This window comes from Barbatula barbatula (assembly GCF_947034865.1).
Source record: "Barbatula barbatula genome assembly, chromosome: 2".
NCBI classification, from domain to species: domain Eukaryota; kingdom Metazoa; phylum Chordata; class Actinopteri; order Cypriniformes; family Nemacheilidae; genus Barbatula; species Barbatula barbatula.
In genome coordinates, this window is record NC_136767.1 from 20159023 (window position 1) to 20229981 (window position 70959).

The following is a 70959-nucleotide window of genomic DNA, read 5'->3' on the forward strand; positions in this document are numbered from 1 at the left end:
TTAACGCAACCTTGTAACTGTAATTGGTTGGATTATTTCCACATTAATATATATATATATGAACATAGTATAGTTTGCAAAAGATAACTCCTTTTTTAAATATAAAATATCAAGTTTATTGTGTTATCACGTGTTTATTGTGTTTTATTGTATTCTTCAGCTGTGTTTTAATAAACTTTTATTAAGTTATAGTTAGTTAATATAAACAATAAAAAACTAATGGTTTGATCAATTATGCACAATAAAAACATGAATTATGATTTGTAAAATGAACTCTTAACTTGTTTAATTAGTAACTTACTAATATTTACTAACTGTATATTTAATAATCTTCATTTAAAATATGGCAACAATTTTATTTAAACAATGTTTTATTTGAATACGATTACATTTTTATTTTAAGACCTTAATTTAAATATGTCAGCGTGACACGTCGTTCTATAATATTCCTATGAATGAATGACTGACAGAGACCCATCCTCTATCAGCCAATCACTGTGTTCATAGTCAGAAAAACTAGCTGACATCACCCATGGCAACGAGGTCAACCCCGCCCTTTCTCTCATTTTTAGAGTTCTTTCTGCATTTTACACAAAGTTGCTCTCAACAGCGTTGTGAATAGGTTTTAAGAGGAAACTCCTTTCAGCTGTTTTGGAGAGCTCTTAGTTTTAACAATAAGTGTTTTGTAAATACGGCCCCAGATCCCTTTTTTAAATATTGTTTTTAACTGACATACACATTCATTTGCTAGATTATTCCGAAAATACTTGATGACCTAGCTAATGATTAAAATTCTATCGTTGTGTGTTCCTGACGTTAATTGCACACGTTTTTTATGTCGCACATTTAGTAACATTTCCTTCAGTTTCCTATGTTTATCGGTATTTAACTTATTTTGCATTACCCTATCTCTGATGCTGTGAGAAAGCACGCGGAGCCCCGCCTCTAATTGGAAGTGAATCATCCAGATATCTAAAGCCACGCCTTTAGCATTCTCACGCGTGTCCTGCACGAAAAGTGCACATAAGCTAAAGATGAACAGTAGTGGAAGACAGAGCTGCCCGTCCCCCAGCACCACTCCAGAACTGCGCCTGTCAGCTTCGCATTAACCGCAGACACTGCGTTCAAGATTTTTGAGTGCAAGTGGGAGGAGCCGCTAAAATCAACTTTCATATCTTATCATAAGAAACCAGCGCCCCTGAAACCAGCGCCTCTGAACAGAAGTTGGCCGATCCAGGCGTATTTGCCAAGTAATACTGACGCGATGGGGGATTTAATCTCAACTCATCTCGATGAGGGCAAACGGGAGGTTATTACAGGTAACTTCATTTCTTATGAACGTGTCTCAACCACTGTCGCTTGATTGAAAGAGACGTGTTGGATATCCAGCGCTGGTATGTGAAATATGGTGTTGCGAAAGAAAGTTGCGATGTTAAACGGCTAAAGTAGTGGGGTTTTGGGTGAAATAGTTTGCATTCCTCCCCAAAAGAAAACTTGAGGGATAATAAACTTTTGTTTCATCATACTAAACAGACACTTTGTTGCAACGTGGCACAGTGTTTCCTGTTAAATTGAGAAGTTTGGGAATTTGCCCAACATTAAAAATAACAGTGTGTGTACATTTAAAAGTGGAAGATTTAAGTCATGTAGTACTTTGCCCAGGTCTACAAAATGAATGTCAGCTTCAGAGCTGTTCTGTCTAAAAAATGATGGCGTTTTAAATGAGTTAGTTCTACTGTTTTATCTTTGTATAACTGTTTTTTGGATCCAGGTGCCTTGCACCTTCAGAGGTGTGGTTACAGATCTCAGAGAATGCCTTGATTTTCTGCATATTAATGTACACGCTATATATATTTTTCAGATTAAACATGATACATTTTTACAAAACGTATCTTTAACAAATTATTTAGCAAACCTCTTTACGCTGCCTCAGCACAAATTGATAGATGAAGGCCCATTTGGGAGTGGCATTATACTAATGTAAATCTTCCATTTTATCATTTGAACATTTAAAAAAAAATGTCACATTTCAGATATGGAATCTTAGGAATGTATGGAGAGTCAAACAGCAGTAGGGAGTTTTCTGGATGAAATGACACTCTTAACATTTGGAAAACCTTTGAATGGCTGTTTGGGTCATGCATGTTTACTTTGTTGGTTTGTGTTTTAAAGCGGTGTAAAATATTCAACAACAGACTATGACTGACCAAATGAGAAGTGCCCTTTTCTGTTAAATGTGTAGGTCTGTTGGTATATGATGGTATGTAGACTATTATCTGCTGCTGTTTCGTTCACTTTGACATTAAAGTCCCAAGGAATCCCTTAAAATAAAAAGTGTTAAGAATGGAACGTCACTGCTTTTCCCACTTTGACTTTAATGCAGTCTAGTAAATGAATGAGGCCATCAACTCTAAATAGCGGGTGGGGAATAGAATGACCTCAGCACTTCCTGTCACAAACAATCAGCTTTTTTTCTTAAATATTGTTTATGTTTGTGGAATTAAGGGCTTATGTTTAAAGATGCTGTGGATACTTTATGGTGAAGTTTTACACAGAATGTTAAAAGCTCCACACAAGTGTTTTGAGTATCTGGGGAAGAGGGGGTTCTTGCAGGAAATGCTTGACTGGAATGTTTGTCCTGTGGTAGGGTGTTTCTGGAGGAATGGAGCACTAATAGACCTTTATAGTATGGTACTGGTATGGATACACAATTCATTCCACATGTGTGTGTAGCCCTTTACATGTTTCAAATACTAACTTTTCCAAGTGAGCAATTCTTAGTCATCCACAGAATAGACAGAAATTTTGACAAAAATATGGCAATCCGTCCAGAGATTTACTTCAGTGTATGCTGAAGACATTGGAATCAGATAGTTGGGTAAGGCTTTGTGGTATGTGTCTCCGATGATCAGGCTATGTAGGTTTAAATTAGAATTTTCCGTGATGAATAAGACTTACTCAATGTTGAACTCAGCACCATTGAGGCTCTCGGGACAATTAAAACGATGAAAGCACAGCTTGTTTGAGGCATGCTTCATTTAATAACAGACCATGAGATAGCATGCACGTTAGATCACATGTGCTGTTTCCTTTAAACAAAGCACTTAGCAATTGCAACAAATCGCAGAAATTCTGTCTTGTCAGATTTATATCTGCTAAAGGGTTAGTTCACCCCAAATTTGAAATGTTGTTATTGTTTACTCACCCTCACGTTGTTCAAACCCTTTATCACTCCCCATGATCTTCAGAACCAAAAGTCCAGATTTCTGGGGGCCTTGAGGTTAGATGAGAGTGATGTATGTGTATATGTGTGTACATGAGTGTGGTCTCTTTTGAAGCTTGAGAAGAGGATCTCAATTTACTACTAGAAAACCCAAAACAACACTTAACTAGCCTTTAGTTCCAACGATCAAAGATAGCACTAGAAGGTTTGAACAACAGGATAAAAAAGAAAATCACAACATTTTTGGGTGAACTATCCCTTTAATCCCTGCTGGTTTTTCAAGCTGAAATACTGAATTGACTTGAGTTGGGCTACATATTTGTCACAACAAAATCCATTCATTGAAAATAACTAGATAAATACATCATGCTGCTCAATGAGTTTGCTAAAAAATAAATGACGTCAAACCATTGAAGTATTGTTAATAGAATTCACACCTGAGGTGGCAATGTGACTATAACACATGTTTGTTATTCCATGGTATCCACATGTACATGTACACCACATGTTTCTGTCAATATGGCCCTAAAATGTCTTTCAGATGGCTAAACCTTTTTTTCTCTTGTCTAAGCCACCATTAATACTTTGTAAAAGGTGAGTGAGTAAAACTATTGTATTCAACAAACCCTGGACCGATTTCATTGCTTTGTACAGACTTGAGACATGTCAACCAGTCAGAATCAAGAATTTTGTCATGGCGGCATTCTTGAAAGAACCAAATAAGAGCACGATCAAAGAGCCGCGGGATTTCCTGCTGTGAGCTCTTCAAAGTGCATTAACTAGACAAGCATAAATGAAGCCAGAAGAAGAGTTTTGCACTGCTCTCTCTCTTCCTCGGACCCCAAGAATATGGCAGCCACAATCTTGTAAGACTCTCGAATGCATACATTTGTTCTTCCTCCTTGAGATCAGTATTGATTGATCAGGTATCACCTACTTCAGGTCCTTACATGAAATGAGTGATTGGCTTATGTTAACATGATTGAGTTTCTTTGTGATCTAGAGCATATTACAATCTTCGTTGTGATAAAGATTTCAGAATTGGGTAGTAAGTGACTGTATTATTTTCAGACTCATAGCTTCCGAGCCTCTTCATTGAAGTGACCACTGTGGTAAAGCTGACTTGATTTTCTAAGGTTGTAATGAAATTAAGGATAGACGAGGAGTGGCATCCAGTCTCCAAAGTATCACATGAGACTCATTCAGCGTGTGACTCATAGCACGCACACACACACACACACAAACATGCACATGCCCTGTTTCTTGCAGTCTTTCCCCGTGTTCATGAACTGTGCACTTGAAATAAATCTCCTGCTCTCACTCTTTCTTCCTTTTATTCATAAAAAAACTGTACATGTATTTACACCCATTTAATATAACAGCACAGGCTGGATTCCACTTTAAAAATGGCATTTCTCTTCTTTGTAACGTTTATGATCTCTGTTAATTGTAAGATCTGAGCAAACAGATTTCCTACATTGACTCTCACCCTGTCCCCTCTCTGATCTGAAATAGACACATTCCAGTGAAACTTCCTGTTCCTCTCCAACGAACCCCCCACCCTATGGCCTGTTAACCCACGACCCACATGTGGTTGACTTATTAGTATTACCGTTATCATCGCAAGTGAAATGGCTCTCTAACGTCAGTAGTAAAACCTCTGCAAAACGTAAGGTTCTTATCGGCGCTGAGCACGACAAGCATCCAATAAATAAAGCAGATAAGTAATCCCGCTGTCCAAGAGAGAAAATAGATTTTTATAGATTAGGCTAAAGCAAAATAAACTTTCTTGGCAAGAAAAATGTCTAGCCAGAAATTTGGATCAGATGTGATGGAATGTTCGTTTTAGACTCCGATCTAATCCCACTGTCAGACTCATGCACAACTGAACTGTTTTTCTTAAGTGTTTTGAAATCTCGATTATCTGGGCTTGGGATGAGACTTGAATTGTGAAATTAAAGTGTGTATGTAATGATATGGAACGGGAGTGTATCATCGTGGGATTTGTCAAAGGATGTTAGTTTAAGATTGATGATTGCTGTATCAGTGTGCAAACAATGAATCAGTAAGAAGTGCCCAGCCCTTGTCCCCAGTTCCCACCATCACTGTACAGACTTCAAACAAGTCCAAATTTGAGTCAAAATAGGTGTGCTTGAATTTAGAAATAATTGTACTTAAATGTTATCTATGAAAAGTGACATCTGCCAGGTTCATTAGCTGGTGCACATGTTTTCCTCTGCGTAAGATCTTGAGATATTGCCCACTATTTTCAGTTTGACACTTCAGAATATTTTATATTGCACTTTACCCAGAATGTAAATTTTTAACCCTTGACAGCACTATTACACGCCTGTAATTTTTAAAAGAGTAAAAAGCTTTAATAATTGAATGGACAATTATAAAACTTGTTGGATATGGTATTAATCTTACAAATATGTAAGTTTACGCATAAGTAATCTACGCACATGTAGTAGTTGGCGATATAAATTTTTTAACATTGCAGATGGTCAGAAAGAATTTCGGCCCAGCCTCCCTGTCTCCTTTTTCACATTCCCCTCTGTTAAGCAGTGCCCGCCCCGTACGACTGCCTAACGGATTTAGCAGTTCATTTAATTATATATTCTGACTTTATGGAGAAAGTATGATGGATTGCTTATGTATGGTTTCCCCCGACCGGCTCTCAGTACACCAGCAGAGACTTTTGTAACTGCAGCGTTCATCATTCTGATTCCGTGATGAAGTGTTTGGAGGATTCCTGTGTGTAAATACAAATATTGACTTTTGCAGAAGATAGAAAGTCATTCAGATTTGAAATGACAAGAAGTCGAGTAATGATGACAGAATTTTCCCTTTTGGGTGAACTATCCTTTTAAGCTCTGATTTCTTTATGCATCATAATAACCATATGACACAAAGATATCCCATAACTCCGCTAGACTCTGATTCTGATAGGAGTGTCACCCTTATTGAGAAAGGGAGTCAGTTGCAAAACAGTATATGATTACAATAATTAAAGTATAACTGATCTCACTGTCCTTTCCTTAGTATGACCTCCGTGAGCTTACAAAGGCTGAAACCAATTTTCTCTATGCTTCAGTTTTTACTAACTCTCTTAGTTCACACAAACATTTAAATTATAATTTGCTCAAGCCTTTGTCAAACCTTTCTTTCTTCCACAGAACACAAAAGAAGATATTTTGAAGAATGGCAACCGAACAATGATGGTACCCGTTCACTTCTGTGTGGACACAAAACCAATGCTATTGTAAGGTGACCATTCTTCAAAAGATCTCCTTTTGTGGTTTGCAGAAGAAAGTCATAGATGTTTCAAATGACAAGTGAGAAAATTATATCAGAATGAACATCTTTGGATGAACTATCACTTTACGTTTGGATGAACTATCACTTTACGTATCGAATCTTTACGTTTTAAGCAAATAGATTGGAATGTAGTTTTTTTTTTCTCTGGAACCATGAAAGCATGAACTTTACAACTTTATTTGGAAAGCTCCTTTGTTTCTATACCAACCACTTGTTGATCTGCTTTCATGTGAAGGGCAATGCAGGGAAGTTCAAACACGGTAATCTACTTTTCTAATCTGATACATGAAGCACAGTGAGAATTGCTGTTAATGTTTAATGCCCAACGATTTGTTGTAAGACAACTTTATATAGGAGAAATGCAAAGGGGTGCAACGAGGGTTTACACTTTCCATTTGCATTGATATGATCATTCAAATTGTGAATTGTTTATACTATTTATAAAAGTGTATTTGCCGTAAGCAGTACTGTTTTCCATTATATTTTACATACTGACTAGTCTAGCTAATTTTATAGCATCTCTTTTGATGTGTATATATAAATTTATATATAACAGCCATTATGATTGCTTTGTTCATGACTATGTTTATGTGTGTTTCTCAGCACGTACAGGAGAGCTGATGGGAGAGTTTGGTCGTCTGTATGAGCAGCAGTATGCCGTTGCTCTCTTTAATAAGATGCGCTATGACATTGAGGGAGGAGGAGGTCCTCAGCCACAGCTCCTGCACAGGAAGGTAAAACCTTTTTCTATTCCTCTTTTACATGTTGTTTTGTTTCGTAATGCTGTCATTCAAGTAGTAAATGAAAGAAATTAAACAAGGGCATTTCTCAGAAAGATGAAATAGGGCTTGGTGTTAAACAAACTATTATATTTTTGCATTTTATTGCCACTAGACGATAGTCGTTTGATTCCCAGTGAATATACATACTATTAAATGTACAGTACAATGTACTGTAAGTTGTTTACCTAAAAACATTATGCCAGAATGCATAAATATTTATATATGTTCAAAAATCTGATTCAATTATTTGGTTCTCGCTAGAGTCCATACAGACAAACAGTTATATACACTATATGCATCCATGTCTAGTACTGGACATGTTCACAGGCATGTATGTCTGTAGACTGGTTTTGATAATGGACTATGACTCTTGCACGCACACTGGGTGGGTTGAATAAACACAATTTAAATGTTTCCAGTTCTGGAATCTCTCTATTTGTATAATCGTACATCAGATTATCACTAAACATTAAGGGATCTTCGAGCGGGAAATTAGAATTTCAGTTCTTGTGTGTTTTCTGTGTGTGTAGGTGCCTCTCCAGAATAAGTCAATCTTCTCTGGGGCTTTGTTCCAGTATCTTGAAGAGAACAAAAAATGGCGAAATCGTTTTCTTTTTATTCCTGATACCTACAACATCAACTATTTTGAAAACAAACAGGTACAGAAAATCCCCAACTTTCAATCAAATTTCATTAACACATTGAAATCTGCGGTGTTGATGAATTCTGGAGTTTTTAGTTTAATTTGTCCAACATTTATATTGATCACATACTGTTCACAGACACATATACACCTTTAAAAAGGCAGCCACAGTCATATTTTGATCCCTGAGGTCTCCTTTTCCTTTCTCTCCATATTTCCTCTAAATTCAGGCCCATGAGAGAGGTTTGCATCCTAAAGGCACAATAAACTGTGCTGGCTACAAGGTCCTGACATCTATGGAAGAATACACAGAGCTTCTTAACACCAGCCTACCAGGTCAGTCTAAAAGAAACATGGTAAACCTCAGAGAGCAATGCACTTCCTAATACACTACGAGTTAAATTATGTTGACAAGATTACTAAACATTTTACAAAAATCAAACGTCATGCAAGGGTTGTAAAACAAGCCAGTGGCTTTTTTAAGCAGCGATTTGAAACTTGACATTTTGTTAAACCATGTGCATTCATTTCAACCCAGTTTATCAAATAAGCTGTCATGTCCATAGCTGTTAAAAAGTTACAGATTTTCAGCTTCTTTGTCATGGTGAGATAACTCTGGTAAAGAATTTAAGTTTGAACTTTACACAGAACAGTAAGCAATGCGTCTTGGGCTATACATTTAAAATACTGTGTTCTTTAATGTTTAATGCTTCGTCCAATTCCATTATCAGTACTTAATTGTAACAGTTTCTTTAAAAAAATCTTGTCATTTCAACTTTCACGTAGTTATTAACTTTTTAATTGAGTTGGAGATGGAAAGACGCTGTGATCTTTGAGCAGCTGCGATAATGCTGACTGGAGATCTTCTCATCAGGTCTCACGCAAGTTAATCTTAAATCATGCAACATGTATGTTTTCCAGGTGTAAAAGCTAAACTTGGCACGTCTCCATTCCTGAAATGTGCAACACAGTTCCCCCTCATTCTCTGGCACCCTTATGCACGTCACTACTATTTCTGTGTGATGACAGAGAAAGAGCAGCAGAAATGGAACGCTGTCTTTCAGGATTGCGTCCGGCACACCAACAACGGTAAGTCTTATGTTTACATTCAAGACTTCATCCTTAACATTTGATTAAGCCTAAGTGTTCATTGGGATTGAAACTCATGACCTTGTTGATGTAATGTCCATGCTTGACCACTTAATCTACAGTAATACTTTCCCCCATTGTGTTAAAACTGAAACTGTTCCATTCTGATTGTGTTACTTTTAAAGACATCCATTTACCAAAGAGGCAACTCGAGCGGAACATTTGGCACTGTTAGCGGGATTCATTTGTTCTGTTTGATAATAGAAAGAATTTTAGTGCTCAAGGCTGTAAGTAGATTCCGGGTGAGGTCATTGAGAATGTTCTGCTGTCACATTTCAAGCTGACTGTTTATTCTATAGAGCTCTTGTAACTTTATACAGTACTACAGCGTATGACTGTCAAGCATCGAACATTTATTTCTGTTTATATGGGGGGGTAGTTAGTTGAAATACAACTTAAACAAACATATATTGTTTGCTTCTTATCAGGGATCGTTTTCAGACTAGACGGATAATTCACAAATGGTTCTGCATATATAAACGTCTTACTCTATAATTTGCTCCTGTGTAACTATAGTTCTGAGAATGTTAATAAAGGTTCTTTGTTACCGTGAGACTTTCAGTCTTTCATTGGCCGAGTTACTGATATATTTCTTGGCAAGACTCATAAACAAGAGTGCACTTGTTGCATTTGTTTATTTAAAGGTGTCAGCTACTGTCATAGCTATTGGTTCGCTCGCCTGCTTGTGATGTTTGCAAGGTATGATAACGGCAGACTTGTTTTGGTTGACGCTTGGGCTGTAAGGTTGGCCAACCTTGACAATCTGATGAAAATATAATTTTTTTTAAGCATTGTTTGTCTCGAGTCCATATTCACTCCTATGGTGTGCTACTTTAATGGTTAAGTTTAAGGTTTTCTCATAGACCTCATATGTTGGCTTCTATAGCTGCTAAAGCTTTCCTCTGCGTAGTCCAGATTCCAGCGTGTAATTCAGGCTAGATGGGACTCTGTTGAGAGTGAATGCATGCTTGCGGCGAGAGCAGCAATGTCCCCTGGAGGATTTAAGTGGCGTTGTGAGTGTGTATGCTTGCCGTAGCCGATCCCTGCTGTGTGTAGTACTTTGTCTATGCAAGCACATCTGCAGGCCCTTTTCTGCCAAATAAGGACTGGTTCGGTTCTAGTTAGTTTCTGTGCTATTCATTGGCCAACTTAAGATGTTTCTTTAATTTGCTTGGGGTATGTTAAGGTGACTGTATTACTGTGTTGACATATACTGATAGAAGTCAACAAGTAGACTTCTTTCTTAGCTTGTTGCTCAAATCAAACGTTTTGAAATTACAGTATGAAGAAATGCCTGGCACCTCTGCTGCACTTCTATTATGCAATTCTCTGTCTGTATTTTTAGCGCTCTACAGTAGCACAAATGTTCTTTGTTATGTTACATGTATCTGATTCATTGGTTAAAAAGTTGTTTTGAGTATGTACTTATTCACCATGGCATTTAAGATTAAAGTAATCAGTAAATGGGCTGGCAGATACATGTAGGATGCCTCGCCCTTGTGTCTGATCAGCCTTACATGTTCAAAAAGGTTAGGTTTAGTGGCAAAAGGGTAAAATTAAGGTCTCATCAGCCTGCCAAGCACAATGCGTGGCACCCTTTTCCAATGGACCTCAGAATAACACTTGTTACAGTGTGTAAGTACTATTTATATACTACACTGAAGTTAAGAAGTCAATTGTTTGTATTGGAACTGATTGTAGGTGGTGTTCATATCAGACAACTGATGTGTATTTCCATGTTCTTTTATCTGTCTATTAAATATATTATTATGATTATTCATTAACAATTATTTGTATATGTTCTCCCTGCATTTCACTAAATCCATAACCTTTATTGTTGCTTCCACCTCAATTGTAATTCATTTAAGCCTGTTTATCACCTTTTTTACACAATACAAACTTTTGTGTTAGTCTATAGATAAAATATTATTTTAGATGTTAAATGTTTCATCTTAACAATATAAACAAACTTTACTACGCATGCATACTTTTGTGACCCCAACTGAACTTCTGGTACACATTCACAAACAATAGAGTGCCTGTAGATTATTTCTGATAACAATTTAAAGAAACCGAGAAGCTAAACTTGTCTCTCCAATATTTCGAATTTAGACTGTGATACCAAGCTCAACCGCTAGATGTCCGTGTACCATACAGTTGCTATGAACTACAGCACCCATTCATATTATATATTTAATATTATTTAATAAAATGAACATGCAACGAAATTCAACAAATTGTTTATTTAATACAATTATTATATAGTAAAATAATAATATAAATTAATATTAATATATAATAAAAAACATTTATATCTTATTTAATTTAAGACATTAGTCAAACACAAACCGGAAGTTAACTGGGGGTCAAGCATGTGCAGGTATGTTGAAACGGTCTATAAAAAGAATCTAGAAAACTTAAATTGTGATATTAAAATAGTAGCTTTTTTCCAAAATGTTAACCATTTTAAATGATGTTTTTTCTTTTACATACTGTAAAACTTTTTTAAACTTAAAAAGGTTTAATTGAACCTTCTGTATGGAAGTTGATTAAACTTGAATAGTCACTAAAAATACAACTAAAGAAAATTCAGATTCTGAGACTGAACTCGTGTTTCTGTGTCGTTTTGGATGAACATTTATAAGTGGACTTTCATTAGATTAAGGTATGTCAGCACGAACAACAAAATTTCATTGCATCTTTAATAACATTAATTAAATCAGCTAAACTGAAAACATGAGCTTTACACTTGTCTTGCTATAATAATGGTTGTGTCAGTTTAAAATGGCACTACACAGTTCTCCTTCTGGACACCACAGAGAGCTAAATGTACCTTAATATAGCATGTTCACAGAGGAACTTGCATTGAACAGCCCATCTTTGTCCCAAAAAGTGTCAGAACAGAAATAAAGAATGGAGGAACAGGCTGTGCTCCAATAGGATGTGTTATTCTTTGACTCCATTCCCAGAGGAGTAAACCCAAGCATGCATGAACAGTACTAGACCCTGGCAAGTCTCGGCATGTGTCTGGAAGTGCATCATTTACATATTACTTCTTAAAATGTGCAAGTTATGCACCATCAGTTTGACAAGGCGACATTTTTGAACGGGCTTTCAGAACCGTCCGCTTTCCACATTTTTTCTGTCAGACAAACTAACAGAAAGCCCTTTCCTGAAACCCACGCTACTGAGCAAATGTTGCCACTTCATGTCAGACTGGTTGGGATTTTCAAACAAACCGAGTATGTCTCCAATCCATGCATATATACCAAACATACTACACATTGCTACAATTGTACTGGCTTGTTTGTACATCTTAAGCAATCTGTTTAGTCTGGAATTCCTGAGCACTGAAACATGAGACGTTGTCACAACAAAATACATTTATGCATTTGGCGGACGCTTTTACCTAAAGGAATATACATTGCATTGTACTATACATATTTAAAGTATCTGCAATCCCTGGGATCAGAAACATAACCTTGGCGTTACGAACGCCAAAGGAAAGCCATTTACAGTGACATGATTGAAAGTGATAATTTACACAAATTAAAAGAACAAACATTTATCTTATGTTTTTCTGTAGAGTATGTTATGCACGTTGTTTAACTGTTCCTTTCTGTAATAGTGATATTAGCACAGACTGTGTTAAGATATGTTTTTAATAAAACTCTTAATTCATCAGTTTTTGAATTGAAATCAGTCGTCTGTAACGGCAGAATAAGCGAATCGTAACGCCAGTCATCCTGCTTTTGCATACTATCTCTCTGGTTCAACACACACATTCATAAACACTGATGTGATGCCCATGTGTGCATATACTCGCATAGACTCCTGCAGTGCTGGACTTCCTGTCTGCTCTTCTTTAGCCCCCACACGGACACATGAACAGGAGGTTTAGGTACTGCTTTTAATGTATATTGAACGTGTTTTTATTATAATTCTTATAGACCAGTGGTCTCCAACGTGGTGCCCGTGGACACCTGGTAGCCTGCGTCAACTCTGTAAGGTGCCCGCTAAACACAGGGCTCACCAATAATGCTCAAGACAGTTGAAAAATCTGTGACTATACCAATCAGCCAAGTGCTAAATCGTCATGAAAGGTTATTATTAGCAAGTGTTATAAGCTTTAATATCTAAAAGAAAACTGAATTTGGTTCTGTGAGCGTAAAAATAAGGCATCGCATGTTTAAAGTTTGAATGTATGTTATCAACAGGTAGCCTTCTAGAGGATTTTAGATATTTTGGTAGCCCTCACTTACAAAAAGGTTGGAGACCCCCGTTATAGACTATTTGAGATCGAAGACTGTTTTTAGATGTGACTGTACTCCAATAACAGCATGCAGATGTGACTGATTGTTGCCTCTATGAATGACGAAGACCTCTTTCATTTTTGAGAGGGCTGCAAATAACTGCTTTCTAAAATGTAGCTTGTTTAAAAACCTGTAGAAGATTGGTTACCATCTGCCAACTAACATCCCACCAACAGAATCCAACACATAACAAGTAGACGGTTAAATCATTAAATCAATACGGTTTCCATTGAAATTCTTGAACATTTCTTTTTTTTTTCAGGGATAGCAAATTCTCATAACATTATTGAATGGTTGAAAGTTCTGCAATTTTCAATTGAAAGTGTACTTCATTTGGGTCACACCCATACAGAAAAACGTGTGGAAGCAGCTTTAGAGTGAAAAACTGCCACAGGAACTAAAGCTTTCTGATGACACATTGAGCTCAGATTTCTGTCTCTGTTAGTTACCAACCCTCCCCAACACGACAAACGTGACACTACAGTATAAGTAGTTCTGTTCACACATCACATGCTAACTTACCTAAAGTTGGTCCTAAACCTTTTTCAAGTGAACAGTGATCTGACAGCTGTTTTCTGAAGGTGTGTGAACGAAGCCAAAGATTTGCATGACATCTTGAACACACCTAAAAACCCTCTATGACACTTCAATCCTGTTACTAAGGCTGTGTTTATGAATTGGGGTAGACTGTTGAGAGTGTGACTAAAAGCGACCACAATTCTTTTTTTGGTTTAATGTTATAGTAATAATGTTGTTTGTGTTTGTGTAACCATGACCGCTCTTCCATTTATGCTGCCTTATTTTCACTTCCCCTTAATGTAGAGGAACTATACAATGTTATGATGTCATTTAAGAAATTAGTCTACATGGTGCTCGTCCCTTAGTAATGTGGTTGATAAACAAAACAAACATTTATTATTATTAGCATGTCTTTTGATGGTCATGGTGTTTTTTTTCTGCAGGACTGCCTGAGGAGTGTAAAGTTCAGACCCCAGCGTTCACAGATGCAGTGCGACTCTATCGACAGACTCATGGTCACTATGGAACCTGGGACATGATGTGTGGAACACCTCCACAGGTAAAACGCACAGAATTATGTTTTATAGAATTATGTTCTATAATAAACCTCCATCTGGAAAGGAAACGAGAGTCAAAGGAGGTTCTTAAAGTAATTGTAAGGGTTATAATCGAATACAGATAAAGGTCAAAGCTAAATTGTTTCATAGGAAGTGACTCATTGAGGAGTTTATGTGTATAGCATCAGAAGAAGAAAGATACAGTTTCTTGTTTGGAGTAAAACATTTTTTAAAGGCGACAAACCAATACTGTAAATCCACACAATCATGTTTATATAACATTACTTATGTACATTTCTGTAAATTAATTATAATCTGGTTAATAGTGTTACTTGCATAAATGTTTAGATAATATTGATGGTACTTGATCCCGCCATGAAGGGAGATCTGTTTTCATTGCTATCCGGGTGAATTCTATTTCTGCTATACCACGGTCGGCAACCTTTGCGTCCGAAAGAGCCGTTTTGAGCCCTCTCCCATCTAAGGAAATTTGTCTGGAGCCTCAAGATGTATGTAACCGTTTAAATTACTATAACACAGGTTGTTATGCATGCAAGGTAGTTGTTACCCAGTTGCATCACTAGGTGTCAATACAGTGCAATTTTTAGATGTTTGCAGTTAATACGTTTTTGTCCCTGGCAAGAATAGCATGGCAATAGGAGAGTAGCGTCACAATGTAACATGCGCTGCTTTAGTTAGACTTAGCTTTTTCTGTGAACATTATGAGAAGCGCTAGCCAGACAGGATTTAAACTATTACGGCTAAAGACGTAAAAGTTTGGTTCAAAGACAAAAAACGTACCAAGCAGAATGTTTTCTCTCCATTTCTAACACACGCATACAGTGTTTGGCGCTGTCTCGCATCTGTCAAAGAAAAAACAACGAGAGCAGCGGTTTTATTTCTTCGGTTACCTTAACTTGAGAGATGGGGTGGGACTGAGGGGCCGCTGCTGAGACTTTGAGGGGCTCCTCTCTTAACAGATTTGATCTCACTCCAAACATTTTAAGAGCCCTGCTAATGTATTATCAATAATACAAACACTTTTTATTTACCAGCTGTTTTCAAACTAAAGAACATGTTTTTCAAGTTAGTCACCAGTAATAGTGGACACAAAACTAATTTCTGTAGTGCACATTAAACAGCGCTCTGTAAATTATTAATAGGGGATTTATTTACTTTGTGGCGCTCTTGCAGAAAGACTACAAACTTACATTAAAGCCAAACAATGTGGAAAGAATATTTAAAACAGGAGATACGTATACTTAAAAATCAAGAGAACAGCTGCATTTATAACAAACAGAAACGTACACTTTACTGCAGCAGCTTTTGTCAAAATGGCACGTCAAAACCAAATCACTACGCGCTTCATTGAGTAGATGGAGACGTGTCTCCCGCTCTGTGTTTGATCTACCTTTCATACCCTTGAGTTACACCGACCAATGAAAAATTAACATCATTCATACAACTATTTTAAAATTGCACATAGGCTCGGATATATTCCGTATTTATCAATCATGTAATAAACATTTGATATTATATTTACATTTTGTGTTTTAAATACATATATATATATAGAGAGAGAGTTTTCTGTCATGTCACGTACCACCGGGGTCTCTTCAAGTACCACTATAGTTTGAAAACCACTGGTCTAGTTAACTGACTTCCTTACAAATAATACGACTAACTTTAGGTAAACATAAACTAAAAAAGATGTGCAATTTCATATTCTAAAGGGTTTGGCTTAGTCACACTCCAATATGCCTTGATAAGTAATATAAATACATTTTATAGGGATATTTTTCTTATCCTCTGATGTCATACAGCAAATAGAGCTGTGTGTTTTAAGAGGATATCACAGTTGAATGATTTCGAGAAAATTTAGACTCTGGCAGTAGTAAAACAGTTGTGTGCTTCAGGCACTCCTGGCTTCTTTAATTTCTTTGGCACTTGGGCATGGGAATGAGGGAACGTGTCCTCCAGGTTTCTTCAATTTTGCTTTGTTACACGAACGCATGCACGGATCGGCTGTCAGCTGAGTTAAAAAAATTGGAGTGTGTTCTGTTTTCTGCACTCTCTGACAGTTCAGGATTTTTCTGATCGTCTTTACAGATCCTTGCCAACCTGGTGATGGAGACTCTCCTTCCTGAGATGAGAGACCTCATCACCCCCAAACTGAAGGGCAAGATGCATGAAAGACAAAGGAACTGGATGCTGGTATATATATTATTTCAGACTCATGTTTTTAGAAATTTTCCTCAGTTGTATTTTTTTTACAATTTTCTTTTATGTTTTAAATGTTTTCTGCATTTAACATGTTAAACATTTTAGAAAAAACATTTAAGAGATTTTTCATCTACTGTAGCACCAACAACAACAAGTGTATGCGTCTAAACATTAAAGACCTAATGGTGGTTGTCCAGATGCTAGATGATTTTGTTAATTTTTACTGCAACATTTCTTTAACACAGTCTACATTGACCTTCTGTCTTATCTGTGTTAAGATTTCAGATGCAGTGTACCGGCTGGTTCAGAGCCAAGCACAGGCGCAGTACGAAGCAATAGTGCAGAGCTCTGAGGCAGGTCGCCCCCCACTGGAGACCACCATACGAACAGACATGGACCAGATCATCACTTCCAAAGAACATGTGACCAGCAAAATTAGAGGTCATTTTTCTTTTGCATAATCCTGGTGACACATGGTTGGCCGTTTGATCTTTCTTGATAAGTGCTAGTGACTCATTTATCTAATTCCATTCAGGTTTCTGGTTATTTGAGTTTCAAGGAAGTCTATTGAAAAGAGATTATGAAGAAATGCTTATATTATTTGTCACAGTTTCTTATTTCCTTAAGTGGTATTAATGTACTCTGATGATGTAATGGAGATCTATAAACGCTAAAATGCTTCATTTAAATTCGAAGAAGAAACTAAATGGTGTCTTGGATGAGAACAATGCTAATTTATAGTCACAAAATGATGCATTAATCTGTGCTGACCATATTTTGTTTATATTTGTTGATATAAATTAAGGGACTAGTTTACCCAAATTATGAAAATTCTCTATGTTCAACTGAAGAAAAGATGGCATGATGTTAAGTACATTTTAACAGGGTTTTTATAGTTGGCTGTGCTATTGCTTTAATATGGTTAGGTTGGATATGTTCATATTTACTCATTCAATATTTAATCCTCAGTAAATTTAAAGGAATGTATCTGTTTGCCTTAGCTCTTGTGCTGCCCAAGGCAGAGAAGCTTCTGAAGGTGAGCATCCAGCCGTACATCAGCTCCATCCTTGACGCGCTGATGGAACCCACCAGCAGAGGCTTCTTTGAAGTGAGAGACTTGTTCTTCAGGGAGCTGGTGGACATGAGCAAGAACCTCTTCAATGATGGAAACAAGGAAAAACTTGGAGAGGTAAGGAAAACATCAATCACATTTTAATTTATATTGAGACTCTTATAGCTTTTAGTCCTTGCCAGTTAACTGTGATAACATTTGTGATGTCAACTCTTTGGTCCGTGTTTTCCAGCACATGGAAAAGATCTCCATGCTTGCCTTCCATCCAGTAAAGATGCAGAGCTGCTATGAGAAGGTGGAGTCTCTGAGTTTAGAGGGACTGCAGCAGCGCTTCGACGTCTCCAGCCCCTCTGTGTTTGTACAGAGAGCCCAAATCCTGATGAGAGAGGTCAGTCATCTTTGAACCAGAACAGTCTAAATAATGTCTTTTAAAAGTAATGCCTCTAAAACTGGCAAAGTGCTATTAACAGCTCAAATGTGCTGCAATTATTTGTACTATTTTAATGTGTTTATATAATGGAGATTGCATTAAGATGGTTCTTTCAACTACAGCGGGATTGAGTAAGGTCTTTTAGGGTTAATTCACGTTCAGTTTTAAAATGTTTGTGTGTATGCATGTTCCACATGGGTTGGTTTATGGTTTTTTCGTCACATGTTAAATGAGATGTCCTGGGGTGGGATGGGCAGCTGTACATGTAGAGATGTAAAACTCCTTTTAGTGGCAAAGGTAAATGGCTGCATTTTATTGTTGTTTATGTCTGTCAACAGCTTTTGTTGTTTGACGTGAGAAAAAAGACATCCAGTTATACACTATGCACATTATGTCATGCATGGTTATTTCAGCAGAATGACACATTTCTAGTTTTTCTGGATGTATTAAAGATGGATAAAAGACTAAACTTGTAAGGTAATTCATCTAACCCAGGGGTTTTCAAACTTTTTTGTTTTTAGTGATTTTAAGTAAATATTTAAATAATTAAATAAAATAATTTGACCACACATTTGCATGTTTAACTTCAAAAGCATGCATGGTTTTATCTTTTTTTCAATAGTATATTTGACATTAGTATATATATTATTAAACCTGTAACATTTCTTTGCAATTTAACAAAGTTATGTAAACAACTTGTTTATATTTGTTGGACTCATGAACCCCCTGCCATTCCCTCACAAACCACCAGAGGTTGGCAAACCCCAGTTTGGGAAACCCTGATTTAACCTTTTTGTGTTTGCAAATATGCACCCTAGTGGCAACTTTGTTTGACTGAAAATGTTGTCATTTCCAAAAAGAAGGAATGTGTTTTCTTTCTTTCTCTGGGGATCCATTCCCATCTTTGAATATTTTGCATAAATTGACTTCCAGCCCTTTTGAAAGTTCTCTCCATCTCTTTCATGTAGCAAATGGATGATGCCGTGTACACGTTTGAGCAGCTCCTGCACCAGAGTTTAGAAGAAAAGGAAGGAGAGGACCTCTGTAAAACCATTCAGCGCTGCCAGGATCGCGTCATCAAGGTGAAACAAGATGCTGCAGTTACCTTATCAGCTATTAAACTGTAAATGTAAAATCATGGGAAATGTAAATATGTACCCTTTTATCATTAGAAATTTGACTATGACAGCAGCACGGTTCGTAAAAAGTTCTTCAGAGAGGCTCTTCTGCAGATCTTTATTCCCTACATGCTGAAACAGCTCTCTCCATCTTGCTCTTCTGTAAGCCCTTTTATCTGTATTACAAATAATTTTTTTAATCAAATGCAATTATAAGTCACACTACAAATTTAATGGTTGTGCAGGAATTTCCTCGTTTCCAAGAGCTTATCTTTGAGGATTTCTCTCGTTTCATTCTGGTGGAGAACATCTTTGAGGAAGTCGTCCTTCATACAGTCATGAAAGATATAATGATGGGTAAGACACAAACCTGCTTTCAATCCTGATCTGTCTTTTTTCTTACTGTAAATTGCTTCAATCTCAAAAAAATCTGTAATTTAGTGATTTGTAAGCGAATATTCCAAAAATTGTTTGAAGTATGTACTGTTTGGAAAAGTATATAAATGTGAGCGCATAGTTAAGCAAGTCTTAGCCTCCTTCTAAAGGTTTTACAATCTTTCATATTGTTTTTATCTACATGTCTGATTGTTTCTTTGTTTCCAGCTGTAAAAGAAGTAGCTGTCCAAAGAAGACACAACCTATATCGAGATAGCATCGTTCTGACAAACAGTGACCCTAATCTTCACCTGCTGGGTGACAACCCTCCCATTGACTGGACTGGAGAGGATGGAGGAGGCCAAGAGGAGGTGGTTGGAGAAGATGGAGAAACTCCGAAAAGGCGGAGAATAAAGCAAGTGGTCTCCATGATCCAGCTAGAGAACATTGCCCCTTTTCTACCCAACGAATCATGCCTGGAAGTGCCTGCAGTAGAGGACATTCCTGAGGAGGAGACAGAGGGACGAACCGACGCCTCAACATGCCAAGCTTCGCTGAAGCAAGTGCCCAACGGAACCAAAGAGGATGTGAATAAAAATGAGGTTGAGGAAACGCCATCTGTAATGAAAAAATCGACATTAAAAGAAGAAACTGAAGTCACGCATGTGGTGGTAGAAGAAACAATACCACAGGACACGCAAGGCAACTCGGCCATAGAGGAAATAGAAAACGCAGTACAGGAAGAGGGACATGAGCAGGGTGGTACGGTCACACAAGAGAATGTTGCAGAATCATCACCTTTAAAAGAGGAAACTGTAGATGATAGTGAAACTGCAGATATTTGTGACGAGGAGGTTGATTTAACCCCAGTGTGTCAAGTTGAAATGCCTGCATCAGGCACAAACAAAGATGCACCTTCAAGCACAGAGGAGAAGCCTTCGGGTTCACCATTAGCAGACCAACAGGAGACAAATCACATTACAGAGAGCACTAAAGACACCCATTCAGAGACTGAATGCAACTCTCTATCACCGCATGACGACAGCGGATTTCAATCTCCCGCTAATGAAGTGGAAAGGGAGGAGCCTCAGACAGGAAATGAGGCGTGCAGTGACTCTGAAATGGGGGAGGACACTGCAAAGAAAGATGATGCACTTGTGGATCACCAGTGAAATGGGAACTTTGTATCTTTTAATTTTGTTCATTTATTGTAATTGTTTTGTTTGTGCCTGAAAATGGTGAAAAATATATTAAATCCACCTTGTTAAGAAAGACGTGGCACTTTTGCCTGTAAACACACTATTGTCTCCAGACTCTGTAGACATTTGCGAACTTTTGTTTTGTCGTTGACAATCCATGCATGCGCACAGTCACATAATTGTCCTTTATGCACTTAAATGAATCACCCTTAGAAGTGTAACACATCCTCGGTCAAAATGTCTTTATTTCCTGTCAACTTTGTTTGATGCCTCTGATCTTTGATCTCTGATCGTCATTCCTATAATCCAGCCTGTGCTGAAGTATTATGCCTTTGAGCTTGTGGAAACCAGCCACGTTATCCTCTATGTAGATAGTATATGGTGCCTTATTTGATTTTTAAATGTTGCTTCTGCTTAAAGTTAGTGATAGCTGAAGACACACAACTGAAGACACTGAATATTTTTGTTTAATGAAGAGGCTTTTTGTATTCGTTTTCGGCCAATTTATTTTGCTAAAGAAGTGAGATCTGTCATTAACAATTTACTGGAATTCCAAGTAACCCTGCTTAGCACTGGTGTACATTTGTGCAGTATGCTTTAAGAAACTCTTCTGTCACTTGTTGGATTTACAGAAGTGGTTCCGTCGATTTTCCTTATACTGTTTGGTAAAGTCACACTGTAACTGACGAGCAATTGTTCTTGCGTTTCTTTGCCACTTCTATTTCATTGTTCAGTCTGTGGATGCTGACTTGGCTTTTCTTCATCATTGTTGATCATATGACATTTTTTTTAACATACTTGCACTGTAGTCATTTAGTTCTGCAGTTGTAAGGTTGTCAAATATGTTTTGATTTCAGTGCAGGTGACGCTGGTAGATAGGATCCAGTGGATGGTTCAGATATGAATGATAGTACCGCTGTTAGGTAACCAAAAGTACACGATACTCATAAATTTGATATAGAAATATCATCTATGACAGTCGGTCAGATTAATGATGTGCAAAACATGTCATAGGTAGTTTTATCTGGCCGTAACAGTACTTTGTGTATTGCTGTTGAGATGTTTTAAAATTGTATCTATGGAATAACAAAATCTGTTTATGAATACAATTGAATATTTGTATTTATTAGTTACAGCACTTGGTACAGTTCTTTACGCATTTTTATTTCACCCTTTTAACTTGCAAACATCTTTGTCTTTTTAAGCCACTGTTATTCCTTGGAGAAAATAAACCTATAAACTGACAGTGCTTTTTTAGCAGTTTATTTCTTTTTAATCTCATAGCTAGAGATGAATGCTATGGGAATGGTGTTGGATCTATTGATTACACCAGTAGAGGGCAGTGTAGTACTAAAGTGTTCTTTAGCCTTCGTGCCATAGGCCTATTTAATTGTAAGCAAGTTTTCTCTAGTGTTTGTATTATTAATACATAAAAAATGTATTCATAAGGAGCATGCGCATCATCTACGTTTTAAACGTCCATGTCGGACAAATAAGATTTAATGGTGTTCTTTTACTAGGGTACCTTTCCACCAGACAATACAACCCAACACAGTAAAGATCCACGACATGATGGTTTTCATTAAATACTACCTGCACATTTTGTTTGTAAAGTCGTCTGTATTTGGGAAGAGAAAAGAACGGCAACCAGACGTGATGACGACATTGTTTTACGTGGCATGACCTCACACCGTTCGGGAGTCGGGTATTTTCCCTGCTCAATGAGATTCTGTGGGCTCACCCACAGAGCGCAGCGCGACAGCAACATCAGCACCAGCGGCGGATGCGCATCGCGCCGTAATCGCATAATACAGGCCATAACATTCGAGTGTCATAGCACACAGATTTCAGGCGAAGGTTTTCCTCTTCTGTGGGACGGGGGAATGCAAAACCCCGGATCCCCCGGACCGTGCTGCTGTTCGTAAGGATGCGATCGCTGAGACAAGCGGGGGCCTCGATACTCACCGAGGTATTCTTCATCACAACACTTACTGTCAGCGCTACAATGGCAGGTAAGAGTAATGGAACTGTGCATTTTGGAGATAATATAACGCGCGATTTTGTGTCAGATTGGGAATATTTCTAATGATGTTTAGCGTACGATCTGGGTTAAATCAACTTTTATCTTTGTGTATTCACGCACAGATGCATGTACTGTAACGTTACGTATTTCTGTTTGAATGTTCTCGTGCGCTGTAACTTACTCTGAAAAGAGTTACGCAAGCATCTCATATTGTAATTGATTAGATTTGTAGCTATTCTTTAGTTTTCATATTTTACGGCCAAAGGTTCTACATAAAATAATTCTGGCTTATGCTTTTTAAATATGTGTTTCTGATTTGAATGTTGGATTTTGCGTCAAGTAACCATTATAAAAATGAACCATGGTTTGACTGTAGCGACTACAATTTAACTATAGTGTTTGTTGTTAAGCTATAGAATCAAATATTTACAATTCTCTCACTATAGTGGTTGATGTCCTAAGGGAGATAAATACTCACTATCTGATTTTTCACGTCTTCTAATGACACTGAACTGGCCAATACAGAACGACATGAGAGAAATTAATTTGTTCTGTGACGCAGGTGGGAGAGATGGACCCCAAGCCACATTTGCATTGTTCTGATGTCATTTCTCTCAGTTTGAGGCATGTATCTTTATTGCCCACCAGGAGATTGTGTGCACTCAGGGGTGTGGGTAATGTCCTGATAACGTCAAACCATTCATTCACACACATGCACACACGATGGGCTATTCTTTAACTCCTTGTTGGTGTGTTGTTGAATCGGCCAATCAGCAGTCAGGAGGAAAACTTCAGACTCTGACACCTTACTTCTGTCACTGGGGTCCCGGCTATAAATAATAATGGTATGAATGTACAACACGTGTCCCTTAAAGTTACTTGAGGCTACAGCCGCACTGAATACAAACAACACAACATCAGAAGGCTATTCCTATAATGACACCTACTTGTTTTTCTGTATTTGTTCACAACAAAGTATGATGGTGTTACTAATTTACTTTTTAACATTGTAATACTGCAGTCATTTCTAAACACCTATTGGACATGGTATTGTTATACAGTATTTTTCTTTAAAATACTTTGAAGTACCTAATAAGAAAGTAGTCCTTTAGGAACATGGTAATACTGATCCTTTAACTGTACCATGGTACATGCTTTTTAACTTGAGAGGAACTTTCACGGATTAACTATGCAAAATAATGCCTCAGATAAATGTCTGGTGGACTAGTGAATGCGACTGTAATCCCTCCATCTCTCCTAAAGGGGATACGACCATGGTGGATGCTAAAAGATTTACGAAGGCTGTGAAGATCAGTTACTGAGAATTAAGATTGTTTAAGTAACCTTTAAAAATATGAGTATTGAAAAAGGTCCTTGTTCTAGAGGTGGTTACACAACTGCACAGATATAATGCAGATCGTTCAGATTCAGAAAGAGGTGGTCGATGTTGCCTTTGCACACAAATGAGAAGACAGGAGGAAGCTTGAGAAGAATTATTGAAGGTCAAAGCATGTGTTATGAATAAGGTGTGCAAAAACCAAAAAATATTGAGCTTGACTGCATTTCTGTTAGTGTTTGAACCAATTTACTCCTATATTTTCTTTTTTGTAATTTAAAAGAATTGAAGCATCTGGAAAACAAATGAACTCTGTTAGATTTACGCTAAATACATTTTTCAATGGGTCTAAAAACAATGTTAAGATGCTTATTTTTTGCATTTAGCACAAAGGTTACAAATATGATTTTGTTAGTATAAATTCTGCGTAAGCATTAAACCTGAGAGGAACGTGGAACATTTAAGCACTTAAGCTCATAAAAGAGATTAAATGCGTTTTTGTGTCTGTCAGTCTCTTTTTTGCTGATGTTGCCCCGTGCACATGCTGCTCTTCTGATTTAATGCCCGAAGCGTGGGCGTTCTCGCTCGGTTCTAGCACCTCTCTCGCTTTCAGCACTTTCTACTCCTGTGTTTTTTGAGGTTTTAGCCTACATGAAGAACCGTTTGAGTACATGCGAGTGTTTAAGGCAAAATAACTACTTGGCCCAAATAATGTGGACACTCTATCAACACGATTTCCAAACCATCTGTTTAAAATGCTCCTCGGTGAGGTCAGCCACTAACGTTACGCAATAGGGGTCTGGATTCCAGTGGGTATCATTTCAGCTTTAATCTGTTTTTTTTATTGCATGTGGGACAGATTGTCGTTCCATGCCTACTAGCACTGCATCCCCATGAGCTATTATTACGTTTTTTCCCCTCACTCCAAATATTTGTCTGTGTTTTAAGAAGATGTCTGTTAGAACATCTAATGAGTTGGTTTTCTCGCTGTCTGTTGTTTGGTTCTTCTGAGACAGCGACACTATACACTTGTATGATTCAAACAGAAAGGTTACAGATGTCACTCAAGATTTGGGCAATAGAAATGAGTCATTGTAAATATTCTCAGACTGCCTAATTTTCTGTTTCTTTTTCATCCCTGTTTCTCTGTGTGTTTGTCATCTCTTGTTTGTTTTTGCCTGTGTGTGTGTGTTCTTTTATTCATTTGCTGGCTTTTTGGCACAGTGCAGGAGCTGTACTTGAAGCCCTGCATTATAATTCGACGTTTATTGATTTAATATGAAGAGAAAAGTGCCATTATTGTAAGCACAAATTGGTTTATGTTTTGTAATAGCATTATTATGTGTCTGTAATGTTCAGTAGTTTATTCTTCTTTCTTGGCTTAGAGCGGCAATGTTTCTTTTCAGTGGCCACGTAAACATGTACAGTTTTTTGTCATTCTGATTAAAATAATTCTGAATTAAACAAATTTGATTGTTTACATGAGATGTTATCTAAGCTGATCTGGTGTTTACATGTCCCAGGTTTCATCTGAATAAGTCCGGTACCCAACCCTACCATCAACATGCAAAATGCAGACCTTTTTACTGTATCATTTTAAAGTTATGGACCCATGACGTTGGTATATGTCATAATAGAGTTCAATGGGCCATTGCACTTATGGGCCAATTTGAGTTGGTTTATCTCAAATAATTTAAAGGTTACATTGAAAGGTTCACATTGGGGTTATTACCACCATGCAAAAAAGCAACAAAACTTTCTTTAGCTCTTTAAAGTTATGCACCCATGAAGTTGGCATATGTCACAATACAGTTAATTGGGTCATTGCACTTATGGCCCACTTTGAGGTAATACATTTGTCTTTGAGGGTGCGTTAAAAATGTCAAAGGTGGATTATACCCAGTGTCCTTAGCCACCACCTCGCAAACTGTAGCATTTTAGCAGTTATGGGCCCATTAAGTTGCCATATGTCACAAAACAGTTGAATGTTTTCTTTTTGCATGGTGGTAGCAAAAACTAAAAACTTTTTGTAAAGCACCCTCAAAGAGAACACAGATGTATCACCTAAAAGTGGACTGTAAGTGTAATGGCCTATTGAACTGTATTGAAACATATGCCAACTTCATGGGTCCATATCTTTAAAATGATACAGTAAAAACGTCTGCTTTTTCGCATGGTGGTAGCCAAGGACACTGGGTATAACCCACATTTGACACAAGCTTAAAGGTATTTGAGATATAGCACTTCAAAATGGCAGTGACCCCTTGAACTGTTTTGTAAAATATGTCATATTATAACTCCGTGTAACTCTGCAGGGAAACTTTTGATGCACCAGTAAAGCCAGCTGAGATAAAGCTCCGCCAAAGGTCCAATATTTCAGTGTCTCATTCATATGTCTTGTCACATATGCCAACTTCATGGATCCATAACTTAAAAATGCTACAGTAGAAATGTCAACATGTCTTTAAATGTGCATGTAATTAGCCAAGAGCACCATATGTAATCAATTATTGTTATATTGAAAGGTACATTGAAATGTTGTTATATCAATGATACCCACTGCAATCCCTTACAATCCGAATGAAATTTGCATCGGTTTGGCCATTTTTTATTCCGATTGAGGTGTTTATATGGAGCGTTTTCATTTCGGATTGGACTTTTAAACCTATTACAAACGGAATACAATGGTCCATGTAAACACAGCTACTGACATCAGTAGCACCATGATTTCCCCACACCTCGGTGTCCGCCATTGTTTGGACCAAGATCTCTATTACCATGTTTCTCAAAAGACAATTGCCCAGCAGGTGTATGCATTTTATTCCTTCATGTTCTAGGATTTTATGAGATTGTATTTTAACATTATAAAGATAAAGCAGCTTTAAATGAGAAGTTAAACCATTTTTATTGTCATGAGAGCTAGCACAGATCAACCCCCAGGGGATCCTATAACCTTTAAATATTGACAAAGTCCATGTGTGAAATCTGTCAGGCGCCTTTTTCATAAGATCAATACTATGTCTGTTGAGTAGAGTGCTGTGTAAGGTGTGTGTGATGTAAGGTTGTGCTCACCTAAGAAATTGAGAATGCACTCTCTTCCGGTCTGAACCATTGTGACCAAACAGTCCCCTCTGCAGTAATATCTTTGCTTTTAGATCTAGAAAGTGTCTTCCTCTCATTTAGAAAATGAATATTATTTGTATTTCTGGAACTGTTGGGTAAATAATGCTGGCAAACTGATTGTTTTAGTACAGTATGTTCACTGCAGAAAACATTATCTATTTGATAATGAAAATTTCACTTTTAGATGACAACATGGATAATAGCTTATTGCTAATTTAGAGATGAGACTGGGCACCTTATTTCAGCTCTGAATAAGACGCATGAACAATCTGAAGCAGTCTGTGACGTAGAAAGCGGCTAAGAATTAAATTTTTTATGTTGGTCACAATTCAGTTTGACAGCAGCCGTTAGAAGAATCCTATTTCTGAGCCAAGAAGTCTCTCACCGCACAAACGGCATGTAATAATTTCTGCATTCGTCTAGTAACTTTGGAATGCTGTTCGGTGTCGCTATGGGGAGGAAATTTGTTAACATCTTACTTGTAATTAGTCGTGCAATGGATCACAAAACTCGGTTGGGATCATTTTACGGCTTTTGGGTCATGGATCGGATCATTTTCGGATCAGCCTATGCAAATGGTCATCATAGTTTTATTATTATATATTATAATAATAACTTGTTTTTGCAATCAATAACATGCTAAAAAATACGGGCGCTTAGGCAGCAGTTTAAGTTAAGATGTACGTGAGAATGCACTGTAATATTGTACTCGTCCAGATACTGGAGAAAGTGAGAGTGCAAATCAGGCGGCATGATTGTCGTGAATGCGCGTCGATCGCATCTTCCGCACACGAAAAAAATTTCAACTCAAGCGAGACATTCGAGCAAGGAGCTCATTGACACCTACTGGACCACGGGTCCAGACGCTTGAAGACACACATCACGTGGTGTGACATACTTTTCCCGCGATAAATAAAGAGCGAGGACAGCGATTGTTCGCGTTCGGTGTGAACACAGCATTACAGTTCATCTGTGGGTCACATGATATACGCAGAAGTTTAAGTTGAGATATACACGGGAATTCGCTTGCACTCGTCCAGATAGAGAAGGAGTGCGCGCTAAAACACTAAAAATTTTTACGCTATAATGAATGAATTTACAGTTAATCCGCGGGTCACATGTGTTCAGAACCATAGAGCACAATCCGTACGGATCATGGAACCGCGATCCGTTTCACCACTACCTAATGTTTGTGTTCTTTGAGATGCCATGGCTTTATCACGCTTCCAGGTTTTTGACATTCCAAAACATCTCATCCTTCTTTTAAATTTTGCTTTTTGTGTATTATTCAATATTACTTTCAGCAAAACATTTTTCTCTACTTTTCTATGATTTTGTCAGAGCAAATGCAATCTAAAAGCAAACAACCTGTTTTTCAGATAAAAGTATTTTACAAAATTATATAGCAATTTGCTGGCAAACGCAGATAGAAATGCCAACAGGCACACACGCGAATGATGTGAAGTGACAGGATGGTGATAATTTATTTTGCCAGTGTTCTTTAGAACATAGGCGGGTGAGAATTGAAGAGTATTGTTTATTGACGGCCTGTCAGCTTTCTTGACATTTCACGGTGAAAGAATTCAAATTGAAGACCTCAATGTCTCAGAGAGACCCCATAGCTCTGCCCTCCATCTCTCTCGGCTATAAAAATGTGTCTTCCTCCATCAGCCTGTCATGTCACGTAAAACACAAAGCTCTTGAAAATGACAGCGTTCAGTCCACACTACACAACATAGTTGGCCCTGTTGATAAGCAGGTGCATGAGGAGTTCTGAAAGACAGGCACGGTCTGGACTATACGGTCTATAACATTATCAACTCGTCAATTAATCTAGGCCATGTCCCAGGACCCTTTAAGATGGCCGTCATTAAGCCTCTAATCAAGAAACCAAGCTTAGATCCAAATGAACTTGGAAACTATAGACCGATTTCAAATCTCCTATACCTGTCTAAAATACTAGAAAAAGTAGTGTGCACTCAGTTGTGCTCTTTCTTACAAAATAACAACATGCACGAAAAATTTCAGTAAGGCTTTAGACCGCATCATAGCACTGAAACTGCGCTCGTTAAAATTACAAACGACCTGCTTATAGCATCAGATAAAGGTAACATCTCAATCCTAGTCCTGCTTGACCTTAGTGCTGTGTTCGATACTGTAGACCATAACATACTTCTAGATCGCCTTCACAATTATACCGGTATTGAGGGACAGGCACTACAATGGTTTAGATCTTACTTATCAGACAGACATCAATTTGTCCATTTAAATGGGGAATCATCCAATCTAACGCAAGTAAATTATGGATTACATTTACATTTATTCATTTGGCAGACGCTTTTATCCAAAGCGATTTACAAGTAGTTTTATACAGTGGCACATATCTGCAGAGCAGCTATATATCTCATCAAGACCAGATGATTCCTCCCAGCTATCCAAATTGGCAGAGTGCATTAAAGATATACAACATTGGATGACCTTTAATTTCCTTCTTTTAAATTCTAATAAAATAGAAATATTACTTATCGGACCAAAGACACGCAAACCAAATATTTCTGATTATAAACTGCAAGTTGAAGGATGTACTGTTACATCCAACAAATACAGTAAAAGATCTAGGCGTTATATTAGACAGCAACCTGTCATTTCGAAATCACATCTCAAATGTCACAAAAACAGCCTTTTTCCACCTAAGAAATGTTGCCAAGTTACGAAATATTCTATGTGTTGCTGACGCGGAGAAGCTTATTCATGCATTTGTGACCTCAAGACTTGACTACTGTAATGCGCTACTTAGTGGTTGTCCTGCCTCATCAATAAACAAACTACAGTTAGTTCAGAACGCAGCTGCCAGAGTTCTAACCAGGTCCAGAAAATACGATCACATAACCCCAATTTTATCAACCCTTCACTGGCTACCCATTAAGTATCGTATTGACTTTAAAGTTATTTTAATCACTTATAAAGCCTTAAAGGGTTTAGCCCCTACCTACATAACAGAGCTTCTATCACACTACAACCCATCACGCTCTCTAACATCTCAAAACGCAGGACTTTTGATAATACCTAGAATAACTAAATCCACCAAAGGGGGTCGAGCTTTCTCATACGTAGCACCTAAACTCTGGAATAGCCTTCCTGATATTATTCGAGGATCAGACACACTTGCCCAATTTAAATCTAGATTAAAAACGCATCTTTTCAGCCAAGCATTCACTTAATGCAAAATATGCTAAATAAACCACCAGGAAATGCTGACATTAGATATTATTTACTAGAATAATTCGATTTATTATATAACACACCATGTAGTGTGTTTTACCCTTTCTTGGGTTTTTCGTTTTTCCCCTGTAAAGCTGCTTTGGAACAATGCAAATTGTGAAAAGCGCTATATAAATAAAATAAAATTGAATTGAATTGACTGAAGTATAAAACAGGAGAGAACATAATTTTCTCTTCTTTGGTGTTCATCTAAAGTTGAATGGTGTTGCTAGGCGACTCACTTCATTGGAATGGCAGTTCATGGGCAGCTCAGTGGCGACACAAAAAGGTTTTAATGCGGATATAGAAATAACTGCAACTGTGTCGCATTCAGAGCCTTGCGCATTCATAGCACACTTAATACTTGCGTTTCACAAACCTGAGGACATTTATCTTACAGCATCACAATATTTTCATTCAGAAACCTCTTTTAGTAAAACTTCGATGCATTGAGTAAAATAGAACACACAAACTCTAAATCTGAATATTGCTCTTAAAATTTTTTTCTAGCTGAAGGCATAGACTCCATGTGCACAGCAAGACCAGTTTGAATGGGTTATCTTGAGGCACGTCTGGGGCTGGGTATCGATTCTGATTCACAAGTGCTCGAATTGATTCTATTGCGATTCACAAGCACTCAATTTGATTCGAGTCAATGAATATAGATTTAAGACAGATCCTATAGATATTTCTTAAAAAGATCAGTGAATATTACATTACAATGGTGAATTAAAAAATGTAATGAAGAGCCACAAACCTGTATATTAAACTTTAAACACACTTGGGTGTCGTGACCGTGGCGGAAGAACCCAATTGCAGGCAGACACGGACGATGAAGGGGTTAACAAGACTTTAATATAAAACACGGCAAAACAAACGTCCACGATGGGAAAACACTAACTAAACTTTATACCAAAACTGAAAACAAATACTTCCCACAAGGGGGGCAAAAATAAACAACCAGGAATAAAAACAAGGAACTAGGAAACATACAAACAATCCAACAGGAACCAGGGAACTCGGAAACAGGTACATAGGTACACAGGCAAGACAAGACTTAGGTACAGCATACAGGTACATGTACAGGATACAAGTAAAACGAACAAGCACAAGACAATAGACATGAGGGCATCTTATAGGAAAACTAACAAAGGAGATAACAATGGGCAGGTGTGGGTAATGAGACACAGGAGGAAAGCAATCCTAGGAACGAGAGGGGCGGGGCCAATGACGAGACTGGAGAGAACACATATTATGTCCTGATTGACCATAATATGTTTCTCTCCACATAAAACACGTGGGTCTGTCATGATTCTGCCCCTAGACCAGAAAACCAAGACAAGATTAGGCAGAATCATGACAGAACCCCCCCCTTAATGAACGCCCCCTGGCGTTCACCAAGGGAGAACACTAACAAGACAAGACCGACTGGGAAACAGACAACAACCAACAAAACATGGTAAACACAATTAGGGGCAGACAAGAATACATGATAAAAGGGTTAGGGTGACATACTAAAAATAACAAACAAGGGAGGGGGGGAGGGGGAACAACAAAGTTCATGGGGGGAACACATGAGTCCATGGGGGGAAGTCCAAAGGGGTTGGGATAAGGGGGAACAGTTTTTGTCCCTGGCGCTCGGAAGCGCGGAGTCCCAGGGGACTTAGGGGACACCCTGGGGGGCGGCGCTCGAGAGCGCGAAGTCCCAGGGGCTCTAGGAGTCCCCGGCTGAGGAACATGGCTTGAGGCCGGCTGAGGAACAGGGCTTGAGGCCGGCTGGAAGGCCGGCTGAGGAACAGGGCTTGAGGCCGGCTGGAAGGCCGGCTGAGGAACAGGGCTTGAGGCCGGCTGGAAGGCCGGCTGAGGAACAGGACTTGAGGCCGGCTGGAAGGCCGGCTGAGGAACAGGACTTGAGGCCGGCTGGAAGGCCGGCTGAGGAACAGGACTTGAGGCCGGCTGGAAGGCCGGCTGAGGAACAGGACTTGAGGCCGGCTGGAAGGCCGGCTGAGGAACAGGACTTGAGGCCGGCTGGAAGGCCGGCTGAGGAACAGGACTTGAGGCCGGCTGGAAGGCCGGCTGAGGAACAGGACTTGAGGCCGGCTGGAAGGCCGGCTGAGGAACAGGACTTGAGGCCGGCTGGAAGGCCGGCTGAGGAACAGGACTTGAGGCCGGCTGGAAGGCCGGCTGAGGAACAGGACTAGGCGCCTGCGGGACCACCGGACTCGGGACCACCGGACTCGGGACCACCGGACTCGGGACCACCGGACTCGGGACCACCGGACTCGGGACCACCGGACTCGGGACCACCGGACTCGGGACCACCGGACTCGGGACCACCGGACTCGGGACCACCGGACTCGACGGGACCACCGGACTCGACGGGACCACCGGACTCGACGGGACCACCGGACTCGACGGGACCACCGGACTCGACGGGACCACCGGACTCGACGGGACCACCGGACTCGACGGGACCACCGGACTCGACGGGACCACCGGACTTGGGACCACCGGACTTGGGACCGCCCTCCGTTGCCTCTTCTTCTTCAGCCGAGCCACCCGTCTGGTGGTCGGCTGTAGGAAGGAGGTGAAAGGCGTGGCTGTCTCCGGGTTGGAGGCCTCTGACGAGGACCCCCAGGACTCTCGCCTACCCCTCTTGCCACCAAGGCTGACTGCGGGTGGGGAGACTGTAGGAGGTGGTGCGGTGGATGAGGTGGAGGTTGCAGAGTGTGAGGAGAGGCCCACAACCCCGATTTGCATGGTACGACCCTCGGGGATGGCGGCCAGCGGGGGGGAAAGACTGGGTTGAGCTGAGACACTGGGCTCCGGCCGATTCATGGCATACCTGATCAGGTCAGTGAAGCCCAGCGGTCTCAGCATCTGCATCTCCCACCCCGCTAGAGGTTGGTTGAGGCCGCCATTGAACAGGACCATCTGTTCCTGCTCACTGTGGACCATCTCCCCTGCCACCTCAAAAAAACGGTCCGCAAACTCCAACACATCTGAATGGCCCTGGCGTAGACGGAGTAGGCGATGAGCCTGGGTCGCTCGCCTTGCCTCCATCTTGCCTGCTGGGTTCTGTAATGGCTGGTTGATTCTGTCGTGACCGTGGCGGAAGAACCCAATTGCAGGCAGACACGGACGATGAAGGGGTTAACAAGACTTTAATATAAAACACGGCAAAACAAACGTCCACGATGGGAAAACACTAACTAAACTTTATACCAAAACTGAAAACAAATACTTCCCACAAGGGGGGCAAAAATAAACAACCAGGAATAAAAACAAGGAACTAGGAAACATACAAACAATCCAACAGGAACCAGGGAACTCGGAAACAGGTACATAGGTACACAGGCAAGACAAGACTTAGGTACAGCATACAGGTACATGTACAGGATACAAGTAAAACGAACAAGCACAAGACAATAGACATGAGGGCATCTTATAGGAAAACTAACAAAGGAGATAACAATGGGCAGGTGTGGGTAATGAGACACAGGAGGAAAGCAATCCTAGGAACGAGAGGGGCGGGGCCAATGACGAGACTGGAGAGAACACATATTATGTCCTGATTGACCATAATATGTTTCTCTCCACATAAAACACGTGGGTCTGTCATGATTCTGCCCCTAGACCAGAAAACCAAGACAAGATTAGGCAGAATCATGACACTTGGGTATATTGAAACAGAAATTTAAAGGGGTCATTTGATGTGGCTAAAACTAACATTATTGTTTGCATTAGATGTAATACAATGTGTATACGCGATTTATACGCGATACCGGGCATGTTTGTATCTCCTCTTTGCTCCGCCTCTCTGAAACGCTCTGATATTTTACAAAGCTCATCGCTCTGAAAAGCGAGGTGTGCTATGATTGGCCAGTTCACTAGTGCGTAGTGATTGGTCGAATACTGCAAGGAAATGTAACGGGGATCACCCAAAGCTAATGGCCATAGGTAAGAGTAGGAACGTAGATTGACCAGTAAATTGAGAGCTTCGCCTTGCGGCTAAGCTCTTTCTTCACGACAGACCGGTACATCGACCGCATTACTGCAGAAGCTGCACCAATCCGTCTGTCAATCTCATGGCCTCGGATTTGGAGGTACTGAAATGTAACGCCTCTTACCATATTCGGACACATCAGGTTCCAAAACTACTGACAGGTAATAAAATGGCATCAATTCTTCCTTATCAATTCTAGCCCGAATCTGATCCAGAAAATAAAGATCAAGCCGATACAAAATAGAAACAAGCTCACATTACACCAGGGAATGATAACATAGTAAATACCGCGAGTGCTTCGGCCCTTCTTGATCAACCAGTGTTACTCTATGTCTCGTCGCGACTCAACAAAGACAATAAACCCCATTATAAACACGACATTTCTTGCCTCTAGTTGGAACATAATTACTGATTATTAGGACTTATGTTGTTTTTCACGTTGCGCGCGTGTCTGCATTTGCAGATCACACAAAGAAACATCAAACTTAACTCGCATTAGTACGTAACAAAGTCTTTTACAATGCAAAAATACTTACAGGCTGTGAATCTAAAGCGCCAGACAGTCCTTGCAGTCCTTTAACTGTTGGAATTGCCCCACTTTTTAACAAAAGCTTCCGTGCATAGCCGGTCTTGATCTCTCCCAGATTCGTGAAGCAATCGTTGGTGAAATGCTCTGCACAAACCTGAACATTTGGATTGTACTTCTCAGGAACAGTGTTGAAAATAAAATGTAACCATTAGTTTTTTGTTGTATCGTTTTTTGTTGTATCCTTGTGAAAAGAGGATTTCTTTTCACAACAAAACACAAATCGTCACTGTGACATGGCTGCGCCAGCGATGGTACAATGAGATTTACAAGACCTCCCACTTACTATGAGATTTTCAAGACCGCCCACCTTACTTACGTTTAGATTTGGGCGGTCTTAGTCAAATCGTGTTACGATCTGACGTAGATTCGCCGTGGTGTGGTTCAGGCAGGTCTGGGTGAGCATTCACTTCTAGATAAAGTACATTTTTGTTCCGACACTAAAATATTTGAAACTTTAAGATACAGTATAACAAATAAAATTGCTCAAAATTAGCTGTAAAGAGGGGCTGCAATCATATGAACCGCTGCCTTTTATGTGAAGGTTATGCTCCCTGTTGTAACATCCACCCGTTGTAAAAAGAAAAGGGACATCTAGTGGATAGTTGTAGCAATAACATTCACGTCAATGAATGTTCAATGCGTGCGGAAATATGAAAAAAAAACTATTAACAGCTTTTGAGAATCGACATTGAATCGACCGCATTTAAAAAAACTATTAATTTTTTTCGCCCAGCCCTAGTTTGAACCATGGCCAGACGCCCTCAGAAGAGTGGCCTTTGATGGCACGAGCATGTACAGAACACTTTGAGACATGATGGTAATGTTTGTATGTATCTCTGTGCTTGCAGACTGATTAGCCTTGCATGGTAATACGGATAAATTGGATCTGTTCATCAAAGGTTTTAACCACGACGTCTTTTTCCCCCAAAACAGATGGGGTAGGAATCAGAAAGGATTGAATAATATCTTGGTCACTTTAGTGTTTCAAAACTGTTAAGTTATTCAAAACTACTGTCAGTTGAGTCATGTGAAATGTTTTGGACCTTTTTTGGGGGAAAATAGAAACGATTAGAAATAGTCTGCCTATATCTTCATACCTAGTGTATGGAGTTTTGAGCTCTTTGACCAGGTGTCTCTACCGCATGTCATGGACATCATTATGCGTTTGGGAACTACAGAGGGGTTCAGTCAGGGTGGGGCAGTCTTGGGGGGAGGCGCTCAAGAGCGCGGAGGCCTGGGGGAAATTTACCGGGGAAGTCCTGGGGGACTTGGTAGGGGCAGGCTTGGCTGCTGGCTGGAGTGCCGGCAGAACCAGACAGGGTGCCGAACAGAAGGCAGGACTGGGTGCCGGCCGAGTAACCGGCTGGTGAACCAGCTGCGTAGGTGCGATGTGGTTCCTTTACGTCTCTTTAAGGAGATAGCTGATGTTGTTGGGCAGAGAATTACTTCAATTATTAATAGTAGTTTTCATAATGGAGTGGTTCCAACAGGTCTTAAGCAGGTTCAGATTCAGCCCCTTCTTAACAAGCCTAATCTAGACCCTCTAGATCTCAAAACTACATTGCCTTTCAAAGATTTAGAGAAGGTGGTTTATTCCCAGCTAACTTCATTTTTAAGTATTTAAGAGGTTTTAGGGCAGGGCATAGCACTGAGACTGCACTTGTCCCTGGCGTTCACCAAGGGAGCAGACTAATGAGACAAGACCGACTTGGAAACAGAAAACCTAGAAACCTAGTTTCTAAGACATAGTACGCTAAAAAAGAGGAAGACAAGAATTCAATACAAATGGGTTGGTTGAATAATAAAAATAACAAACAAGGGAGGGGGGTGGAGGAACACAAGAGTTCATGGAGGGAAGTCCAGAGTGGTGGGTTAAGGGTGGGACAGTCTTGGGGGCAGGCGTTCGAGAGCGCTGAGGCCGGGGGGACTTGACGGGGGAAGTCCCGGGGGACTTGGTAGGGGCAGGCTTGGCTATATATCGCTTATCATATATCCTCTATCTTGGCATCCCTCAAGTGGCTAACAGTTAACTACAGGATAAAATATAAAACTTGTTTGTTGTTAAAGCAGTGCATGGGTTGGCTCCTGCTTATGTGTCTAATGTCATTGTGGTGCGTCAAGCACCTAGGTCTCTTAGATCCAATAATAAGTTATTGCTTCCTGTCCCTTGTACTCATTCAAAGTTGCGGTTGCATGCCCAAAGCTCTGTCTTCCACAGGAACTTAGAGACGTCTCATCTTTAAATGTTTTTAAGGTGGAACTTAATTTTTGATTTTTTCTTGATTTCACAGCACTGGTCTGCAGGTGCAGTTCAAAAGTGCTTTATAAATTAAAGTGAACGAATGAATAAAGAGCAGGAAATTGCTTTTGTGAGGGTGCACCTGTGTACACGAATTTGTCTGTAAGTGTTAACTGTTAAGATCATAAACGAATAGACCGAGAGATAAACATAGAGCGGGACTATCATAAACCGACACAGTGATAATGTGGAATTCATGGCAAAAAATCATCACTGTGCTTGACTGAGTCATGTTCGAGCATTTTATGGGCACTTCCAGTAAAGCGGAGCTGTGAGGCAAGCAATGACTATTGTTTTGAGCATTGCAATCAATTTATGGTAAAGTGATAGTTCATCCAAAAATGCCATCATTTACTCACCCTCTTGCCATTTCAAAACTGTATGACTTTCTCCCATTGGTTTTGTGGGCGTACAATAAAAGTGAATAGATGTCAGCAGTGTTTGGTTACAAACTTTCTGTAAAATGATAAGAGGGTGAGTACATGATAGGTGAACTATCCCTTTCAAAAGGTGACATGATGTCTCTTTGTCAGAAGGCTTCATAATGCTTTTCCTAATGGGAGCTAATGATCCATTTAATAGATTGACATAACCGTTAATTCTAGCCTTTGGGAAAAAACGATGACATATAAAGATTATAGGCTATTTAGAATAATTCAATCCATTTATTCATTTGACTCCAAATGCTGAATAAAAATGATACATTTATGTCATATTCTCTATTGTTGTGATTTTTTCTCACCGTCTCCCTTGACTGGCAATGGTTCAGAAGAGTTCACCCCCACCGCCTTTCTGCTGCTGCACTGGCGGTGACTCACACCTGATGATGTCACTGCTACTCCGTTGCCATAGTAGTTGTTATGGAAACAGGAGCCAAGGTTTCAATGGTTGAGTCTTCTAGAAGTAGAACTCAATAAGGCAATAAGCCTCTGTCTATTGCTGTGATTTTACCACAAACAAGGGACTTTACCACTAAAAAACATTAAGGTTAAGTTATTGCCTTTGTAAAACACCGGCAGCAATGTAATAAAATAAACTCAGTCGTTTGTTATTTTTCATCTTCAGAATAAGCAATACTTCAACTATGTAGTAAGAATAAAACTATATTAAAACACTTTGAACCACCATGTTTTGTTATGATAAACATGGCAGCATTCGTGCAGCATGGATCCCTGCTGACAGTCAGTGGGAGACACAGAGCTACTTTCTGAGATAGTTTTACGTTTGTGGGTGTTGGATCAGATGCCTTTGTCTTTAACCTGTTCTCGACTTAGAAGTGGGAACCACGTTACATTGCTTTACTCTCACACTGGACCTCTCCATCATAACAGCAGTGAGATATGATACATTAGTCCCCTGATTCTTCATCTGAGAGCTGTAATACAGCAGCAGGCCGATTGTTGTTAGCTGTGTGCAGTTATTCTCTCTGGCTGTCATGTTCTTTAAAACGTCGAGGGCTGAATGGTGCTTTGTCTATTATATGATCACTCAAGCTGCAGAATTAAACCATAGCTCTGGGGCATCTACAAATAGACCTACTCAGAGAGAAAGTGCATTTTGTTTATCTGGTGACATTTATTGTATAATTGTAGGAAAAAATATTAGTTCTCTCACGTATTCCCAATGGCCATCATGAAATCACGCAGCATCTTATTTTGCTGCATATTATTTACATTTTCATAAATCAGCCAGGAGACTTTAATAGTCAAAATATTTTATTTGGGTGCAAACTTCCCCACAGCTACCCTTTTGTAAAAAAACATAATTCATAGTTTTCCTGAATTTCCTCAAATAATTTCCAACATGGATAAGGTTGACATAAGGTTAGTTTTACCTGCCATGTAGAAAATTTCCTTTGACATGCACCAAACTTTTTAGCATAACTGAATTTGTTATATGGTCATGCTAAAATATTATGGCGTGGGATAGACCATATGCTGTAGTCATGTGACATGTTTGTTAGATAAAGTTGCCAATAAAGTTTTTGGATGAATTAATGATGTATGAATCTACATAAATATGTCTCTTTCTGTTTCAGTTCTGGGACATTGTCCCCGTAGTTTGGACTGTGCCCGGGAGCGTAGACACTTCTGTCAGCCCGGCTCCTCGCACTGCGGCCCATGTTTGGACCCCTTTGTCGAGAACAAACGAGGGAAATGTGTGGTCAGAAGACGAAATTACCCAGGTGAGTAACTTCTGAATGAGTCTTACACAGAGTACACTGCCAAAAAGAAAGAGAATATCTATAATGCTAATGGTTTCTATTTAGGAGAGTACTGTGAGTGCATTCATAATGAGTGTAAATGAGAGCCTGTACATTGATAAATGGTACCTGAATTCAACGCACAGCAGTTTAGATTGCACTAGGTTTAGGCACCGTTCAGACATCTGTGAAGAATGTCTCTTAAATTACTGTTCAATTTCTGAGGTAAGAAACAGCAATACAGCATCGTCATTTGAATTTAAGAAGGTAGAATTAAAAAGTAATAGTTGTGTATCTGTTGTAATATCATTTTCTGTTATGTTATCCTTCACACAATATTTTCAGAAACAGCAGGTGGTTTAAGATGCACATGTAAAGATCAATAATAAAATAAACTGAGTAATAGGAAATAATTTGCTCAGAACTCTGTTGACTTAGTCTTGATTTAAAAAGAATTCTCAAGTAGGATTGCAGAAATTATGTACTGCACAGGCTCTATAGTTTGGCTTGGCATGAATATTTGTAGAAGCATTTAAAACAGCTTGTAAAGATTTTGTGATATACATAAAGAGGGATATTAATCAAACATTTTGCAAGAATAGGTCACTCTTGTATTACAATGTATTCAGGGGGTTTCCCTCACCATTAACATTTGGCGTAGCATCAGTATGCATTGAACTGCGGTGAAAGTCCTCTCTCTCCTCACCCCCTGCCAGTCTGGTTTCCCTCTCCCCCTTTTCCACCCACACAGTGCTGCAGATGCAACAGGAGAGAGGGGGGCTAATGAAATAATTCAGGCCGTCTCCTTTTGCACCGCAGCGGTATGTCATGACAAATGTCTCGGGGATCTAAACCCGCTTTCCTTCAACAAGTAGCAATTACTTGTAAATATCCTCGAGCAGCTTGGTTTCAGCTTCCTGTTTCTAGTCAAAAAATTATAATTCCGCTTGCGGTCTTGAGAATTATTGAGCTGGAGTTTTCCAGTTCTGCTTTTGGGGGGGCGTTGCTGATGTTGACACCTTATCGATATGGTTCAACAGGCAGGAGTGTGGGCAGTTCTCCAGTGCCTTTGTAAAGTCTCGCTCTTGTTTCCAGTTATTTTCGAAGACCTTTTTTCACACAGCACACATTGCAATTTGCATTTGTGAATAAGCTGTTTTTCTCATAACTGAGACAGCTGCTTGTTTTGCATTCATTAAATGCATTTCATATTAAGTTTATATAGGTGTTGCTGTACCTGTATATCTGTGCTGCTGTGCAAACAAAAAAAAAATTCTGTGAACACAAACTAACAAAGATAATGATCATCATCACCCTAATGTCCAGATTTGTCTATGAGTATGTTTAATTTGTGTTTTGCAAAAACATTGGTATGTTTATCCAATGTGTTGGTTTGACGATATGTGTATGAAATGTTGATGATATAGTTATTATCTCTTTAATGTGTAGTCAACAGCAAACAAGTTAAATCAAAATTTCCACATGATTTGAAGTGGGGAAATAATCTGACACTATTAAATAAATTTAGCTCACACTATTAAAAATAGCACCTGCATGATTGAGTATCTGAGGCATCTTTCTCTCCCACACACACCCTCTCTCTCAAACACCCAGTCTATCTTTATCTTTCCATTTTCTCTTATCATGCATGTGAAGTTTTAGCTATTGGCTATTTCTCTGTGGTTGCTGTGGTGACGCACTTCATTCATGAATCTGAAGAGGCCCCTCCCATAAGCTCTGCCCAACAACCCCCCGCCCGCCTGCCTGCATGCCCCACTGCCCACGTACGCACCGCAGCACCACACAAAACACACACACACTCTCTGACCTGTTCGCCTACACACACTGCAGCATACACACAGCCTCAAACAGTTCCCGCAGTGAATACACACACAGTATTATACAAGCTCATAAAGACTTGGGCACAGATTTTCTGTGCATGTCATGATGCATAATCATTTAAATTGTCATGCTTTAGTACACTAGCAGCATCATGCACATTATAACTGCGCCTGAATTGCTTTTGTGCATTACTGATAAAGAATTGGGGTCAGATGTATGCTTCTTAATGTGATGTGGTATAATACTCCTATTGTATGCTGTATGGTGGCTGTTTTCATTTGCATATACTGTTTACAAAAAAGTAAGGCAACTTTTTACTTCTTTTGCTCTCTATCTCTGTCTTTCTCAAGCAGCCAAGGTTAACCATCCCCTAGAGTTGGATGAGGAGATAGACATTCTGTCCTCCATCATCAGCAAACACAGAGAATCAGAGATGAAGCACTCAGGTAAAACATTAGGAAGGTCGTGACCATATTTAGCTATTAAAAATATTCTGTGGTCATTTACTCACCCTCATGTTGTTTCAAATCTGTATACATTTCTTTGTTCTGCTGAACACAAAGGGAGATTTTTTGAATAATGTAGGAGACCAAACAGTTCTTGAGGACCATCGACTAGCATAGTAGTTTTGTTGCCTAATATGGAAGTCAATGGAGCCCCAGAACTGTTTCGTTATAAACGTTCTTAGAAATATATTTGTTTGTGTTTAGTGGAACAATAAAATGTTTACCGTTTAGAAACATAAGGCTGAGTAAATTATGACAGAATTTTCATTTTTGGGTGAACTGTCCCTTTTAATTCCAGTCAGTATCTCACATAAACATTGGACCTTTCAAGGACCTTTTTCCCTTAACTGAAAACAGAAATGTGAACATTATCCTCAATTCCTCCTTTTGTGTTTATCTGAAACTAAAAGAGTAATTTGAGCAACATTATGGTGAACTAATGGTACACATTTGGGTGAACTGTTCCTTTATGAGAAGTAAACTTAAATTTGTCTCTGCTTCCACGCGTCTACACCCACCTAGTTAAAGAAATCTGATCTGACAATTTCTTTTGTTTCGTGTTCTACAGCCCCCTCTCCAGCTGCCACCATAAAAGTCACTGAAGACCACTCCTGGCCTTACAGTCTACACAAGACAGAAGCTTCTGCTACGACTGCTACACCAGAGAGGCCTCAGACCAGCGTTCTGACCACCTCCTCACCTACCACCAGCCCAACCACACACGCTTCTATCATCTCTGCTGTTCACAGCGCACCCTTTATAGTCCCATACCCACCTGAGGATCACTCCTTTATCGGTGTGTTATTAATATTTGTTGATAAAGACATTTCAGTTTCGCAGATTCCAGTTTTTGTGTAACATTTTCATGACAGTAGTTCCTTTTTTCTGTAGTGTTTTTAGGTGTGTTTCTCATGGTGGGCTCAGTGGCCATGGTCCTGGCTGGAGTATGTTGGGTCAGGTGAGATTTCATACCTTTATTAAATGCTACTGGATTCAATGTCTTAAAAATGAACCTGCATAAAGACCCCATCAAATCGCTCAACAGCTTTCTTTGTCAAGGCAGAAACATTTCAAAGGAATCATCCTTTTTAATGACCAGTAGGCATTACATTATTCACAACACAGCCATAAACAATGATTTGATCAGGTTCACTGTAAAAATATATTCTTGAGGGTAGTAAATACAAACCATGCAAATCAGTTTATACTTAAAGTGACAGTTCACCACAAAATGAAAATTCTGTCATCTTTTACACACCCTCAGATTGTTCCAAACCTGTATACATTTCTTTTTTCTGCTAAACACAAAGGCAGATATTTGGAAGAATGTCCAAACAGATCTCACCCCCCATTTACTGCCATAGCAGTTTAAATAAATACTATGGGAGTCAATGGGGTATGAGATCTGCTCAGTTACTGACATTCTTCCAAATATCTTCCTTTGTGTTTAGCAGGACAATGTGAGGGTGAGTAAATGATGACAGAATTTTCATTTTGGGGTGAACTATCCCTTTAATAAATATAATAAATGATATTAATATTGTTTTTCAGAATGCAGAGAGGAAACCGTCTGGCCCAGAAGGCAGATTATCCTGCTTTTGGGCTGATAGGGCCTCGTTCTTATGATGGTGCCATGGTGAGTGAAGTATATATACACATACACAAGCTCTTGCGTTTATGTTCATTGGCTCACATACTCTCCTTTTATTTCTTTCCAGTCTGGAGATAAGACACTTGCTCAGAGTGCCCAGATGTACCACTTTCATCTCCAGAAGCAGCAGATGATGTCACTTAGGTGAATAATCTGCATACAACTCTCATCATTTGCTCTTCATAGAGGAAACACATAGCCCAGTGCATGATAAGGCATTCAGGGACAGATTCGCACCTCAAAAAGTTGCATTTAAATTAACCCTGAGTTTGATTGAAATGATCATATTTTGATGATACATCATAGTTTCTTTAGTTACCTGCATGTTTCTCATTCATTGGTGGTGACTCTTTAAGACAGAGGAACGAGTGCAAGATTCCAGAGTCAGGAGCTACTTCAGATGAAGAAACTGAGGATGGAGACTTTACTGTGTATGAGTGCCCCGGACTTGCCCCAGTAAGATCACCGCTTTATTCTTCTGAGCGTGATGACACATGTCTGTGTGTGTTTGTGTTCGTGGCTCGACTTCATCACTGTTATAAATCAAGACACCCGCGGGTGTAATCGATGGCTTTATGTGTCACCCACAGTGCTATGAGGTTTCCTGTAGTGCTGCAGCGTTTGAACGTTTCTGTCTCTTTTCCAGACCGGTGAGATGGAAGTGAAGAATCCGCTGTTTGATGACACCACTTTTCATCTAAACCTGCAGAGAAGTTACAACTGAGCACTCTGAGGATCCATCACACCAGAAAACATTCATACAGATACACACATGCAGTGTCAGAGGCCATCTGCAAAATGGTTCTTGTGGACCATTTAAGTCGTTTTTTGTGATGTGAAATCTTGCTATTCTCCTATCTTAGATTAGAGATGGAAATTGTCATACAGATGTGCAAGATACAAACCATCCGCTGAAACTGAATGTTCCTTAGCATAGCAACATTGACAAAGCTTTAAAACCTGTTTATTCACACAAAACACATACTCGGTTTATAGGGGTTCATTCGTTTTTCTATGAAACAAACATGGTTTTGAATGGCCTGCTCATTTAGGACCTTTCAGTTTAACAACAGAGAAGCATTTATTGCATGGACAAGCTTGTGTCTCCTTTCTTACCTTAGGCATCTGTAACACCCTGTCTGAACATATCTTCTGTGTAATATCATCTATAAACATGCACCGGGATGTATCGATACCCCCCAAGCTTGAATACAATTATCAATGCTCTTGATACAAGCTCGAGACACGTTTAATATCAGGTCCCTGTGACTTCATCTGTACTATATTGTGAATAGGGAGCATATTTATAGAGTTGATTGTTTAGACATATCTTGCCTGCAAACACTATTCATATATTTAGAATGGATGTGGAAGATCTCCATTTGCATTACGAGCAACGTATATGATTAGCATATTTTAGGTTACCTTCTACCACAATTGTCTGTGATTTTTTAAACTACCAATGGTGATTTTAATATTTTTTTATAATTGTGCACACAAGAATAATCCTAAATGATATTATGTAGCTGCTGTATATTCAGAATGGTCCTACTATGCATGTTTTGGAGCTGTATAATAATGAAGACGGTCAGTGTGCAATGCTGGTTCACACAAATGATGTAACAAATAGGCCTACATATGGACTGTAACATGCCGATATGTATCATTCGAATTTTAGTTTGATTTTTTATTATTGTTAAACCTGACCCCCGTCCCCAATTTGCAATGTCACTCATCCAGGTCAGGGTTCACATGTACATGTAAAGTACAGTATCTTGTACAAACATTCAAATTCCTATTTGCTAACAGTGATGTAATGTTGTTTGATTCCAGAGTGCATGTACTGTAAGTTCCTTGCTGCTGTTTCTCAGGAAATCTGCCAACAGTAGCCACAGTCTGTCAGACCTGTACCTTTGAATCTTCTAGTCAAAGGTTGTGACAGTGTTGTAAGCCTTCAACGTTGCGTTAAAGGTACATTTAACCCACTCTCCAAAAAAAATATCTTTCATCATTTACTGAACCTCATGTCACTCCAAACCTATATGACTTTTCTTCTGCAGAACACAAAAGATATTTTATAGGACGTTAGTAACCAAACAACACTAGCCCCCATTAACTTCAAGTGTATGGACCCAAAACCTCGGAGACATTTCTCAAAATATCTTCTTTTGTGTTCCACAGAAGAGTCATATACCAGCTGTGGACAAAATAAATGATAGAAATTTTATTTCTGGGTGAACTGTCCCTCTAGCGCATTAGGTCGGGGCAATGCTAAGCCTTTAAAATGAAAAGAAAAGTGCCTCAGTTTGCAAATGCATCCTCCAAGAACTATATTCTACCTGTTCTAAACGGTCATACTGGGGCTACCAATTCTAAACCGTCAGTTTTCAAAAATCAGCATATCATAAGTACCCAATGAATCTTTTTAACTGCTAAGATTGTCTGATGTGCATGTAAAGATGAAATATATCAAGAAAAAATAAATATTTATAATGTCTCGAAAAATAAATATGCCCTGACTCTTTTATATTTTTTTAACTTGGATAGATAATGTCACATCAATTTTATTAAATGATTGACATATACACTGACTGCAGATATTGATGTTACCGTCTTAACAACATTCAAGCAAACTCAGAAGACAGCAAAAATGAATTCAGTAAATCATGGCCATCTACTGGCTAATGTCAGATACAACATCTTGAATGTCTCATTCTTTCACTGCTGGGTTGACAATTTTTCCCATAAAGAGGATATAACTTTTGGGGTCAACAATAAAGATCATGAATGGACGGTCGAATTTGTAAATGTTCATTGGGTTGGGAAAAGAAGATCCCAATGAAATTGTAGTCACAGCTGCTGCAGTGGTGCCTTCTTCATCTACATCCAAAGCGGCCTTATGCACCACCTGTAAGTAAATCACAAATTCCACTTATAAAGTTATTATGAAAAATGTTTCATGATTTTTACGCAAAATTCACTTCTATAGTTTCCTTACCTCTGAAATGAAAATTTTTTCAGCCGAAAGTCTGTTGAAGTTGGCATTACCTGAGAACATTTCAGTTATACCCATTTCTTGCAAAACATTGCTCAGGGAATATGATGTTTTAAGAGACAGCTTGGGGACATAGATATTAACTTTCCTAAAAGACAAAAACAGTATGGTCAGAGTTGGTAACGTGCTGTAATATGCTACAGTATGAAACTGTTTTTATACAAACTTTTTTGTAACTACATTTCTCCACTTTTCAATGTCTTGTTGACTGATAGCCGCCTCCAGCTCAGTGATGGATTTGTCTGGGAGAGCCAGGATCATGGAGTAAGTGCCATTGTAGTCAAGAGTAAGGACTTTAGTGGCAAGTCTTTCGTCATAAAAAACTTTGACATAATCATTTTTATTCATCATTTGCACTGGAACGGTTGTCTTGTCATCCACATGAAAATTAGCCTCACGGGTCTTTTTTGGGTTAAATGGCAAGTCCCATTTTCCTTGAAAGAAAAGGAGTGGTGTTATTAAAAGAATAGATAAAATGATCAGATGATGCATGCAGTTGCTTTACCTTTAAAATATATGTAAGTGAGAAGAAGCATCTTGTCACTAGTACTCAGTCGTTGAACAACTTTATCTATTTTGCCGTGTGTTTTTCCCTTCACGTATGCGTTGATCTGTTCAACAGTTTCTCTACTGCTGAAATCTACGGCGAAGCCTTCTGAAAGGTAAAACTGCTTCATCGCCTCAAAAAACTCGGGATGTGACTTAAATTTGTTGCTTAAATACAGAGCAGCGCCAACATCAATCTCCACCCTGGTATTCTGGTTGATTTCCTCCAAGAAACTTTTATATGCCTTATGCATTTCTTCAGTGCTAAAGACAGAGCTGTTGTGGCCGATGCCCTTGTGAAGCTGATGTTTGGTATCACCATCTGCTCCTAGAGACAGTGCTGAAAGGGCCATCGACACACTAATTGGAGAAAAGAAGATATTCTTGGACTGAAACTCAGGTTTTGTCATGAGACTCTTGTACAGACGAACACCGAAGTCATTGTTCATCGATAACAGTAGTGTGATGTTGTCAGGGGTCGATGGTGAAATGTCATCTTCTCCATGGACGACTGGATGAGCTATGACCAAAAAACTGATCCAAAGGAATATGTTCCTCTCCATGATTACTTTTTTTCAAGGCCCTGAGAAACACAAAAGATCAGTTTTCAACATAATTTGTATTATTAAAGATCATTTTCTTTTCTATGGAATTCATCATGACAACACAAATCTATCACCTGTCCAGCCAGCTGTCGCCTCTCTCTCCAAACTGAACTATGAAGCCAATGTCCGTAAATAGTACCAGAAATTAATCTTTGCCCTGTTGCAAAGAAAACTGCAATGATTAACTATTTTATATTTACACAAATAAGTTAAAATCAATAAATACTTTCCACAGAATGTCAAGAACTCTATCAGAACCATTAACGTCAAAGATTTAAACAACAGCGATATTAAAGGGTTGGCGCTTGGCGGAATGAAACTGTTTTGGCCAAATTCATCGCCTGTCCATGCATTAACAGAGCAGGCGTGCAGCAATTCTAATATTCCTCACCTGTGAGGATATATGTAAATTGATTTGAAAAAATCCTCCAACAGCAGAGCAAATAACGTTTTCATGTAAAAAACTTAGACAATGTGGTTTGATTTCTTTATTTTCACTGCCAAAATAGCCCATATAATTTGCAATGAAGAGCCTTGACAATAAATGACAATAAAGTTGAATCTAATCTAATCTTATGTTTACAAATGAAGGATTGTATACAAAAGTCAGCACACCAAAGCTCCAAAAAATACAAAAGAGGATTGCTAAAAAAACTATTGTATTTTACCTAAAGTTTACAAAACTAGGCACAAACAGTTGTCAGACATATAGCCTATTAAAAACACAAAATAAATAAAAATAAAAAATAAATACACATTTTTATACATTCGATTTATATTAGCCCTTCGATTACAATTTAAGCTTGTTAGCTTATTCAAATCTTTAGTTGCTGCACTTGACCACACTACTGGACAATAATCTAATTGAGTTTGTATGCAATGCAACAGCAATGCACTGTTGTGGTAAAAATGTTGTGCATCTCTTCATAATTGAACGGCTTTCCCATAACCCATATTTTCTATCTGTTTTGACCATCATCCTGCTGTCTAGTGTCACTCTACCTTATTTCATCTACCTGTTCAATCTGCACACTATTCACAGACAATTTGAACTGCGTTTTGAGTTTACATTTAGAATTTGAACCAAAAACAATACTTTTGTTGATTTATGATTTCACACCCAACCAATAGTAATTCCTTATTCAAAACAGTAGACAATTGCTCAATGGATGTTGCTGATAAATATAATGTTGTAACATCGGCTTGCATAACTTTAAAACAAGAGGAAGATCATTGGTAAAATTATAAAATAATATTGGACCCAAACAACATCCTTGAGGCACACCACATAGCAATTCCTTCACATCTTAATAAATTCTATTATACAATATGCCATTATAAAATATGCATTGTTATAAATGTTGTATGTCGTTATTTTGTAAGAAAGAACACAACTGAGTGGACACTACTTTTTCTAGAATTTTAGACAGGTATGGGAGATTTGAAATCGGTCTATAGTTTCCTAGTTCATTTGGATCTAAGCTTGGTTTCTTGATAAGAGGCTTAATGACGGCCATCTTAAAGTGTCCTGGGACATGGCCTAGATTAATTGACGAGTTGATAATGTTATAAATGGGCTTAATTGCAACGGGTAGTAACTCTTTTAATAATTTAGTTGGTATGGGGTCTAATAAGCAAGTTGTAGGTTTAGATGTTGCAATAAGTTTAATTAAATCTTCCTGTTTTATAGGTGAAAAACACTGTAGCCTTTCTTTTGGAGCGATGGTTGGTGCTAATTCATAGGACAGACTTTTTAACTATTTTGTAGCAAATGTATCTATATTTATAGTTAATAGTTATTGTTCCACTTGTTTTAAACTCACCTTTTTTAGTGCAAAATACAGGGATGGCTCATCCCTTTTCTTTGATCAAACTTTCATATGATGAGATTTTAAAAGACGTGTAAGGGTTTTGAGTGTTTTTGCCATGTCTTTTATTTTGAAATTTCTTTTGTAGTTCTGTTTCTTGGTCATTGTTGTCTCTTGTGTTCCCCTGCCCTGGTTGTTCACAGGTAAAATTAGTCTTGTTTGTAAAAGTAGCCCTCATGTTACCATTGTCCTTTGTCTAGCTTTGTTGTTCTTCATTGTAAGCACTGTTGGTAAGCTTGTGGTTTAGTCATGGTTTCAGGTAGTTCCGGTATTTGCTTACTTTGTTCTACTTGTTTTTTGAGTTATAAACATTGCATTTGGGTTCTTTTAAACTTGCTTTCAGTGGACTATCATTACAAGATGATGGTTTTTCTCTTTATCAACTTTATTTATAAAAAGAATTATTTGCATTTTCATGTGGATAGTTATAAATTTGTTACCTCATAAAATGAGTTTTATTTGATTTCATACACATTATCTCATAAAACAATATGTTCAGTAAATGTGTGGGTTATATGCACATGCATAATACATTTTATTGTTAATTTTATTTCATTGTTTCTTTGTTTTCCCCTTATATATATATATATATATATATAGAAGCATCTTTAAATTGCTAAATGTATAAGACAAAGGTTGCATGGATGGTGTTTTTTACTCCACTTTTTAAACACCACTTTACATACATTAATACAGCCTTTACAACAAACTCCATCCTACTTCTGAGTTCTGCACGTCCATTCAATGGACCACTCAAACTGGAACTGAACACTGCAGGAAAGTGGACCTGTAACACGTGTAGACTCTACTCTACTGGGTTGGCAACCTTTCCAAAGAAGAGGATGCTGTCGTTCTTTTGGTCAACGATGAAGATCATAAATGGATGGTCGAACCTCAAATCCAGTGTTTGGTGAGACATTCTGCTAAATTCAACTGTTGTCACTGCCGAAGCTGTGGTTCCTTTCTCGTCTATATCCAGAGAGGCTTTATGCGTAACCTGAAAGTTAATCATAGTTTACTCCGGTCTTTTCTGGCTGGTACTATATCAAAGTTTCTATACATTGTGACAAAATCATTAAGCTTAACTTTAATTCTAGACAAATACTTTTTTTTATCTACCTTTGAAACCATCATCCTGTCCTCTGAAATTCCCGAGAAGTTAGCTGAAGCACTAAACATCTCAGTCATCCCCATTCCACTCAAAATATCTTTCAGGCAATATGATGTTTTTAGAGACACTCTGGGAAGATAGATGTCAACTTTTCTGAAAGACAAAAATGACGTGTTTTATCAGAGTAGAAAAGGTCATTATATAGTCTATATGTGATGGAATTAAAGATGACTCAAAATTTAGAGGAAGTTTTGTTTGGAAAAAATAAGATCAATGTGTGTTGCATCTAGGAATTAGGGCAAACAAGTAGCCGGCAGAGAACATGTAGAAATTGCAAACCTTAGTTTTACTGAGCGTCTCCATTTCTCTATGACCTCTCTGGTGACAGCTTTCTCCAGATCAGTGATGCTCTTATCTGGAAGAGCCAGAATCATGGAGAAGGAGTCATTGTATTCAAGACTTATGACTTTGGCTGAGAGGGCCTTGTCAAAATATACTTTGAAGAGTTCGCTTTGTTGCATCATTTGTACTGGAATGGTGGTGTTGGCATCAACATGAAAATGATCCTCACTAGTTTTGTTTGGGTTAAAGGGCAGGTCCCATTTTCCTGTGGAAAAATAGTTAGGTTATTGTAAGGCATATGAGACAATCACACCACAGAATCAACAAGAGCGTGTAACCGTGCGTATTGGAGTTTACCGTTAAAATATATGTAAGTGAGAAGGAACATCACAGTATCAGCACCCAACTCTTCAACAGTTTTATCTATCTTGCCATGTGTTTTGTCCTTCACATATGCGTTAATTTGATTTACGGTTTCTTTGTTGCTGAAATCCACCACAAAGCCCTCTGAGTGATAAAACTCCTTCATCTTCTCGAAAAACTCTGGATTTGGCTTCAGTGTGTTGCTCACATAAAGAGCAGTACCAGTATCAACATCCACCCCGGTCCTCTCGACCAAGTTCTCCAGGATACTGTGAAACAACTGGTGCATTTCTTCAGTGCTGAATAATGAACTATTATAACCAATGCCATCGAGAAGCTGCTGTTTGGTCTCACCACCAGCTCCTAAAGAAAGCTCAGAAAGAGCCATTGACACACTGAATGGAGAGAAGAAGATATTCTTGGACTGCTGATCGGGCATTTCCACAAGCTTCTTGTACAGTTGAAAAGCAAAATCATTGTTCATCTTTAACAATGATGGGAGTTTTACACCAATTTGAGAACTCTCTGAAGTCTCTTGATCTCCATGGACGACTGCATACGCTATTAGCAAAGAACAAATCCACAAATGTTTGATGCTTCTTTCCATGATGACTTTTCAAGTTGAGCTAATATATTAATTCAGGCCCTGAGGAAACATATGAAACACAGTATTATAGACCTGCCCAAACAGTTGGTAGTAAGTGAAAAAAAGAAACATCTCAACATTATGTATTTTTAAATTCAGAAGTCATGAGGTGAACACAAATCTCCCACCTGTCCAGACAGCTGCCGCCTGTTTTCCCAAACTGGACTGAACTTTATAGCTATGTCCCGTAAATTTGATCAGAAAACAACCTTTACTCTGTTTACTTTCTATGTTGCTTCGCAAACAAAACTGCAATTATTAACTGCTGAGAATGAGCACAAACCGGTTTAATCGATAAATGCTCTTTGATGGGTGAAGATGTTAATCAAACTGCATTTAACCACATTAATGACACGACTTATTTGTTCTAGATCTTTTGTTTTAATAAATATTAGTTTACATAATATGCTTATATCAATTAAATAATAACTGCACCGTTTTGTCTGCTGAAATTTGGGTCACATTGAAGAATGCATTATTCCTACATTAATTACAATTTTGTAGCGCAACAACAAATGCTGTAGTTATACAAACTTTGTGTGTTTACTTAATGTTGAATCAGGGATACTTAACAAATGTTTCTTCACTATTTTTTCTAAGCAGATTTCTAGGGACTCGGTTGTGACCCTGCATGACCTGTTCTATTATGTAAGCAGCAGAGTACATGTCAACATGGATAAAGATGAGTTCCTATCGATCCTCTTACTGTTTAAACACACCCACAGTTCACTGCGTAGGAGTAAGAAAGAGATTTGCATTAACCTTCAGTCTTAGCAAAACCCACTCATTGAAAAACGTGACAGTTAAAAATAACACAACAAGAACTTTTATAAAAATATATTTTAAGTCATAATAAGAAAATAATCCATTGTTTCGCCTCCTTTATCCAAATCGCATGTGCTCTGTCTCTAAGGTACAGTGGGTACAAATGGGGTTCAAGTATCCCATACAAAAATAGTGTAATATGAACTATTGTAAATTGTAGCAGGTTGTGGATAGTGTTGTTGAACCTTAAGCTACACTGCAAATAAAAAAAAGAAAATGTTAATTCCTTCTTTCAGAGACAGACTGAGGTTTGATCTTGAGAACCTATCATCTCCGAGAGGAATTTAAAATGCCAATGGGCTTGGCAAATGACTCAAGCACACCTGTCCCTGCCCTGTGCATACAGGTATAAAAGGGAGGTGGTGTCGGCCATTCACTCATCTTTTTGGGCTGAGGAACTTGGGAGACATCTCCTGGTCGCTGCAGCTTGTCGCCGAAGCGTTGTGTTGAGAGACAAACTGGGGACCTATCTTTACACACCACGGCACTGAGCTGCATCACAACCTCAAACGGAGCAACACTGACTAGACCAGCGAGTCAGAAGTGAGTGCTACTGCGAGATGTAATCTTCCAGTGGGATCAGTACTTTGTAACATACCTTAGAGGCTTGTGCCGACCGCGTAACAGGCGATGGCATTTGTCTCGATTAGAGAGACACTGCCCGACACCGTAAGGAACACTGGGGAAACCCTGCTCTCCTTGCTGAAGAGCGCTTTAGAGGCCACATCCTACGACAAGGGGAGGTTACATGTGGAGACACCAACATGGTCTCAGCGGTGGGGAGAACAACATGAGAAAAAATGCGCCAGCCCGAGTAGGAGGGACAGAACCCAGGTGGAGTAACCCATCCAGAGGGGAGGTCACAGGTTCGCCGACAGGGGAAACCAAGAGTGAGGAAATAACATACGGAACTTCCCTGCAGGGAATTCACTTTGTATGGGGCAACAGTCCGAGTATAGGGGTTCACCTGAGCAGGGGGGACTCCACCAGTACTGGATCACTCCGCCGGGTCTGTTACCACCATTGCCAATACTTAGTGATGGATGGAATGCCGGTACTTCACCCTGTGGGGGAAGAAGGGATGCTAAATTGCGCACTTGACTCTCCTGAAGAGGGGAGAAGGTGCTTTCGCAGGCCTACGCCCAATCCAGTTGCCAGTCTTACATGCTGGTAGCGTGCAAGACACGGACTGACACTGGTTCCACGTGGAGACTGTAAAACCTTGCGAAGGTGCTGGGCGAAGCCCAACCTGCAGCACTACATATGTCTGCCAGAGGCTCCCTGAGCCAGTGCCTACAAGGAGGCCATACTCCGGGAGGGGTAGAGGCGCAGTGCACGTACTGGACACAACACGTTGGAGGTTTAGCACCAGGTCCAGAAAGGGGAACCTTGGGCACGTAACCTGGTTGGGGCCTCAGGATAACGTGATAACTACCTGGCCGAATTCTAGGCACCAGCTGTCTGCGGGCAAAGACTGCACGTTACATCTGGAGGATGTCGACATAGCACCTAGCCATCCCACAATCCAGGGAAGTAACAGCACCTGAACTCACCAGCCAGGAACGCGCTGAGAATGTGCCCTCGTCTTGGGCTCAACTGCCTGGGGGCGAGAGCTCCAATGTGTCTACTGCATCTGATGTCAGGAGGTAGTTGTCCGATGCAATGACAGAGAGTTCGGCCTCAACCATCTGCCAAGTCTGCCCGCTATGGGACGGTCCACCGGAGCCAGGTGACGTGCTGGGTTAGGGGTGGTCCACGAAGCCGGAGGAGCGACATCCATGGGAACCCCTAAATCAGTACTGCTGCTCGCCGAAGCGGTTGACCTTGCAGAAGCAGTCGAACGTGCTCGGGATGCAAAAAAAAGGTGCCGGCAGCACTCGGAAAGAACGTAGCCAGCCGTGAATGCAACACCTTAATCGGCATGTTTTTGCATAAGGAACATGCTAGATCAACAAACCCGTCTGACTCAGGGATGAGTCTGTCACACCCAAGGACACAGATGCGAGACCGATGCGAAACAGCTCTTCAGTTTCCAGATCCTGGCAGCGCCTCCTCAGCAAATATCTACAGCCACCTCTACAGTGTGAGCACGCCTCTTCCAGCAGCCACAGACTATTTCCAGTCTACAGTCTACCCTGCAGCAAGCTCATAGCCAGCGGCGCCAAGGTCTTCCTCTAGCGGCTCAGGCCCACGGTCCCCGCTCCTTCCTTCCCTCCGGCCCCTGCAATTCCCTCCTCTCTATGCCTCTGGCCCGCCCTCATCACTCATTGGCCACAGCAACAGTCATGTAGGTCCCAAGCAATGACCCGTGCTCATGGAACCACCACCCGCCTCTGATGATAAAAGTTGAAAAAGGTCCTGATGCCTCCACTCTCACTCCCATTGGCAGATCACTTACGGCGAACTTTCATTCACCTTTAAAAACACATCACATAGTCACTCTTGCCCCCTGTCCTTCTCCAAATTCACTGTAGCATTTCTAAGATACACGGTAGAGCCCTGTGTGGGACTGATTTTTTTTAATCCAGGCCCCGCCCGCTCCAGTAAATTTCTGGCAATCCAGCACGCTCCCGCAATGTCTGTGTTTCACTGCCGCCCGCACCCGCAATTTGTGCGCTTGCCCCCGCCCGAACCCACGAACAATTTAACTTAAATAATTTAAACAATGTTGAGGTATGCTGATGTTCATTTCAACAGACACAGAACATTTGCACTTAATGACTTTTGTCAGTAACAATAGATACTTTTGTCCAAATGTCGGACTTGCCTTACTTCTGTTTTGTGCAGTAAATCCCCAGTAATATTCCTCTCTACTTCATTTACCGGCTCCATCCTTTCTGGCAGGCAGCTATAATTGCGCTTTCTTTTGGGGGAACACATTTCTACACCTATCAAAGTTTTTTATCCGCAAAATGCAGACACTTCCCAAACGCATGCTCTGCTGCAGCAGACACATGCCAAGCCCACGCTCTGCCGCAGCAGACATTCCCTCCATCCACACCGCTTTCCTCACTTCTACGCTCCACCGCTCAGTAAACACAAATTCAACAGGCAGCCTCTGGCGTCTTTTGTGCTCTGCTGTCTGACATGTACCTTGTGGGGTGCGCTCTAAGCTCGGACCCTCTCCCCGGACAGCACGCCAAACAAGCATACCTTGCCACTCCTGTCACTATTATAATCGTATCATTATTATAAGAAAAATGATATGATCGGTCAGTTTTATTGTCACTTAAAATGAATCTCTCCCATTGATTTACTGTATTGTCGAACAGCGGAATGCTACCAGAAGGCGCCTCAACCTCCTTGAAAGCACACGCTCGACTTGCAGCATGCGCAGGCTGCGCAGACAGCATATGACATAGCACAACTGGGACTGCTCCTTGATCTTGAATTACTCTTGTGAGACTTGGATATTTCACGTAGATAGAGTCTGCATCGATCCAGGAAGTCAAATATACATACAGTGTCAAATAGGGAAAATCTGCCAACTTTTTTTGAAAATAGTATTTAAAAGTTTTTACATTTTAGAGGTTTTTAAATATTAGAGGTCCCTGAGGGCTCGCTACAGAATTTACTATAGTAAATATTATAACATACTAAATTTCTTTCATGTAACGTCACAGTAGGAGGTCCTTAAAAGGTTGGCAGCACCAATGAATACCAAGCATAATTACTTGCCACCATAAATAACAGGACCACTTGCATTTATCATGGATAGAACAAAAACAAATCTCCAAAACTAGAATAATACAATAGAATATGGCCCGCAACAAGATAGGTGGGTGATTGCCAACACCAACCTTACGACAGACTTTACTCTAAACATGCGGTACTACAACATACTTTGACACTCTTCAAAAAAAAGGTGCTTAAAAGGTTATTCACTAAGCCATAGAAGAACCATTTTTGGTTCCATAAAAAGAATATTAAGTCAAAGGTTCTTTAAAGAGCCATGTCTCTTACTTTTTATAATCTAAAGAACCTTTTTTGCCAAAAAATAACCTTTTATGTTTGTGTTCCAGAAAGGTTCTTCGGCTGTTCAAGGTTCTTTATGTAACCATTTAGACAAAAATGTTCCTTCTATGGCATCATGAAACACATTTATTTCGAAGAGTGATCTTGTACCTTACCTGTCAATATCTGCATTTATTGTTATGAGTGAAATATTGTTTTATAGTGCTTTTACTGTTCATGTGTTTGTAAAAAATATTGGACTTATAAAGACCTTTCATGTTTCATTTAGACTGTGGCTCAGTTTTTCCCTGCACGTATAAGAAACGACCAAAACAACAAATTCATGTTTATCTTGCACAGAAGTTTAATTCAGTTATTTTCATAGTTTTTTTGTATTCCAAAGCCAAAAGTTACTACAACACAAACTTTTAGCATTTCCCATCAATTTTGTGGCAAATGTGCAGTTACAGCAATTACAATAAAATAACGAAAGACAAAGTCACTGTGCAATTCTGCTTTGTTTATTTGAGAGCTACTTTTATTTATATATTAAAGATCACAAGGCCTTCGGGGAGTTAATATTGACTATGTTAAAAGATCTAGCATCCTCCTACCACTAGTGATATCATGTTTGTTTTTCTGCTGGATTCATAATTCTTCCAATGAAGAGGATGTTGTCATTTTTTTGGTCAACAATAAAGATCATGAAGGGCTTGTTGAAACTTAAAACCTTCAGCGGGTTGTAGGACATTGGTCTGAACCGAACTGTTGTCACTGCAGCTGCAGTGGTTCCTTCCTCATCTATATCAAGTGAGGCTTGATGCACAGCCTAAACGAAACCATAAACCTTAAATATTGCATTTTCTCAAATAAACATAACTGAGCACATTGATATGTTTAATCATCCATGCAAAACGTATTTGTTTATTTACCTTTGAAATCATCATTCTGTCCTCTGAAATTCCTGAGAAATCAGCCTTAGTCGTAAACAAATCCGTCATTCCCATATCCTTCAATATATCCTTCAGAGAATATGATGTTTTAAGAGACAGTTTGGGGACATAGATGTCAGCTTTTCTGAAAGACAAAGAAAATAAACTAAGGTTAATCTTAATATAAGATGAAATGAATTGTTACCGCAAGGAATTAAGACAAACGTGGAACTGGAACATTTAAAACCTTTTCGAAACAGCTCGCATCCACTTTGTTATGTGCTCTCTAGAAATTTCCTCCTCAAGATAAGTGAGGTTCTTAATTAATGGTCCATATTCTGGGACAACCAGCAACATGGAGAAAGAGTCATTGTAGTCAAGACAGAGGACTTTGGCGGAAAGATCCATGTCATAATGAACCTTGAGAAATTCATAATGATGCATGAATTTGACCTGAATGGTGGTCTCAGAATCCAGATAGAATTTTTCCTTACGGGTACTGCTTGGGTTAAATGGCAAGTCCCATTTTCCTTGAGGGGAAAAAAAAAAGATTTGGATTACTTAAAGGGAACTCACAAGATCGACAAGATGTGTGTGATTGTACATGTCTGAGTTTACCTTTAAAATATATGTAAGTGAGAAGGAACATTAAAGTATCAGCATCCAGATCTTCAACTGCTTTATCTATCTTGCCATGTGTTTTTTCTTTCACATACATGTTAATTTTATCTATTGTTTCCTTGTCGCTGAAGTTCACTGCAAAGCCCTCTGAGTGATAAAACTCCTTCATCTTCTCGAAAAACTCCGGAATCTGCTTATATTTGTCACTCACATAAAGAGCAGTACCAGCATCGAGGTCCGCCCCGGTCCTCTGGTCGATGTCCTCCAAGAGACTGTGGAACAACTGGTGCATTTCTTCAGTGCTGAATAATGAGCTATTATAACCAATGCCATTGAGAAGCTGCTGTTTGGTCTCACCACCGGCTCCTAAAGAAAGCTCAGAAAGAGCCATTGACACGCTGAATGGAGAGAAGAAGATATTCTTGGAATGATAATTGGGCATTTCCGCAAGCTTCTTGTACAAGCGGAGGGCAAAATCATTGTTCATCCTTAGGAATGACAGGAGTTTTTCACTGACAGGAGAGATTTCTGATGTCTCTTGATTTCCATGAACAATTGGATGAGCTACTAGCAAAGCACAAATCCACAACATGTTCCTTTCCATGATTTTGTTTTAGGGTTTCAAGCACTAATCTCCCAGCAACACACCCAATACCTGAGGAAACAAATCGGTATTCAACAGATTTAGACAAGCAGATACAAATAATTATTATTTGGTCTTTTGTGGCTTCTCGACAACAAATTTATTAATGAACATGTTTGGTTTTCCTCATCTGAACATACAAATCTCTCACCTGTCCGGCCAGATGCCGTCTTTTATCCAAACTGAACTACAAAGCCTATGTCCCAAATTGATTTAAAAACAAACGTTACTTTGTTTGTCTTCTTATGTTGCTTTGCAGAAAACTGTAATTATTAACTACGAAGAGCTGACACAAAGGTCTCTCATGATGACATAATTTAGCAATCTCGATTGATGAGCTGACAGATGTACACGTTAATATTTTTAAGAAATGTTTGTTTAAATGTCAACCAAGAATAAAATTACATTTGACTGCTGCTCTTGGATAAATGTACTTTTCCATAAAAAATCTGAGCATTGATTTTTACAGAATGTTTATTATTCATAGCAAACACTGTATTTTTCATGAAATTCATAGTACAGTTTACCAGCAAATCTTTACATTTGACTTTACTTTTTTTTTTAAATAGAGAGGTGACTAGTACACACGGTATATATTTCACAATCCATTTGCAGATACTCTACATGGCTTGTTTTTCAGACGTAGAGTACAGGGTGCATGTCAACAAACAAGTGATAAGATGATTTTATATTGAACTAAAGCTCCTGTATGACGTATCGCTTCATTGCCCCCTGAACTCTCTGTAAGTTGCTTTGGATAGAAGCGTCTGCTAAATGACTAAATGTTACGCCACTGTTGAAATGCTCATTGATTACAGTATAGGCTGGGTTAAGAGAAGGCAAATCTTTGGGATCGTTATCCCACCTTTTATTGAAAAGACAAATGACAGGTGACCAAAGGAAATGTAGTAGATGTGTCATTATATCTCATCTCAAAATAGCAACATAGCCATTTGAAGAAACTATTGTACAGTATATGCTACGGCAAAGCGTCACCACACAACATGTTTCACTCTGATCACTTAAGAGATTTATTTTTGTAACAGTGCACTGTAAAAGAAATTACATTTGAATTTTTTTATGAGCATATTTTTCAATAAAATCATTTCTCCACGTATTTCTTCAAACGATTGAATATTAAAAGGCCTAAATCATAAACATCTGAAATTACCTACAAAGACTACAAAAAAGAAGAGAAAGACAAGTGCAATTTAACAAATATATTTTCCAGCCAAAGACATATACATTATAAACAATAATAAAGAGATTTGATTGACCAAGGCTCAGAAATTTGGTTGATCTCCTCTATTCCTCCTCTTTTTCAACATTATGTTTTTTAGGCACCTGCAGTTAACAAAAAGAGATCAAACAGATGTAATTTATGTATTATGTACAATGGAAGTTTTTTTCGACACATTTGACTTTTTCATTTAGGTTCCTATAACAACTTCTATACATACCTTTGGTGTCTCTGTGTTTTTCTCACTCTTTCGACCTTCCAGTCTTCCTCTGTGTATAGGTCTGTTTTGTGGGAAAACACACAACTTACACTAAGTTTAAATTACTCTCTTAAATTGGAATACTTTACTATGAGAAGAAATACAGAATACAAGGAAACAATGTGCTAGAATCAGTCAAAACAAAAAAAACACTGTCAGATAAATAACTCAGTCCTAACTTGTTTATAAACCATACAACCTTAAACATACCCAGAAGTGCCTGCAGTACAGGACCAGGAGCTATCATTGAGAAAGGTATTAGCCTCAGCAACTTTGTGCCTTTGGATCCTACTTTTCACCTGCTGCTCAGCATTAGTGTTCTTAGTGTAATCATAGGCTGAGGGCTTCCATTGGTCAAAACTTGAGGGGTCTCTATGCCACCCCTGAGGTGTCTGTTGAAGGAGCTCTTCGCCTAGGTTGGCTACCAAAAGATGCACAAGAAGTAAAATACAATTGAAAAATCAAAAGATGATTGATAATGATGCAACTGAAATTGTGTTATTGGACACTTACCTTGATGTCTCACCCTCCTGTGCCTCTCAGGAGATCTTCTCTCAGGGGCCTCTTTGTGGTGTGGTTTCCGTGGAGATGCTCCTTCTACTGAATAAGCCGTGTGAGGCCGGAGGTCACATTTATCCTACACGGAAAAAAACTATTAAAGAGTTTCACCATGACCCCCATCCTGTACATGAACATACCAAATGAAAGGAATGTGTGAACTATAACATAGGGAACTATGCTCAATTTGAGTAATTCCCGCATATGTGTCTTATGGTATGACAGGAAACATTTTGAGAAAAAATTAAGATAAATCGCTTTTATGCTATTTTGTATTATAAATAACAAATATAAAATAATATAGTATTAAAAGTTTTTTTCCTACATGCTTGCTGTCAAACCATGATGTTTAACTACACATAGCTTTATTTAGGTATATAGATACTGATCAAAATTATTTAAAAACATTAAGTCACACGGGCTGTCATACCTGATGGTGAAACAGCACATTCTCTTCCAAGGCAACGCTACAAAACTCACAAGGAATGAGCACGTCGCCCTCAACAGGGCTAGGGGAAGAACTGTATAAGAGTGGCGAAACAGAAAGTGGCAGGGTGGGCGGACTGGGCGTGCGGGGAGGAACAACATGTCCAGCGTCTTGAGTGATGATGTCCTCATAGCGAAGAGAGGAAACCTGTTTACTGAAGGAAGCAATAGCAGAGGCAGGGCTACACCCGGTCTAAAAGAAAAATAGAACAAAAAATTACTTCTTTATTTATGGTGTTAACTAAAGGCAAAAATCCAAAACGTGACAACCCATATACCGTATATATAGCAACAAAATATATATTCCCAACCCATATTACACAGAATTTCTCTGTGGTTTTAGAAACAGGGAATTTGATCAGGGTTGAGGCTGTGGGAGAGGCTACAGGGCTGAAATTTGAGGAGGTTCCCATGGAAACAATATACAACACAATGGAGAACTAACAGGATGGAATGAAGTGGGATATTCAACATCACTGTTAAAAAATACAATAGCTTCCTATTGCTTGTCAAGTCTAATGTTCTATAATAGTAATATAAAGTAATATAAACAACTAAAGAAAATTGCAACTGCAATGCTTCAAGTATACCTGTGGCTGATGCAACTTCACACTTGCTGCCTGTATGATCTACCCAATATATGCCTGACATAAATACAAAGTCAAGAGATTGTTTTGTTTGTATGCCTCAGCACCCACCTGATGTAAGATAAGGTCTTCCTCTGGAAAGAGCTCTTCACAGAACTCGCAGGGCAGCATGATGTTTGAGGAAGTGCTATGGCCTGGGGTTGCAATGGGTTTAGGGGGAGCTGCAGTGCTGTTGTTTTGAGTGCTGGAAGAGAGCTGGGAAGTGAGATTGCTGTGGGCTGGTGTCCTTCCAAGACGATGGTCCCACACATCAGTCCACACACCCTGCTGACCCCCAGGAACCTCCAAGTCACCTTCACTTTGCAGGCTGAGGGCCAGCATGTAGTCAAGACTGGAAGAGTCACAGTCTGGCAGCTGGCCGAGAGACCACAGCAGGCTGTTGTTGTTGTTCCCCTGCTCGGCTTCCTGATCCAGCACTGAGGAAATGAGCAGAGTGGGAGGTTATTTGTTTCAGCACAACATTTTTTTTCCAGCATCCTGTTAAAACCCTCCCATTGCATTCCACAAAATGTTAAGTCGAAACACGATTTCAAAATGATAATTGCCAGATTAATACATACAGTAAGCAAAGTCATTGCTCCTCGTTTCTGCATTCCTCCGGGTTCCTGCCCACACTGTTCCTCTGGTGCTATTGTGCAGTCTGTCCTCCAAGGGTCTTGGTGGGCCCCTGCGATCTGCTGCCCCGGTGTTGTTATTATTGTGGATCCTCTCCTGGGCCCTCAACAGGTTATGGATAGAGTGTGTCTCAAACCATGCTCCAGGAGACTGGGACCCTGACCCTACACTCTGCCTCTCCTGAGGAGGGGTGAGGCTACCGCATAGGGCTGGATGAATGTCTTGCTCCCTCAACATAACATTGCACTTGCAGACCGGGCAGGGCTCTGTGCGGGTCCCACAGTAGTCCTCGTGCTCTTTAGACTGGCAAAATGCCAGCTCCAGCTCGCAGAATTGACATGGGACCATTCGGTGACTGCAATCAGACCTCTGAGAAGATCAAAGCAAGCATTAGGATGTGTTAGATAGCAATTTAATCTAATGTACAAGATTGATCAAATGCATAAAAACTTTTCATGTCGCACAACTGTACCTGGTGGGTCTCCATGAATCTCTTCTCTGTCTTCAATCCACATTTGCATTGTTCCTGTACAATTTTTACATTGAAGTAATTATATTTAAAAGTAAAAATGGAGAATAAAACAATTAAATGTGGTCCGTATGGCTATAACCACATACAGTCATCCCAACTGAACTGTACCTCTGCATGATCCTGCTCTTTGTGCTGAACAAGTTCAGCCCGAGGAAAAGGCTCCTGGCACACATCACAGAGAGCAATGTTCCTCCGACAGTGAATCTCGTGGGTCGTAAAGTTGGCTTCTGGAATGTCATGTTTGCTAAAGAGGAATAGGATATGGATTAAAAAACCATCCAAACTTTGCATATAGACAAGAAAATGAACTGCCTGGGAGACATCTAATGTAGATTTGAAGGAACACACAGAACAATTGAAAACAAAAAATCTTCTCCTTAAAAGAAACTAAAAAACATTTCTGAAGAATGTATCCACCTTACCAATTACTGCAGAACTGGGTGTTTTCTTCGGCCATAGCCTGTGTGCGGATAGAGACAGTACATCAATTATTTGCTATTATTTGGTGTTCTTTCATATTATTTGGTAAATAAACCAAAATAAATTAATATATTTGAGGTGAGGTAAATAAAGCCAATCATGGGCGTTTTTATTTGTTTGTTGTTTCCTGTGGTTGTGCTACAAAAGATACTCACCTTATTTATAAGAAGCCTTCAAGCGACTTCTTGAAGCAGCAGTTTCGGTAGGGATGTAAAGCAGTTTAGTCCTTATTTTCGGTCCACGATCAAGTATAAGGCAATGATTTAAAAATGGCAAGACAGCCAGTATTCTGACACCACAACATCAGAATAGATAAAAGGGTTTAAATATTTACATGTTGGTGGCTGCGCTGCTAAATATGTCAAATAGAGATATCCAAAGCGTTGTGATGAAACTTACTACAGTACTGGTTCCCGAGTCAATGACTATAAATCGATACAAAACAAAGAATAAATTGCTACTGGACAGAATTAGTAATGCGTCAACTACCACAATTATCAGCTTCGTGACACTGACATCAACAAGCGAACGCTTTCGTGAAAACGGCTGACGAATTGCAATAAAGACTTTTCAAAATAAAAGACGAAGGGAAGCGCAGTTTTATTAGGAAACCTAAACGCAATGGTAAAGAGCAAAGAAACCTAGAACATATGGAAACCCTTCGTTTAAGTAAGAGGCATTTATTTTCTTGAATGTTGTGGAAAAAAATGAAGTAAATATTATGAGGGAAAAATATTATTTTATAAATATAACATTTATTAGGTAAATATTATATTGTATAAAGATTTTAAAAGAGTAAAATGATTGAATAATACATATAAAAATGTATGCATAATAATAATTGAATAATTAATAACATCAAAGCGAAATTACTTCTCAATATGTATATGTTGTTATTGTAAATATATTTTAATTATTTAAAATGTTTAAATAGATATATAATTGTTGTTTATGGCCCGACCAATCTACAAATAAATCGAGAGGGCCTTTATTTGGTCATTTTCACAGTACATTTTCGTTTCTGGCTTCACATACGTTGTGGTCGCGCCCCCTAGTGGACACCTAACATCAAAGCTCAACTGGCAAGCGCGACGCCTACCGTTATACACATTTCTGAGCAACATAAATAACAATAAATTATGATCACTTTACTTATGACCACTGAATGTATTTGATATAATGTTTAATATCACTGCAGGAGATTTTATAATGTTCACTGGACCGTAATATGGTAGGACATCGTTTTAAAATGTGACATTATTTATTGTTATGGATTTATTTGGACACAAAACAGCCATCGTACTAAGGTACAGTTAAACAGTATTGCGATGAGGGTCGTGTTGTGTCTTTGTTGTCATTCCTCTGTCAATATAACACATCGCCTGTTAACTGTACAGATCAAAGTAATCCATTGATTTCGTGAAATAAATTGTTTATAACCCATTTCAGTGAAATGTGTGGAAAGATCCCCGTCTCTTCTCCGGAGTCTGGTCACATGCACGCTCGGGCATAATGGCTGCACAGGAGCCCTCACCACCATCTTCATTAGAAGGCAACAAACCTGGCTTCCCCAAGAAAATACTCGCCAACAAGCTGGAGGACAAGCATCTGTGCAATATCTGTCAGAAAATCCTTAGGAGACCGTTTCAGGCGCAGTGCGGACACCGTTTCTGTTCGTATTGTTTCAATAAAGCAGTGAGGTAAGCGTCATTCAGTCCGGATGGCCCACCTGGTACGACACTACAAAAGATGAATGCGACCTGTCAGGCCTTCCGTGCCGTTTTTATTGTGTATTTTACGGGTAAACAAGCCGTAAACGTTGGTTCACACCAGGCAACGTAAATAAACGGGGCCTGTCAGGTTGTGTTCGGCTTCTTGCTCAGCTGGGCTAGCTGTAAAGTACAATATAGCAAGACAGGTTTACATCTCGTTGGAACTACTGCTATTGTCAAAAGGCGATTCTTTATGTGTGCTGCTGTGCCTTTGTATTTGTCAGCGTTATTTCTTATGCATGCATGCATGAAAGCTTTTTCTTTTGTGCCGTACAGCTCTGGACCACAAAAATGCAGTGCATGTATAAAAGAGGACATCTTTGAAGAGCCAACATCTATTTTGAAGCAAGGCTGCGTAAGTTTTGTGGTTTTCTAATACACTTACTAAAATCAAACACGATTTTTACTATTCATAGTTATCTATGGTGTATCACAATCGTAGTAACCACAATTGAGGTAAGATATTTATAAAAAAAACTATGGTGATAAAAACTGGTAATCAGTCAAGGAAACATTAAAGCTTTTTAGTAGGACTACTGTATACTGTTTGCCAAAACATCACAGTTACTGAGAATCTTGAAATATTGAAAGACCCCAGTGGTCTTCTTAGAAAGTCCCAGAGAGCTGTGGAGGATTTTTTGAAAGGGGAAATGTGTGTGTGTAAAATTGTATTATAAATTTTGGAGTAAGGATGATTTCGTAAAATACACTTACATTTATACATTTGGCAGACACTCTTAACAAAATACCTTTATGTGTATCAGAGATGCATAAGATATTTAATTTTAATTGTCTGAACTTTCTTGTAGGCTTTTCCTGATAATGCTGCTAAACGAGAAGTTGAAGCTCTAGAAGCTGTGTGCATCAATGAGGAATGCAGTTGGACGGGCACCATCAAAGAATATGAGGTAATGAAGTGGGTGCTCTCCCACTTCACAATTTCACAATAGTTCACCCAAGAACAAAAAAAGTATTGTTAACTCAACCTCGTGCCATCCATGTATTCGTTAATTCAGATGATCACATATCTTAAGTGGCGCAATACTCTAATTCTTCCTACCTTTGTAATGCTGTTAAAGCTCATAAAGTGCATCTATCAAAATAACTCATACGATTCCACAGGACAAATAAATATCTTCTAAGAGAGGGGTTCACTGTCTTTTTAACTCCATGGTCCCCCCACTGTATTTAACAATATTCAAAGCAGGTCTGTACAGTGCAACTGCGACTTGTATGTCGCACGTGCTACGAAAAAATCTGTCTGTGCGAAGAATCAATTTACCTGTTTAGCACGCGTTCGATACAGTTTTGCATTTAGACGAAAACGTTTGTTCATATGAGGTGTGCTTGTCGCGGTGCTTGTTTGTGTGTGATGTAAATCCATGATGCGTCGCTGTTTTAGTTGATTTTGCATTTTCAACTACAAGTCCATACTTGGAGCCCTATGATTTGCACGATGTGGAAACGGAAGGAATAGCGCAGGCTTTTAAAATATGTAATCTGCTTGTTTTGCGTGAATGTGATTGACCTCCATCTCCAGAGGTGATCTGAGAGTTTATTTCATTCATTTTTGAAATAAGAAAAGAGAAACCCTATTGTCAACCACTCTTTGCGACGACCCATCAGTGGTTAACTGGGACATCCAGATTAAAAACACTGTATTGTATTATAGTAAATTGTAGTTTTCTAGTATAAACACTACAGTATACTTATATTTACTATATTTACATTTACTATAATAGTGTTCAAAAACACTATTGTATCTCTAAAAGGAGGAAATTTGCTGTAGTTTACCATAGTAAATTATATAATAGTATAGTACAGTTTGTGGACAAATTTATATTTATATATATTGTATGGTAAAAGAATGGAAAACACAGAACTATATATACAAATTAAACTAAATTATATATACAGATCGACCGTTTTTTTCTCTGCCTAATGCAGATGTTTAGAAATCAGGCCAGTCGATGGCAGATATATGAGGCTGTTTTTTTGGCAGATATGTATGCCTGCTTTTCTTTTTTCCACCTTCATCTTATAAAATCTAATTATTTAATAAGAAGTGCTATAGAATATTGCTTAAATTAAACATTTATTGAAGACATGTCTCTTCAAATTAGTGCACTTGATTGAAACAAGATTGAGTAAGTGTTTATTTCAGGGAACAAGATGGCAGTCTAATTCATAGCAATAATACATTGCTCAAAACTTTTAATCACCTTCTCAAACTGTTCTGAAGCATGGTTTTTGTTTGTTTATTGGCAGACACTGCTATTAGTCAAATAATCTAAGTGAAAGCAAAAATGAAAAAATCACTCGTATTACACAGCCTACTGCTCTTAACTGCGTTTAAGTTATATGTAGCTATTAGCCGTTTTCTATTTTAAAGGACCGTAGACGCTCTTGTGGTCGAATGCGTTTAAACAGTCACAAAAGACTGCCTACGGACATATGCGTAAACGACAAAAAACAACTACTTTGGATTTGAACTTTGGCCGAAGACTTCAAAGTATGGTGTAATGACAAAAATCGTACCAAGCAAGCAGAATGTTTTTTCTCCATTTTAGATTTCTAACACCCTTACAGTGTACAGCGTGCCTCGCGGCTATCAGTGCAGAAAAAAATCAGTTCTCTGTATGTTTATCTGCCCCGTTCATGTTCATTTGTAAATTGTGTGCACTTATTTGATCCATTTGATAGAACGATCGACCAAAACGCATCTTAATACCAAGTATAAACAAAGTCTGGCCCACAAGACACAATGGCGAATATTCAAAGTTCTAATTTTTCAACCTGCGCAATTCACGCTAATTACGAGTTATAATGTGTTCACACCAAGCGCGAATGAAGCGTTAAGTGCGAGTGATTTACATGATAAGTCAATGCAAAGACGCGATGACCTACTTGCGATGCGATTCGTGCGGATGAGGCGGCACGAATGACGCGAATCGAAAAATCTGAACTTTGGCGAAAATTCATGCCACGTTAACCAATCAGGAGCTTGCTTAATGTCTATCACGTACGCTTCATTCGCGTTTGGTGTGAACGCACTGTCAGAGGGAGAGAAATGATCCAGTACAGAAACAGCATTGATAACGTCCGAGTTTATATAGTTATACAATGTGGACAACTGTAATAATTTAGCCGCTGGGCCCATCACCAGGTTTCGGTAGCCTTACATACATGTAGCCTAAACTATGTGGTTGAAGGCTCACTTACAATAGAGTTCCAAAAAGTTACTCGCATTCTCAAGTAGCATCACGTTTAATCAATCAAATATACAAGGCTAGTTAAAGAACGAAGGATAAAAATTATTTAAGTCTTACCGTTTTCTTGTGAAGTTATCTGGTTGTTAAAAAGTAAGCAGGCAGAGGGGGACATCACAGTGTTATGCCGAAGGCAGCGTCGCGTTTTCCACAACAATGCTAAGCTGCTCACAGATCCACCTGCCTGTTAATCGGCCTAATTTGCGGAACAATCGGTATTATTTTTTATTAGATGTTATACTTGTTCTACAACTGTTTGGCCTGTGCTACAAAACGTTACACCTCTGTAGCACCAGTGCTACATGCAAAAGGAGTAAACATACAGCCTTGCAAAGGCCTCATCACACTTACAAAAACTCACAATTTCTACCCAATATAATATTTCCGAGTTTAACATCAACCGGAAGATGTTTTTATAAAAATGGCCAAATAATTATAAGTTTCTTGGTTTTTATTTTTTTATAAAAATGTAATTTCTAAATTATTAGTCATTTTGGGGCCCCTTTGGAAGTCCAAAAGGGGCCCCCATGTTGCTAACCACTTTTAGCAACTAAAGTAAAACTATGTTTGTGAGAGGAAATGATTAGTACAGTGTATTGAGTTTATGATATTATGTTGTGTACTGTTAACACAGCACAGTGCCGAATGCACTAAAATAAAATATAACGGAACGTTGAGTCTCCTTGGTTCTTACGTATCCCATGACTAGTCTTAAATTTAACAGTTAATAAACTTATAGACAGACTTATAAACTTGGAAAAAGTCTTGTATGATGGACCAAGTAATCAAACAAAAACTGAACTGGTTGTCATCTTTCAAAGGCAAATCATGAGGGGAAGTGTGACTTTAGGATCCTACCCTGTCCATTATGCAAAGAGCTTCTGAGAGCCAACGAACTTGAGCGGCACAATGAAAGAGAATGCCCGGAAAGGACATTGAATTGTAAATACTGCAAGGAGCCTTTTCATTTCAAAAACATTAAGGTAAGACTTGTTTTTGTTAAATATTTTATGATTTATAATTTTTTTTATTTTTATAAATGCACAAGCATTTACAGAATTTCTTTGCTCAAAAAGCAATTTTAGAATTTCTGTGTTCTGTGTTTAACTTTATGTTGCTATTGTGTGATTTAAGACATTAAAATTTTGGTTTTCAGGCCCACGATGAGATATGCCCTAAGTACCCGATGATTTGTGAAGGCTGTGCCAAGAAAAAAATTCCCAGAGAGAAAGTGAGTAAATATTATCAAAGTTGTTGATTTACTGTTTTATGTATGTAATGCATGTTGCAGTGCTTAATGTGTCTAATATATTATATAAATTATATCTAGTGTTTATAGTGAAGATTAGGGATGTTGCGGTGAGTACATTTTCCCACCGGTTAATCGACGCATAGAAACACCAGGTGTACCAGTGCCACCGGGGGTGGGGTGTTTGCTTTAGGGTGGTAGAACTGCGAATGATGCATTTTACTTTTCAGTTTTAAATAGCTGTAATTTGGGAACGGCAATTGCTTGAATTAATGGTGGGTTCAATATCTTTCTTAATAAAAAGTACAATGGCATTTGCTTATATTTTACAAAGACCTTACAAAACGCATAATCACAGCACAAATCAATCAAAAAATAAATAACAAACAAACAAAAAAAACATTTTACGTAAGATAAGTAGCAATTGCAAGTTCGCATTACGTTATATTAAATATACTCACGAACAAACATTTAAAAAAAACGATATCTGCTCAATATAAGATGATGTGTTCTTAGTGTGAACTAGAGGTCTTCTCGGGTCCAAAGATCTTTACCCGACCTGAAATGACCCGAATCAC

The 70959-nt window shown here is 39.0% G+C and overlaps 6 protein-coding genes across 10 annotated transcripts in view; 3 read left to right on the forward strand and 3 right to left on the reverse strand.

The window, feature by feature from the left end:
• Positions 1–997: 997 nt before the first annotated feature.
• On the forward strand, positions 998–22193 carry niban2b (niban apoptosis regulator 2b). The gene is made up of 14 exons (XM_079486785.1): positions 998–1319; positions 7148–7278; positions 7857–7985; positions 8200–8305; positions 8891–9058; positions 14394–14509; positions 16617–16721; positions 17009–17171; positions 17732–17919; positions 18035–18190; positions 19201–19314; positions 19405–19512; positions 19596–19707; positions 19954–22193. Exons 1-14 carry the CDS (start codon positions 1265–1267, stop codon positions 20895–20897), a joined length of 2595 nt encoding a protein of 864 aa, XP_079342911.1. The 5' UTR covers positions 998–1264; the 3' UTR covers positions 20898–22193.
• Positions 22194–22663: 470 nt separating this feature from the next.
• npdc1b (neural proliferation, differentiation and control, 1b) lies at positions 22664–46263 on the forward strand. The gene is made up of 9 exons (XM_079474926.1): positions 22664–22936; positions 39600–39746; positions 41960–42052; positions 42681–42908; positions 43004–43070; positions 43664–43748; positions 43831–43907; positions 44120–44219; positions 44410–46263. Exons 1-9 carry the CDS (start codon positions 22852–22854, stop codon positions 44485–44487), a joined length of 960 nt encoding a protein of 319 aa, XP_079331052.1. The 5' UTR covers positions 22664–22851; the 3' UTR covers positions 44488–46263.
• A 22-nt stretch (positions 46264–46285) lies between these two features.
• LOC306902665 (uncharacterized protein) lies at positions 46286–52482 on the reverse strand. Its single transcript, XM_079471425.1, has 10 exons — positions 52428–52482; positions 51648–52299; positions 51288–51555; positions 50957–51101; positions 50652–50834; positions 48044–48080; positions 47324–47932; positions 46985–47252; positions 46762–46906; positions 46286–46671 (listed from the first exon to the last, which is right to left on the reverse strand). Exons 2-10 carry the CDS (start codon positions 52258–52260, stop codon positions 46474–46476), a joined length of 2466 nt encoding a protein of 821 aa, XP_079327551.1. The 5' UTR covers positions 52261–52299; positions 52428–52482; the 3' UTR covers positions 46286–46473.
• A 4114-nt stretch (positions 52483–56596) lies between these two features.
• Positions 56597–59609, reverse strand: LOC306904798 (alpha-1-antiproteinase-like). Its single transcript, XM_079474914.1, has 5 exons — positions 59426–59609; positions 58629–59286; positions 58258–58540; positions 58011–58155; positions 56597–57907 (listed from the first exon to the last, which is right to left on the reverse strand). Exons 2-5 carry the CDS (start codon positions 59233–59235, stop codon positions 57704–57706), a joined length of 1239 nt encoding a protein of 412 aa, XP_079331040.1. The 5' UTR covers positions 59236–59286; positions 59426–59609; the 3' UTR covers positions 56597–57703.
• A 123-nt stretch (positions 59610–59732) lies between these two features.
• On the reverse strand, positions 59733–64667 carry trafd1 (TRAF-type zinc finger domain containing 1). Of its 4 annotated transcripts, none has more exons than XM_079481986.1 (12): positions 64426–64667; positions 64247–64317; positions 64034–64071; positions 63720–63855; positions 63552–63605; positions 63025–63448; positions 62516–62880; positions 61762–62010; positions 61287–61410; positions 60984–61194; positions 60735–60795; positions 59733–60618 (listed from the first exon to the last, which is right to left on the reverse strand). In XM_079481986.1, exons 3-12 carry the CDS (start codon positions 64066–64068, stop codon positions 60580–60582), a joined length of 1698 nt encoding a protein of 565 aa, XP_079338112.1. In that variant the 5' UTR covers positions 64069–64071; positions 64247–64317; positions 64426–64667; the 3' UTR covers positions 59733–60579. The 4 variants fall into 4 exon arrangements, with proteins under 4 accessions (XP_079338112.1, XP_079338111.1, XP_079338113.1 ...); XM_079481985.1 differs by having other exon boundaries at positions 64247–64380; positions 64491–64620; XM_079481987.1 differs by having other exon boundaries at positions 64491–64604.
• Positions 64668–65216: 549 nt separating this feature from the next.
• traf2a (Tnf receptor-associated factor 2a) overlaps positions 65217–70959 on the forward strand; it is a 12611-nt gene continuing 6868 nt past the window's right edge. Inside the window, exons 1-6 of one of the 2 annotated variants that reach the window (XM_079474995.1) lie at positions 65217–65322; positions 65541–65791; positions 66140–66218; positions 66673–66771; positions 69954–70115; positions 70289–70363. In XM_079474995.1, coding sequence (XP_079331121.1) covers positions 65604–65791; positions 66140–66218; positions 66673–66771; positions 69954–70115; positions 70289–70363 — 603 coding nt within the window. In that variant the 5' untranslated portion in view covers positions 65217–65322; positions 65541–65603. Of the gene's footprint in view, positions 65399–65540; positions 65792–66139; positions 66219–66672; positions 66772–69953; positions 70116–70288; positions 70364–70959 lie in introns of both variants that reach the window. The other variant, XM_079474994.1, reaches the window with a different exon arrangement.

Excerpts from the sequence above, each read along its gene's own strand:
- LOC306904798 (XM_079474914.1), bottom strand. The coding sequence starts at position 59,235 with ATGGAAAGGAACATGTTGTGGATTTGTGCTTTGCTAGTAGCTCATCCA. Across the intron at positions 58,156-58,257 it reads ATGCGAGCTGTTTCGAAAAG|AAAAGCTGACATCTATGTCC; the intron begins GTTTTAAATGTT and ends TTTGTCTTTCAG. Across the intron at positions 57,908-58,010 it reads ACAGAATGATGATTTCAAAG|GCTGTGCATCAAGCCTCACT; the intron begins GTAAATAAACAA and ends GGTTTCGTTTAG.
- npdc1b (XM_079474926.1), top strand. The coding sequence starts at position 22,852 with ATGCGATCGCTGAGACAAGCGGGGGCCTCGATACTCACCGAGGTATTC. Across the intron at positions 42,053-42,680 it reads ATCAGAGATGAAGCACTCAG|CCCCCTCTCCAGCTGCCACC; the intron begins GTAAAACATTAG and ends CGTGTTCTACAG. Across the intron at positions 44,220-44,409 it reads AGTGCCCCGGACTTGCCCCA|ACCGGTGAGATGGAAGTGAA; the intron begins GTAAGATCACCG and ends TCTCTTTTCCAG.
- LOC306902665 (XM_079471425.1), bottom strand. The coding sequence starts at position 52,260 with ATGGAAAGAAGCATCAAACATTTGTGGATTTGTTCTTTGCTAATAGCG. Across the intron at positions 51,556-51,647 it reads CACTTACATATATTTTAACG|GAAAATGGGACCTGCCCTTT; the intron begins GTAAACTCCAAT and ends ATTTTTCCACAG. Across the intron at positions 47,253-47,323 it reads CACTTACATATATTTTAAAG|GAAAATGGGACTTGCCATTT; the intron begins GTAAAGCAACTG and ends TTTTCTTTCAAG.
- trafd1 (XM_079481986.1), bottom strand. The coding sequence starts at position 64,068 with ATGGCCGAAGAAAACACCCAGTTCTGCAGTAATTG. Across the intron at positions 63,856-64,033 it reads ACCCAGTTCTGCAGTAATTG|CAAACATGACATTCCAGAAG; the intron begins GTAAGGTGGATA and ends ATTCCTCTTTAG. Across the intron at positions 61,411-61,761 it reads ATGTGCTGTTTCACCATCAG|GATAAATGTGACCTCCGGCC; the intron begins GTATGACAGCCC and ends TTTTCCGTGTAG.
- niban2b (XM_079486785.1), top strand. The coding sequence starts at position 1,265 with ATGGGGGATTTAATCTCAACTCATCTCGATGAGGGCAAACGGGAGGTT. Across the intron at positions 1,320-7,147 it reads CAAACGGGAGGTTATTACAG|CACGTACAGGAGAGCTGATG; the intron begins GTAACTTCATTT and ends TGTGTTTCTCAG. Across the intron at positions 7,279-7,856 it reads CACAGCTCCTGCACAGGAAG|GTGCCTCTCCAGAATAAGTC; the intron begins GTAAAACCTTTT and ends CTGTGTGTGTAG.